Here is a 63,801-nt window from a genome sequence, read left to right as displayed (position 1 = left end):
CGACTTGGTTTTGATACCCAATAACGGTGCCTGTATTTCGCCCATGCATGGGCATACGCAAAATCGCGAGAGTACAAGCCCTCTTATAGTTTGCATAAGTATGCTTTCTGGCATAATTTTAGACGTTTGAGCATCAAGCATTATGCTAGGCATAATTTGGCTTTTTTTTTTTTAGCACAATTAATTCTAGCATACTTGACGCAGAAAGGAAATCTCCAGGTTTTTTATTGTGGACTGTGGTACCTCTTTCTGGTTAGTTTGTTGATTAGTGCGCTGATTTTTTAACTACTAACCTTTTTTTGTTGATAAAAAAAAAATCGTGAAGACGTTTTTTTTTAATGTGTGTGTGTGTCTTTATTTTTTTTTTTTTGGGGGGGGGGGGGGGTGGTTGTTTTTTTGTTTTGTTTTTTTTGCTTGTCAGCTTATCGGGCACCACAAATTGTAGCAAAAAAAAAAGAAAAGAAAAAGAGAGAGGACGATTGGGCTCTGCCAAGCGCGCCGGAACACTTCTGTCTTTTTTTTTTGTTGTTGTTTGTTTTTGTTTTGTTTTGTGGTTTGTTTGTTTGTTTGCTTGTTTGTTTGTTTGTTTTTTGGGGGGCAAAATCTCGACGGGGGCACATTGTGACGGTGTAATTTCTAGGGAATTAAACATAGTGAAAAGGAAAATCGGTGCGGAGGACTATGCTTATAACATACGGGGGTACACTGAATTTTATATATGTGACGGGTGTGAGATCCTCGGCGAGGGTGTGGGAGGGGTAGACTTTTATAAAGCATTTAAAATCAAATTTCGAGGGATTTAAACCAAAAAAAAAAAAATCACTGCAAAGGACTATGATCTTATAACTTACAAAAACTTTTCATTTTACCAGAAGTACGGGCAGAGCGATCGAGCGACGTTTTCTGAACGTTCTTGAAACGTTTCAAGTTCGTTATTTGGACGTTTTGTCAAAACGTTTTCAGAACGTCTTTTTGTGGAAGGTTTTCGACATATTTAAAACGTTTCAAATGGACGTTATAAAAACGTTTTTTAAACGTTTAAAAAACCAATAAAAAACCTTTCGGAATTTTGAAGGACCTGCAGAAAACCTTATGGACATTATAGACGTCAGTAAAACCTTTTAAGAATATTCAAAACGTTCTGTGGACGTTCTGCGGACGTCCAGAAAACCTTTGAAAACCGTCTAGAACGATTAAAAAGAAAAGTTTTAAGAACGCCTAAAAAGTCTTATGACCCGTTCCAGAACGTTTAGAGAACCTTTCATATCCGTCTAGAACGTCCAGAAAACCTTTCAAGAACGTCTGTTTATTTTTTATTGGGTATTTTAAAAAAAAAAATAGTTATGAGATTATACAGGCACAATCGGGGATTAATGTACCCTATTCCTTTATAGGCCTAATCCTCCCCTAACCTGTTCCTAATGTCCTACCACCATATCTATACTACATCCTATTCCCAATTGATGAATCTGTATCACATTCTTTTATAAACCAGCAAAATGTTGTAATGCATGAAGACATGGTTACTAAAATTAAATCACACACACCTTAATTTGAATATTCATAAATATGCATGAATATTCATAAATATTCATGAATATTCATAAGGAAACCAATGACAAACACGTAGCGGACTAAATAGAAACGTTTTTTCAACGTTCATTAAAGACGAAGTCGACGTAGCAGACCTAATAAAAACGTTTTGTGGACGTTTATAAAGGACGAAGACGTAGCAGACATAATAAAAACGTTTTGTATAACGTCCATTGACGTTTTTAAAACGTTTTCCAAAAAACCTGTGCTTTGCGGTAAATGCGAAGTCCCAACTTTGACGTTGTATGTATGTTTTAAAAACGTCCATTTTATACGAAGACGCACGGAACCTTAAAAAAAAAACACGTTTAGGAAACGTTCTGAAAACGCTATGTGTTTGTTGGGGAGCCAACTGTCACTTTGCCATTCGTCTGAAATGTATTCATTGAAAGCTTTTAACAACGTGATCGCATTGCTCGAGCAATGAAAATTATTTTCATATTGCTAGAAAGCAAATAAGAAAAGGAAAAATGAAAAGTTTACTAAAGATATGTTTCAGGGAGCACACTGGAGGACGCGATCGAGGCAACCATCTACGACACTAAATTTACTCATCAAGTAAATATTAGTGTATATAGATATAATGTACTATGAGTGTATTATCTTTTTTGCCTCGTTGGGGGCGAAAATTTCGCATTTCCAGTTATGAACTTGAGAATTCTTAGACAAGAAAAATGCCTTAATTGTCCATTTTGGTCTTTAAATAAATGATTAATCACATGCAGGGGGAACTGGGGGGGGGGAAGAGCAAAAACTCGTTTTGCCCCCCCCCCCCCCCCCCAAATGTATCATTTTTGGGAGGCGGAGGCAAGAGCCCCCTCTGTCCCCCCCCCTCCCCCCCCCCCCCCCCCGCTTCCGGCGCCCTTGAGCACCGCAATGGCATTTAGGGAAACATAGTGCGATTGGGCGATGGGCACCACAATTAAATGTTAGATTTTGCTCGTCAGCTGACGAGGCTCCGCAATTGGTTGACATAATGTAACATTATAGGCCTAGTTTCATGGCGATTTAGTTTTAGGCCGCTTCAAGCTGCACAATCCCATATGTTTTCCGCTGGTCACGTACGTATCGGCTCTTAGAGCGCGCAAGCTTCACTCTTTGGTGATCGATTAGTGATACTGTGATAGTAGTCCAAGAGTATTAGTTTTAACCTGGACATTTTTGTTAACAAGCTGATTTTTTCAGGATAAGTCCAGAAAAATGTCTAGAATAACATTCTAAAAGTCCTCATTAATCTTCTTTGATCGTTTTCCGCAATCCAAGCTTTGGAACGATCTCCCAGTGATTATATCCGTGACTCTCCTTCTGTTGACACCTTCAAAATCAGACTCAAAACATATCTATTCAATGGACTGTAGTTCGATTCACTGATTCCATGTCATCCAATCTATTTCGTTCAATTACTTATTATGATGTCATGCAATGTAATGTAATATAACGTAATTTAATGTAATATTATGTAACGTAATGTTATATAATTTATTATGTTTTTCATAATCTTTATACATGTATTAATTTAAGATTTAAATGTTAAGCGCTTAGAAACTACTGTAAAAGCGGTATATAAATGTACATTGTTATTATTATTATTATTATTATTACTATTACTATTATTATTATTATTATTATTATTATTATTATTTATTATTAAGCAAAGAAAGCCCACGAGACCGACAGCAGGCAAAGAAGGCCCACGAGACCGACAGGATAAACAGCGCCATCTACATGTCAATCACCTGTACATGGTGTTCCATGAACGGAAAAATAACATACTGGCAGGTGTAATTTCGTCACGCTATCAGTTGAAAGATGGTGACCATCTACATAATTATGAACGACATCAAATATTTCTACATACTTCTGGGGGGGGGGGGGCAAGTGTGTCAGGGAGCGACATTGTTATCAAGTAGAAAAATAGAATTGTATTCTTCATGCCCCCGCCCCCCCCCAAAAAAAGTAGAAGAATTAGTATTCTTCATCCCCCCCCCCAAAAAAAAAGGAGACAAAAAACACAAATCAATTAAAAAGAGGACAAGAACGATGTATGGATTAATTTTAGAGCTTTGATAATGCCATCGTGCTATTTTTGGTAGGTTTTCCCATTTTTTAGCTAGAAGATGGACAGGGTATAATTTTTACCTCTTCTCTTCGAGTCCCAATTCACTAATTACATGTACTTATTCTATTTTATATATTCTACCCTCCTGCTTTGACGTTTTGCAGTAAGATCTATTTGCAATTTTCTCTGTAACTATAATGTTATGCTACTGATTAAAACGTTTTATATCGCAGGGATTCACCTCAATTTGTGGCTTGTGTTATTCTCCTCCAAACAGTACATTTTTTCGTGAAATACAATAGCTGTTTTCATGGATGCATCTGTTTTTTTCCGAATCCCTAACGCTACCTTAATAGACGATTACGTTTTTTTTTTTATTAATACTAAATCAACACCCTCGCAGGTTTACTGTGGAAAGATCTGTTACACACTTTTATTGTATTTTGTTCATTTTTTTTTTCACTAACACACCCATGCAAACACAATTAAAGATCCTGATTATTTCGGGGGGGGGGGGGGGGTAACTGATGGGGAAACACCCTGCCGGAGATGGCAACTCTTCTTTTCCATCTCTCATATCTTCCTATGTTATTATCAGGACACCCTATACAATTTATTGGTCTATAGGTGGCGCTGTTCATTTCTATCGGTCTCGTGAACCTCTTTTACGTAATGTCGGTCTCGTGAGCCTGGTATGCGTAGCGTCGGTCTCGTGGACCGTTTAAGTGTAGTGTCGGTCTCGTGGGCTTTGTTTGCTTAGTGTCGGTCTCATGAGCCTTATGTGCGTAGTGTCGGTCTCGTGAGCCGTATAACTCCTGGGCTTATTTTACTTGATGTCGAACTCGTGGGCTTTATTTACTCAGTGTCGAACTCGTGGGCTGTATAACTGGTGGGCTGTATGACTTGTGAGCTGTATGACTCGTGGGTGTCGGTCTCGTGACGTGCACCCATTAGAATATACTTTATTATCAAGATATCAAATTACACTTTCATAACAATATTTATGATGTTGGGAATAACATAACATAATTAGACAATCTTTAATAAAGTTCAAAGTAAGTCCCATCATTAATACTTTGACTTTTTGAGTTATTTATAAATGTATTTTTTAAAATCTAGAGTGCTTTTTATGAATATTCATGAGCTATGTAAACATTTTTACCACAGGAGTACCACAGCTAGACGTCCATATGAAATGCCTCACGCTTTACATCAGCACTTTCACGAAATAGGTAATACTGTAGGAGTATAGGACAGGTTAAGTAATGGCAAATCAATTGCTATAATTCACAGCATAACTCATCTATCAATTAATTGAGGAATATGTGCTTTTTTGTTTATATTTTTGTTATTTCAGTTGGTTCTGCCTCACAGTTTTTTTTGTGTGGTGCTCCTCTGTAGTACTGCTGTGTGATATTCTCCTGATGTGATAGTCCTGTGATATAAAATGTTAAGAAAAAATATATATCTTGTGGTATTTTTCTGTGGTACTTTCTATTGTATATGTGTGATTTTGCCTCGTGGTATTGTTGTGTGGTATTGCTATGTGGCACGACCCTTACGAAAAAGTCCTGTGGTACTCCTGTGGTAATTACCACAGGACGGTACCACAGGACAGTACCACAGGACAGTACCACAGGAAAGTACCACAGGAATTGTCCTGTGGTATTTTGGGACATACCACAGGACAGTACCACAGGAATTCCTGTGGTATTTTGGGACGTACCACAGGGGAGTACCACAGGAAAGTACCAAAGGACCGGTACCACAGAGCAGTACCACAGGACAGTACCACAGGAATTCCTGTGGTATTTTGGGACGTACCACAGGGCAGTACCACAGGACTAGTACCACAGAACAGTACCACAGGAACTGTCCTGTGGTATTTTGGGACAGTACCACAGGACAGTACCACAGGTCGATTATTACCACAGGGCACTACCACACAGCATTTCCATGGTACCACAGGAGAGTACCACACAGGATAGATCGAAGAAAAAAATCTGGGAGAATTTTAGCCACATATCAAGGATTATTCCTGATAGGTGAGTCATGGATTTCAGGACAAACATGGCCCTACTTAATAACCTGTCCTACTTCTAACATATAACCTCAAACGAGAGTCTAATGGCCAAGTGCCATTCTAGTCCTATAATAGATCTATATAGACTTCCTAGTCATATTCTATTCCTAGGTAGCCATCGACCGTATCAGTACATATATATATGGCCGTCTATCCGTAAAGCATTAAGGCATGGTTACTAACTCGATTATACTTTATTATCAAGATATGAAATTACACTTTCATAACAATATCTATGATATTGGGAATAACATAACATAATCAGACAATCTTTCATAAAGTTCAAAGTAAGTCCCATCATTAATACTTTGACTTTTTAAGTCATATATGTATTTTCTAAAATCTGGAGTGCTTTTTATGAATATTCATGAGCTATGTAAAAATTTGTACCACAGGAGTACCACAGAAGTCCTTATGAAATTTCTCATGCTTTACATCAGCACTTTCACTAAATAGTTAATACTGTAGGAGTATAGGACAATATGAGTAAGGGCAAATCAATTGCTATAATTCACAGCATAACTTATCTATCAATTAATTGAGGAATACTAATATGTGCTTTTTTGTTTATATTTTTGTTATAAATTTAAGTTGATTCTGCCTTACAATTTTCCTGTGTGGTACTCCTGTGTGGTACTGCTGTTTGATATTCTCCTGATGTGATAGTCCTCTGGTATAAAATGTTTTTAAAAAAATATCCTGTACTAGCATTTTTCTGTGGTACTTACGCATTTAATTTGCTGTGTGGTACTTCTGTGTGGAATAGCACCATATTATGATCTTCCTGTGGGATTTTGGACAGTTCCTGTGGTACTCTCCTGTGGTATATATCGAAAATTACCACAGGAATTCCTGTCGTACTGTCCTGTGGTACGTCCCAAAATTCCACAGGACAATTCGTGTGGTACTGTCCTGTGGTACGTCCCAAAATACCACAGGACAAGGACAAAATACCACAGGACAGTAGTCCTGTGGTACTATCCTGTGGTACTTTCCTGTGGTACTGCCCTGTAGTACTGTAGTACTGTCCTGTGGTACGTCCCAAAATACCACAGGACAAGTCGTGTGGTACTGTCCTGTGGTACTAGCCTGTGGTACTGTCCTGTGGTACCCCTTACGAAAAAGTCCTGTGATACTCCTGTGGTAATTACCACAGGACAGTACCACAGGACAGTACCACAGGACAGTACCACAGGAAAGTACCACAGGACAGTACCACAGGAATTGTCCTGTGGTATTTTGGGACATACCACAGGACAGTACCACAGGAATTCCTGTGGTATTTTGGGACGTACCACAGGGCAGTACCACAGGAAAGTACCACAGGACCGGTACCACAGAACAGTACCACAGGACAGTACCACAGGAATTCCTGTGGTATTTTGGGACGTACCACAGGGCAGTACCACAGGACTAGTACCACAGAACAGTACCACAGGAACTGTCCTGTGGTATTTTGGGACAGTACCACAGGACAGTACCACAGGTCGATCATGACCACACAGCATTACCACAGGGCAGTACCACACAGCATTTCCATCGTACCACAGGAGAGTACCACACAGGATAGATCAAAAAAAAATCTGGGAGAATTTTAGCCACATATCAAGGAATATTCCTGATAGGTGAGTGATGGATTTCAGGACAAACATGGCCCTACTTAATAACCTGTCCTACTCCTAACATATAACCTCAAACGAGAGTCTAATGGCCAAGTGCCAATCTAGTCCTATAATAGATCTATATTTAGTCATATTCTATTCCTAGGTAGCCATCGACTCTATCAGTACATATATATATGGCCGTCTATCCGTAAAGCATTAAGGCATGGTTACTTACTCGATTATACTTCATTATCAAGATATGAAATTACACTTTCATAACAATATCTATGATATTGGGAATAACATAACATAATTAGACAATCTTTCATAAAGTTCAAAGTAAGTTCCATCATTAATACGTTGACTTTTTAAGTCACATATGTATTTTCTAAAATCTAGAGTGCTTTTTATGAATATTCATGAGCTATGTAAAAATTTGTACCACAGGAGTACCACAGGAGTACCACAGGACTACCACAGAAGTCCTTATGAAATTTCTCATGCTTTACATCAGCACTTTCACTAAATAGGTAATACTGTAGGAGTATAGGACAGGATAAGTAATGGCAAATCAATTGTTATAATTCACAGCATAACTCATCTATCAATTAATTGAGGAATATTTATATGTGCTTTTTTGTTTGTATTTTTGTTATAAATTTTAGTTGATTCTGCCTTACAATTTTCCTGTGTGGTACTCCTGTGTGGTACTGCTGTTTGATATTCTCCTGATGTGATAGTCCTCTGGTATAAAATGTTAAGAAAAAAAAAAATATCCTGTAGCATTTTTCTGTGGTACTTACGAATTTAATTTCCTGTGTGGTACTTCTGAGTGGAATAGCACCATATTATGATTTTCCTGTGGGATTTTGGACAGTTCCTGTGGTACTCTCCTGTGGTATACATCGAAAATTACCACAGGAATTCCTGTCATACTGTCCTGTGGTACGTCCCAAAATACCACAGGACAAGTCATGTGGTACTGTCCTGTGGTACTATCCTGTTGTACTTTCCTGTGGTACTGTCCTGTGGTACTGCCCTGTGGTACTGCCCTGTGGTACTGCCCTGTGGTACTGTCCTGTGGTACGTCCCAAAATACCACAGGACAAGTCGTGTGGTACTGTCCTGTGGTACTATCCTGTGGTACTGTCCTGTGGTACGTCCCAGAATACCACAGGACAAGTCGTGTGGTACTGTCCTGTGGTAGTATCCTGCGGTACTTTCCTGTGGTACTGTCCTGTGGTACTGCCCTGTGGTACTGCCCTGTGGTACTGTCCTGTGGTACGTCCCAAAATACCACAGGACAAGTCGTGTGGTACTGTCCTGTGGTACTGTCCTGTGGTACTGCCCTGTGGTATGTCCCAAAATACCACAGGACAAGTGTGGTACTGTCCTGTGGTACTATCCTGCGGTACTTTCCTGTGGTACCCCTAACAAAAAAGTCCTGTGGTACTCCCTGTGGTACTTGTCGCTACCACACTTACACAATGTACCACACACTTGCAATGTTACCACAGGAACTGTGTGGTACCTTGGTACTGTACCACAGGCTTGTATAAGGGTGCTCCCTGTAGTAAAGTTTGTCAGTACCACACAATGTACCACATAACCACAGGAACTGCGTGGAACTGTATCACAGGCTCATGTGGTACTCCCTGTGGTACTGGTCGGTACCACACAATGTACCACACAAATATATGTTAACACAGGAACTGTGTGGTACTGTGTCACAGGCTCGTGTGGTACTCTCTGTGGTACTTCTCTGTGGTAATTGTCAGTACCACACATACACAACGCAAGCATATAAATGTCAGCACAGGCACTGATGTGTGGTACAGGATAGTACCGCAGGACAGTACCACAGGACAGTACAACAGGTCTAATGTCCTGTGGTATTTCGGGACGTACCACAGGAGATTACCACAGGACCCTAACAAAAAAGTCCTGTGGTACTCCCTGTGGTACTTGTCGGTACCACACAATGTACCACACACTTGTATTGTTACCACAGGAACTGTGTGGTACTGTACCACAGGCTTGTAGGGTACTCCCTGTAGTACTTGACAGTACCACACAATGTACCACATAAATAAATGTTACCACAGGAACTGTGTGGTACTGTTTTACAGGCTCATGTGGTACTCCCTGTGGTACTGTTTGGTACCACACAATGTACCACACAAATATATGTTAACACAGGAACTGTGTGGTACTGTGTCACAGGCTCGTGTGGTACTCTGGGATGTACCACAGGGCAGTACCACAGGACAGTACCATAAGACAGTATACACACAAATTGTCCTGTGGTATTTTGGGACATATACCACACAACAGTACTACAGGACAATACCACATGAATTGTCCTGTGGTATTTTGGGACGTACCACAGGAGAGTACAACAGGAAAGTACCACAAGATAGTATCACAGGACAGTACCACACGACTTGTTCTGTGGTATTTTAGGACGTACCACAGGACAGTACCACAGGGCAGTTCCACAGGACAGTACCACAGGAAAGTACCACAGGATAGTACCACAGGACAGTACCACAGGAATTGTCTTGTGGTATTTTGGGACGTACCACAGGACAGTACCACAGGATAGTACCACAGGACAGTACCTCACGACTTATCCTGTGGTATTTTGGGACGTACCACAGGACAGTACCACAGGGCAGTACCACAGGACAGTACCACACGACTTGTCCTGTGGTATTTTGGGACGTACCACAGGACAGTACCACAGGAAAGTACCACAGGACAGTACCACACGACTTGTCCTGTGGTATTTTGGGACATACCACAGGACAGTACCACAGGACAGTACCACAGGATATTACCACAGGACAATACCTCACGACTTGTCCTGTGGTATTTTGGGACGTACCACAGGGCAGTACCACAGGACAGTACCACAGGAAAGTACCACAGGAAGTACCACACGACTTGTCCTGTGGTATTTTGGGATGTACCACAGGACAGTACCACACGGCAGTACCACAGCAAAGTACCACAGGACAGTACCACACGACTTGTCCTGTGGTATTTTGGGACATACCACAGGATATTACCACAGGACAATACCTCACGACTTGTCCTGTGGTATTTTGGGACGTACCACAGGACAGTACCACAGGGCAGTACCACAGGACAATACCACAGGGCAGTACCACAGGACAGTAGGCTCGATCCACACCAAAATTGTACGCGCACCACACCGCGCGCCGGTATCGTGTTCACATATCTACGTCACACAAAGAGCCGAGTGTACTGCCTCACACTCAGAAAAGTAAAAGAATGTAGCTTTTTTATTGCGTCTGGCTGGCTATTGTATCATTATATATAATGCATGGCCTAATGGGGTGTCATTAAAACTTATATATTGACATATTAATTATTGTTCATGCTCTTTAGCTTTCCATATATTGCTGTATAGATCTAATTATTTTCAATATTTGCCGTATTTTTAATATTTTTGTATCTTTAAGGCTACCATAGCATTAACTCCGAGTAAAAACGAAACCGGCATGTTGCGTGTTTTTACACGTCCGAAAAAGCAATAAACGTGCTTGAACTTGTCCAATCTGCCGCGGCCCTCTCTCCCCAACTCTTTCGTACACAACTGCTGCTAAGGCGATTCCACTCCACTGCCACTGTCGCCACTCGCCAGTCGTGCTCGCCGACTCCCGACTCGTACATGCACCACATTGTACCATCGCTCGCACAAGTCAGCTCCGCGCCAGCTCGCTCCGATCCCTAGACGGCAGACGCCGCCAGCCTCACAGCTGCAGCACTGCATGCATGCTGCATGGCATGCTGCAGCACGGTAAGATACAAGCCGGTCGGTACCGCGGTCGGTTAGTCGCAGCTGTTTGGTAGCGGATCGGAGAGCGGGCAAGATGAAATCCGTCGCTGGAGCTGGCAAACCAAGATCTCGCAGTGCTCCTGTGGATCGGCATGGAGGTTACATGACAGCAAAGATTCAGAAATTAGACGAGCAATTCCATTCCGATGGCAGAACAAGCCGAGAAATTGCAGGATCGTCCACGAACATATTTTCCGGGGTCTCTATTCACGTCAACGGGTACACAGGTACGTACACCATATTTACGGTCAGTGCGGTATGGTGTGTTTGGTCGACTTCTGTTCGGGCGGGATGACCGTGTCGAGTGTGGTACCTGCTGCCTTCGCCATAAAACAGGGCCCAGAAGATTTTGAGTGAACTCTTCCTAAGCACGTCTGATGTCAAAATGTTTAGATAAAATGCGATATAAGATCTTCAACGTTATGACAACGATGACAGTTTATAGTTGTAGAGCGTTCTACTTTATACATATTCCGATATTTATGTTATGATCTTATTCTTAATTGTGACCCTGCCCTGCACCTCAAAACAAACAAAAAGTCGCCAGCCAGACATGAATTTTTCGTTAAGACCATATTCTGAAAGAGCAGACTTTAAGCTTTAGAATGATGTATAACTCCAATCAAATGGACTCTCCTAACCTAGATCTATAACAAATTAATATCAATTGGAAAGAAAGCACAAACTCAGGAAAAGTGTGAACTGAGAAAAGAGGCTCTTGACTGAAGTATACAGTGTCTATTCAAGCGCTTAATCTTTACAAAACCGTGCTGGCTGTGCGATGAATGGGACAAAAAACAGGAAGTAAACCACCAGAGTAACAACAATGAAGGGATTATCAGATTAAACTGAAATTAAGCATGCCTCATTAACACATTCTGTCCATAATTCATGCCAACTTTCAAAGCAGTAGCACCGTCCTTTCAAAAGTTATTAGAGTTGAAAGTGAAGAGTGTGGACAAGGTTTTTCAGAAATGAAAAAGGGATTCTAAAGACACACCTAATCACACTATTCTACCAAAAATGTTCGAGATTAGCTGCTAAAAAAACACTTTCCTGCCCGTTTTATGATACCAAATTTTAACACAATGTAAGGAAGACCCGCTCTTTCAGAAAATATGAAAAAGTCAAGTTCGGCTAGGTTGACCCATTTCACTTATTTTCAGTCCTCACGCAAAATCAGTGTGTGCGACTTTATGTTCCTTTTGAGGTGCACGGTCACAATTATGAGTACCGAGATTCACTATTTTGCTTGTTTGAGCAAGTAGATCCTATATGTGTTTGTACATTTGTTTGATGTGGAGGGAGGAGGGACAAATTATGTGCAGTTACAGGGTTAGGCACTAGGCCTAGATCTAATTGATTTGAACTTCATTATTTGTGGATCATATTCATGATAATTTTTTTTTTCATATTTATATCACAGAACCATCTTCAGATGAACTCAAGAAGCTGATGATGATGCATGGTGGGGCATACCAACACTACTACTCGATGTCAAAGGTCACTCACATCATTGCAACAAACCTTCCCTACACAAAGATAAAGGAGCTGACACACCAGAAAATTGTGAGGCCAGAATGGATCACTGATAGGTATGTTAAAGGACAAGTTCACCTTTATATACATTACATGTGAATTGAGAAAAATGAGCAATATTATAGAACACATCAGTGAAAGTTTAGGAGTATCGGACAATCAATTCAAAAGTTTTGAATTTTTGAAGTTCCAGCACCACCATCGCTGGATGAGAAGACCAACTTGTGAAGTAAGCTCTGCTGTCACTTATGTAGAATGATATTCAAAAAACGTAAAGAAAATTGTAACATATTATTTTCACTTTTCTCGCACAATAAAAGAGCACTTGACTTGCCTCTTTCAGAAGGCAGGAGGAATAATATTAGGTATTACCCTCATACATACATTTGTACGTCATACCCCATAGTGACACAAGGTAAGGAAATTTGTGTTTTTTTCAAAAAAAAACATTTTGTGAAATTCTCAATATCTTGAAGATCTTCTCAAGTTCTTCAGATTGTCCGATTTTCCTCGAACTTTCACTGATGTGTTCTATGTGTTCTAATATTGATAACAATAGTGCTGCATATTACTTCGTTCACAGGGTACCGGTAGTGGTACAGTATCTCACTGGGTAATGCTACCAAAATTAGCTGTGTAAGCAACTACAGTAACAGTTTCAAGTCAGAAGTTGATGCATTCCTGTCAAAGAAGTACAACAAATTCACATACAGTTGTACATTGTACTCTGCAGAGTAATTTTCTCAAATAGTAGCAGTCAGTACTGCAGTATAGAAGTCAAGGTATTCAAGTTTGACATACAGTGGAATCTTGCTGAAAGTGGGAGGGCATTTAATTACAAGACTATTGTCTTTCCAAAGGCTGGACGAGACGGGTGAATACAGGTGCAAGCTCAATCCACATGTGAAGGTGGACTTGTACTTAACCTGTTGAGGACGGTTTGATTTTGCTACAACACGTATTTCCCATAGACACTTGCCCGAGTATACTCGGGACTCGTCCTCAACGGGTTAAGCTTCATTCAGTTGTAGTGCACAGCATTGACTTGCTCTGAGTCTTATAAATGCATAATGTGCATATCTCTAGAGGTAGTACTGTACGATCACATTATTGAGATAAAACAAGGTTGTACTTTCTACTGACAAAAAAAAAACCCAGACAAACAAGTAAAGCAAAACAAAAAGGATGTATTGTGATCTTGTGCATGAAGTGTTTTTAGAGAGATTACAGACAAGTTGCTTTAAAAAAAATGAGCAATTATCATTGAATATTATATTGAACTACAAAAAAAAAAAATGATTTTGCATGGAGTATTACTCTAAAGCTGCAAATCAGCAACAATTTGAGCTAGGCAAGACAAATAATGCATCTAGAATGGGATTTATAAACAAAAGTCACATCATTTCAGTAATGGCAAATCATCAATGAAGCTTCTAATAGGTTCCTCTAAATAACATTGCTGTGAGGTTTCACAAATTTACTGACATAGTTCCCATCGTCTTCCAGTTTTGTTTTGCAAGAATTTCTATTATAGCTTATTCTGCAGCCATAAAGACTTTGCATTTCTACTACATGTACAAATTTGTAAGTCGTAATTCAAACAGATATGGGCAAGTCCAAGATAAGGTCCCCTCAGAAGGCAAAATTTCATCTTTGCTCAATATTGACATGTTTGGTATCAATTTGAAGCTTATGAGTTGAAGTTTTGATTTCCGTGGGAAAAAAAAATGATATTATGTAAATTTATGCAAATTTCTAGGGCTTCATTTGCATAAATGTGAAACACAGCGTTACGTATGGGACATTTATAAAAATTCATATTAATTCAAAGGAAAGCAAATAATATTTGATTAATATGTGGACATAAGAAGTACATCACATAGTAATAACTTGGTATGAAAATTTAGGGATTATGCAAATGATTATGAAAATTAGCTCGTGTCCTATCATGAGATGTCCCATACGTAACAAAATGAGGTCATTTTTTTAGGTTTTCTCTAAAATTGCTAAGGTTTTTTTAATGCCCTTTTGGAAAGTTCTAATTTTTTGTTTAGAGAAATTAAATACCAGAGAAAAAAGAAAAAAAAGTAAGAGAAATATTTTTTATTGGGCATTGAAATAATGTTACGTATGGGACAAATTATGCGTTACGTATGGGACATCCTCATACATATTGCATGTGAATGCATGTAGCTAGCTTGGAAGGTCTCTCAGTACACAAATGGTCAATCATCCTGAAGAAAAGATCCCAACATTGTAGCTACTTTTTGAGTTATAGACACTTGAAACAATAAATGAACTTGATTGAACAATTTTCAGAAAGGGGGAAGGGAAAATGGCAAAATACACAATGAAAAATCAGCATTAAAGGGATGGTATAGTTTTTTGTAGAAATGGGGATTCAGTTTTCAACATTTAAAGAGATGATTGGAAACCAATTATATGAATTACTTAAGAGCATAAAATCCTAAGACTAGAGGAATTCAAAGCTTATGTGATGGAGATCCAATTTGAAATGGTTGTGATATATATAGAAAAATAAAAAAGTAAAATGATTTTTTTTTTTTACTGCAAGTGATACACAAATTCTCCTTATTCAGTTTTCAGTAGTAGCCACAACAAAATTCATGGGTATACATACTGAGATGTGACTCGAATCAATGACCTGACTGCTAGACAGACATCATATATCTACTCGATCACTGGGGTTCCACGCAGCAGGTATTGCTTATTTATTGAACTTAATATTTCTTGTGTCAAGTTGTTTTTTATTGAAACTAAATGGCAAACTGCCCTTCATCAATGAGAGTAAACACTTTAAACTATTCAATTTTTCAGTTGTAACTATCCTGATAAAAATAGGGCATACATACTCAGGTTGGTCATAAAAAATATAGAATATGATTGAATGTGATTATGATGGTAAGTATCTGGGGAATATTGTTCCCTTGTCAATCTGGATCAGTATTTGAGTAATTTCAACTGATTCCACCTCAATAATTATGCAAAAATTTGTTTATGGGTATTTTGCAAAATTATTTTGCAAAATACCCATAAACATGGTTCTCCACACACTAAACGAATGGAGGACAAAGGGCATGCATACCCAGGTTGATCATAAAAATATAAAAATATGATTGAATATGATTATGATGGTGAATATTTGGGGAAGATTGTTTCCTTGACAATCTGGATCAGTATTTGAGTAGTTTCAACTGATTTTACTTCAATAATTATGCAAAATACCCATAAAAATGGTTCTTCACACACTAAATGAATGGGGGACAAACTGTCCCATACGTAACTGTCCCATACGTAACACGTCATGTCTGTCTTTAATTAGAACCTGTAATTAGAGCTTTTTGCCTAATGACATGAAACTTACCTGTGATAATCTTGAGTATTGTGACTTTCCTCACAGTGAGTTACAAGTTGTAGAATGATATACTTTCAGAGAGTTTTGGGGTTGAAAAAAATGTTCAAAAAAACGAAATTTTTCTGGTCCCATACGTAACGGCACATATTTTCTCTTCTAGAATATAATTGCCAAGGTCATTTTTCTCAATATTTTACATGATTATACTCCTTCTAGATATCAATCACCATGATGAAGTTCAATATGATCAAAGGCCATTAACACTATTTTTCAGGTCATAAAAGTCTCTGAATGTCCCATACGTAACGTGCGTGTTATCTTGGACTTGCCCATTAAATGTAGTGTTCTTTCAGACATCCTCTGAGGCACTAGAGCAAACTCAGTTTTCTGAAAGCAAAGGAAGAAACTAAGACATGTCTTCTAGACCTTGTTAGCATTGACAATTTATTGTTTAGATAACAGGAAGTGTAATTCACATGACGATTCTGTGGTATTCTTTTTTTCTTGTTTTGATAAGCTATGACTTATTTATACTTCGAAATGGCATATTACTGTATGCATCTGATCTGATTTTATCTTTTGCCAGCATCAAAGCAGGGCGGTTACTGCCATATCACACTTACGAACTCTATAAGGACAGATCAGCAGGACAGAACCAGACCCTTCTCAAACTTCAGCCTGCAGCAGCTCCAAACCTCACTCCAGTGGGTAGCAAGAGTAACCCTCACAGTGGAAACCAAGAGGAGATTACCCCAAGGAGAGAGAACGATCCTCCTCTTCCTCAAGATGTTTGCGGAACAGGTGCACCAGATCCTTCAGTTCACGAGAGTGCATTGGACCGGTCGCACGACGGCAGCTCCATTAAACCCCCCGGGAAAGCGGGCGGTTTCTCTGCGAAGGCAGGAGATCCAAACTTCCTTTCAGAATTCTACAGCCACTCGAGACTGCATCACATCTCCACTTGGGGGGCAGAGTGTAAGGCCCATGTCAATGAACTCCAGCGCCGCGGGAGCAAGGATTTTCCGGGGAAAGTGAAGCTGCTGCAAATGAAAATGACGGAAGAAACGCTTCCTGGTGGAAAAGCAAGTGAAGACTGGAACAGCAACCTGGATGAATCCAAAAAAGTAGAAGCAAAGAGGCCCGAAGGACAACAGCATGGGCAGAAAAAGGGACAAATGATAATGCATATTGACATGGACTGCTTCTTTGTATCAGTAGGTCTCATCAATCGGCCGCACCTCATTGGTCAACCAGTCGCCGTGACTCACAGCAGGGGGCAGGGAATGCCAGAGACCAATCAAGAAATTCGGGACTACGAGAGGGCCTACTATGCCCACAGAGCCGAGAAATCGGGCAAAAAGAGGCAAGGAGAAAAATCTACGACCTCAAACAGAGAATCAGAAAACAAGAATGAGGCATCCTCTAGGGACGGAAAGAGTTCAGGCAAGCCCGACCGTGAAACTTTTAATTCTATGGCAGATATCGCCTCCTGCAATTATGAAGCAAGGAAGAGCGGAGTCAAGAATGGAATGTCGATGGGGAAAGCCAGAACCTTGTGTCCGGATCTTCAAACCATCCCCTATGATTTTGAAGGGTACAGACGGGTCTCCAAAATGTTATACGACATCATAGCAAGGTGAGGAGTGGAACGCTTTCATCAGCTTTTCTTGTCTTAAAGTTTAAAGGTGTGGTCATTATTTAAAGTCATTAAATGTATTGTGTGATAATATTAGCAGCCATTGCATATTCTTGATATTTTGTAGTTTGTATTCGAATATGAATTCTAAAATGCTTCAATTCGTGTGTGTCTTTTTGTAGAAGATTATGAATATCCACCTCATAGGTAAAGACATATGACTTCAAGGGAGTGCAAATTTTATGTCATGTCCTTGCATTTTGTTCTGAAAATTGTATATTGCTCTTAAAACTGTTGAAAACAGAGCCTTCATACAATGTAAAAGGATGATTTTGTATTAAAACAAGAATGTTTTGTTGTTTTTTTGATAAAGGGGAGATTGAAAGAAGAAATAAAATGAAATATATCAGTCAACCATTAACCGATTTATACTCTCTCACAGCTACACCCATGACATAGAGGCTGTCAGCTGCGATGAAATGTTTGTAGACATCTCGGAGCTGGCTAGAGAAACAGGTGCCACACCCTTGGAGATTGCGGAAGTTCTGCGAGAAGAGATCAAAGAGAAGACATGTTGTAACGCCTCAGCTGGTATCGGTACGCTTCTGCAATCCCCAAATCCAAACCAAATCGATGCACTTCCTCTCGTTCCTTACTGGGTTATCATCACCATTTGGTCACCAAATGTCCATGAAATAACAAATTAATGGCAAATTATGGCCTTACACATGCAACATTATTTTGTAAAGGATATTTCGTAATTAGGCACATTTCTGTGATTTATGAGGCCCCTTCTACATTTTCCATATTTTTTTCCCATTTCTTGGCATTTCAAATTTTTACCTTTTTTAACTTGAGTCCACATAAATCATTACAGTGCACTCCCGTTAAAACGAACACAGTTTCAACAAAAAAATTTTCACAACAAAATCAAAATACATGTCCCAAAATTATCATCTATATATCTTTATACTCTAGCTTATATTTTTCTGTTATAACAAAATGTCATAACAGAAGTTCGCCAGACCCAAGGACTTTGTTATAAACAGGAATACGCTGTATTATTGTTTGTGCTTGGATGGTCTATAGATGGTCCAGTTCCACTCAAGCTAGGCAGGGCTAAGGATATGTAGAGACTTGTAGAGAGGTGCTTGGAACTTGTTTTGTAATTTTTTTTCTTTCTTTCTTTTTTACTCATTTTTACTCATTCTTACATTTTTGCTTTTTTTTTCAGCACCCAACATTCTGTTGGCAAGGATGGCCACAAGAAGAGCCAAACCCAATGGACAGTTCCTGCTGGAATCACATGCCATCAATGATTTCATCAAGACACAACCAGTGAAGGATCTACCAGGTAATGTTGCAAGTAACTGTTGTAGATGTGAAATTTGCAGTCTCCCTATTTGCTTTCTCTTTCGTGTTTTTTTATTCAGTTTTTTTTTCTTCTTCTTCTTCTTCTTTCTTCTTCTTTCTTCTTCTTCTTCTTCTTCTCCTTCTACTTCTACTTCTTCTTCTCCTTTTTTTCTTTTCCTTTTTCTTCTAGTTCTTGTTCTTGTTTTTCATTTTCTTCTGCTTTTTCTTCTTCTAGGACTTCTTATTCTTGTTATTGTTGTTGTTTTTCTTCCCCTTCTTCTTGTGCACATTGAGTGCTGGGAACAGTATGCATGATCTGTTTGTAGCTTTTAAATATCTTGTCATTATTACAATGTAGTCTCATGATTGCATTTGGTGATTGTTTGCAAAATAACCATGTGTGCATTATATGGTTCAGGGGAAAGGAATTTAAACAATTTAATATGTATCATTAGTGAATGAAGGGGAATAAAGTTTCTTTAATAGTATGCGTGTGGTTGTGTAAGCGGTAAAAGTGGACATTTTCGCGGTGTTGATATTTTCATGCATTTCATGCAACCAGAAACTAGTGCGAAAATAAAAGCATGCGAATATTTTTGCTTGCAGTATGTTCAGTAGTCGATGTCTTGATTCCGTGGAATTAAAAGCACCTGAAACTCTTCTTGCCCAGCCGAGCGTGAAAAATTAGTCGCACAAAAATATCCACTTTTACAGTAACTTTTTCTATTTCCACACAGGTGTTGGTTGGTCAACGAGTCGCAGAATGGAGAGCCTGTCCATCAAAACCTGCGGCGACCTTCAGCAGATTTCTCTCCAGGCCCTCCAGAAGGAATTTGGCCCTAAAACGGGCCAGTCCCTCTTCAACTTTTGCCGCGGCGTGGACAATCGGCCGATCAGACAGGAGCAGGAGAGAAAATCGGTGTCAGCGGAAGTGAACTACGGCATAAGATTTAAACAAGTAATGACAAAGCTCATTCGAGCAAAGTGTTGATATGTTTGTTTGTTGTTTTTTTTTTTCATGTAGTTTTGATGTTATATGATAGAAATATTGTAAACAAAATAAACATGCATCAAACAAAAAGTAACAGAGTCCAGCAAGTATTGCACAGACAAATTTGAAGGTTGGGCAGCCAAATGTAAAAACATGTTACATTCTCAAAGCACTACATTCTTGTCAATATTACATCAACACAATGTGATGTTAATCAGATAATTTAAAAAAAGATTTATATTTTAGTTTCAGCTTTTCGATTGATAACATCCCCACACACATACAGCTGTATGAATTCACTTCTCAGAAAGATGACAGAATAATGGGAGCAAATTTGTAGTCTTGTTTCAGTCTCTTGTCTCTCTTTGATGCAATCCTGAGACGGGATATGATTTTACTGTGTGATTACAGAAATTCATCTTGTCAGAAAACAAATGATAATGTCACACTGTCGATAATGATAATGATACTTATGATTTGAACTACCTCTTCCAAAAAGTAGAATTATTAAATTGGTAACAGATGTAATTATACTTCATTATACAACACCTCAGAATGATGTCGAATTGTGATTGGCCAAGAACATGTCACATGACATTCAATAGAAAATACCTACCAAACTCATTGAGAGTGACAGCCATACAATAGGCCCCTGGCATGGGCCTATTGCACGGCTCGAAGGTACTATAGCACGGCTTCGTGGGGGGCTGCTAATGCATGGCCGCTCACAGAGTTCTGTGGCTCACAGCAGCAAAGCGCCAGCAAACTACATTGTACGTGCTGGCCGGCTGCGCTGCGCTGCCGGTAAGTCTCACAGACCAGGCGCGGTGGAGTTCTGCAACGTTAACGTGTACGCGCAGCTACTTTACCTAGCTAGTTGCATGTATTGCGGCCTACCTACTGCTGTGTTTTTAGTTTTGACTCTGATCTGCTACGTGTACCACAGTGATCCCCAAATCAAGACTTCATTTCAAGTTGAGAAACCGTAATTTGATTATTTTTCTGTGTTTTTATACAAAATCATTTTCGGAAATAGACAAAGTCTAGACCTACTACCTAGATCTACCGACATCTCAGATCGGCCTAACAGTCAGGCCTAACTCGATCTAACGTTAGCGTAGAATGGGTATAGACCCTGCGGAGTTTGTGATTCCTGTGACTGTGTGGTCGAATCATGACGAGTGTTTGAAAGCAGTACACAGGGTGGTTTACAATTCTCGGCCTAATTGTTACATTTATTTTTGGGCCTTCCTGAGTTAGTGGTCACTAATTTAGTACAGTGCACTCCCGTTATAACGAAATGCTCGGGACCGGCAGTTTTCTTTCGTTATAACGAAATTTCGTTATAACCGAACAAATACGACATATAACGAAAACGAGGAAACCACGTATATATATCATATTCTGTTTGCTGAATACTCATCATACACTGCAAAGCTATGTGAAATGTGATGGGATAACTGTATTACAATAATAAACGCAAGTTCCCCTAAGAAACTGTGCGTGACACAAGGAGCGAACACACAGTGGTGTGAAGTGTCCACCCATGCAGAGACGATATAAATGCTTGTTCCGCTACGTATTTTCGAAAGCAATTCGCATTTCGTTATAACGGAGCACATTTCTTTTGTTTTTCTTTGTCTGTGGCGCTCGGAAAAGACTTCGTTATAACGGAAATTTCGCTATAACCGTGTTCGTTATAAGCGAATTTTATACCATAGACTTAAATGGTGATAATTTTGGGACCAGAAGATTTACTTCGTTATAACGAAATTTCGTTATAACCGTGTTCGTCGTAACGGGAGTGCACTGTACTGTGATTGTGGACAAGGTGTTGTATAAAACGAATAATTTATGATTTTGTTCGTGCATTGGGGCACGTAATACCGCACTCGGCGCGAGATTCGCCACTGGTCTATTCAACGCGGCGCTACACGCCTTGTTGAATAGACCAGTGGCTTATCTCGCGCCTCGTGCGATATTCGTGCCCTATGCACTCACAACTCGTAAATTATTCGTATATTGTTTCTTTGTGTGTAAGTTCTGTGAAAAGTCTTGCAATGGTGTTCTCTCTATCTCAATTGTATTCAGGAGAGTGATGCTGTGAAGTTTGTGGAAGAACTCACGTCAGAAGTTCATCAGAGACTGAAGAGTATCGACATGCTAGCAAGGAGCATCACCCTCAAGCTGAAGGCAGGTGGTGATTGGTCAACATGCTACTTCTCTCTGTTTTAGACGGTGTCATAGGACAGACAGATTTGCACAATGGAGAAGCAAGTAGACAAGAGCTGAAACTGCCATTGAATTGATATTGCCAATTTATTAACCATCATGGATCTTCAAAGAATTATTATTACCTCCTATCAATGTTCAATTATTCAGAATCCAAACGTGAAGAGGTGGAGATTCAACCTAAAAAAAAAACAACAACAAGAACAGCTCAAATCTCAAATAATTATATATCTCTCGCCCACGCAGGTGAGAAGCCCCGATGCACCGAAGGAGACTTCAAAGTTCATGGGTCATGGAATCTGCGACGATCGGGCCCGGTCGGTCACCTTGCTCCAGGCCACCGACAGGCTGGAGATCCTCCAGAGGGAGACCAAGAAACTCCTGCAAGAGCTTCACATCCCTGCCGTGGAGATGAGAGGGGTGGGTGAGCTCTGGACACTGTGAGGAACCCAAAGGGGAATTCCCGTCTTGCTTGTTTTATGTCTGGTTTTTGTTTTTGTTTTTTGTTTTTTGTTGGTGGTGTTGCTTACTCAAGGGTATGCACCCCTAATTCAAAATTACGATTTGTATGCTGTTATCATCCCATGCTTTGACTTGCTAATGTGATGTTGGTTTTATGTACAGTTGATTCCATCAGAAATATGCAATGCAAGGCTTACATTTTGTTTGGGATGACCATGGCACCCTCATTAGTGTGTGTAGTGCAGTATATGTTCATATTCATGTCCATGTTGGAACGTAAGTTTGTTGTTCTCCTAGCAGTGGCCAATGATATGTTGATGGTGCATTTGTAGATATGTTATTTGTTTGAGAACAAGGAATTTGTACCTGAGACAGACAAGTGAGCTATTTAAGATAGATGAACTGAATTTTGTGACGCATGTTTTCGTCTTCATCTTGACAAACACTCAGGTTGGGATTCAGCTAGGCAAACTCTGCTCCAGCCACCCTCAACAATCGTCCTCCTCGGCAGCAAGTAAACCCATCACTGCCTTCCTGACAAAGGTCAAAGGTCATTCAGAGGGTTCCTCTAAGAGCAGGTCACCGGTCACTTCCGCAGCGCCAGCCACGGCCAGCCATCCGGCAGAAAGCAGACCAGCTATTTCTGAGAACATTCCGGAACATTCTAAAGACGCCACTGCTCCATCAACAAGTGAAGATGGGAGTACGGGTCACCATGACAACACCAAAGTGACCACACCAAGGAGAAGGAAGAAGGAGCTACCTCCCCTTCCCTTCATCCCGCTGTCCCCTCCCCAGAGTGGTGGTCAGAAGACTGACCAAACCCGGGATGCTCATTCTGGTGTACCCATTCCATCACCTTTGCAGGTAGATGAACCTTACTCTTGCCAGTCACTAGTTAATGATAATGCACATACAGTACGTGTAGAACCAGGATTCTCTACCATGAATACAGGTGTTTCACAGATGATTACAAGCATTTATCATGTTCTGGTAGTACTTTTATGATGATAATGATAGTGATGATATGACAAATGTACTTTTGGTAGACAGACTGTAATGTGATTTTCTAAGGTCTGAATGGTGTTTTGAAATATTTATGTCATAGAATGCTCATATTATACAAATAATACACAGGTGAGAGTGCGTTAGTGGAGATGTAGGGCACTCGAGGGTATTTACAATTGTGAAACATGCACGAGGCGAAGCCGGGTACATGTTGCACTACATTGTAAATACCCGAGAGTGAGCTGCATCTCCACTAACGTCATGAACTCAAACCTGTGTATTATTTGATTTATAAAATGGGTCGAAAACTAACAGCATTTTTCATGTACCTTTGTGGGTCAATACCAGTCAGCTACATGTAGCACTCGCTCAAAAGTCAAGATGTCCGAAGATGTTCGTCCCAAACATTTACGCACGTCGCACTCGGAAATCCCGCACATATAAGTACTGTACGTATAAGCATATGTACGTACGCCCCATGTTATGCACAAGAAAGGCCGGCTGGCAGCCCGAACTAGAAGTTGTTTACAGGATTGACAGTGCGTATAGTAGCGCGCAACGCACTTGTAACAACTGATTGAGTGTGCACTGCTAGTGTAAACATTGTGACATCAGTGACTTTACGCTATTTTGCAAGGCCGTGCAATAGTAAGAAATCATGCACGCGCACGTGACTCATTTCAGCGCTTCCAATTGGCTACATTCTTGAACCCATTTTATAATATCAATTTAGTAGGATTCTCTGCCACCAACCTATATGTTTACAACAGTACCACATTTTGGGTAAAGTAATAGTTTTTGTTGGTCTTTTTAACTTACATAGAATGTGTGTTTTTTTTTTTATTGCATACATGTCTCTTTCTTGGGGTGCCTGAATGGAAAAGCTCTGCTCAGTTTTGCACCCTCAGTGCTTGGACTTAGAATCATGTCACATTTCTTGTTTGTGCTTTATCAGCCACATTTCTTGTCGGATTTTATTCAAACTTGCCTATGGAGGCTTCTAAAAGTTATTGTTGGTAACAACAGTTTTCATTGACAGCGCCCTCATTGTTCTGACTTCTGTAGGATGACAGGTCATATTCAGAGACTCCAACCCCAAGCACCTGATGATCTGGAGATTCTCCCACCTGAAACCCCTAGCAAACGGGAGACTCCAACTTGATGTGCTCGAAGAGCTAAGTTCCTTGTTGCCGGGGTCCAGCTCTAGGGTTCTAGATGTTATTTCATGCTATCTAAGGCTTATTTTTCAACATACGATGACACAAAGTAAGAAATCATTTCAAGCGGGAGAAATTAAATCTCAAGCAGGAGAACAGGAGATTTTGCAAAAATGGGCTTTCGGCGGGAGATCTCCCGTCGAAAGCAGGAGAGTTGGAGTCTCTGCATATTTTATGTACTGTATGTGTTATACCGGCCTCATTACTCATTGGATTTCATTGTATCCTGTGACAGTTGCCATATATACAACATTTTGGCCAAAAAGTCATCCAGATGGGGTATGGGAAATGGGTTTGGGGGATACATGTGCTCGAACGGGTCCCCCGTGCGAGTGCTGTAGTTAACACTTACAGAACGATTGAAATCAAAATTGGCTTCCAGATAGACCCATCAGTACTGGCAGCACTCCCAGAAGACATTCAAAGGCAAGTGCTGGAAGACTACAACTACCACTCAACTAAGGCTTTTTGGTGAGTTACAGATTGTCCTTTCCTGTTCCTGCAGAACCAATGATTGTGAGAGCGTCAATTCTTTTGCTTTTCTTTTTTTTTTCTAATTCAGTATTTATTGGTTAAAAATAAGAATAAAAAAGAATAAAAGATCAAGTGAATTACAGAATCACATAATAAAGAAAAAAAATGCAGCATAACAAATTGGATACATAAAACATTACATATCAAATTTGACATGAATACCTTGTAGGAAAACTATGCAGTTTCAAATTAAAGGACAAGTTCACCTTCATAAACATAAGGATTGAGAGAATGTAGCAATATTAGTAGAACACATCAGTGAAAGTTTGAGGAAAATCAGACAATCCGTTCAAAAGTTATGAATTTTTGAAGTTTTTGTGCAGTAACCGCTGGATGAGAAGACTACTCCAGTGTATGAATAACTTAGATCATGTCACATGCGTACAACAATATAAGGAAAATATAAAGAGAATTTCACAAAATTCCATCTTTTGAAAAAAGTACACATTCCCCTGACTCGTTACTGACAAATGTTATGGGTAATATTATTCCCCCTGCCTTTAGAAAGAGGCAAGTCAAGAGCTCTTTTATTATGCGAAAAAAGTGAAAATATGTTGAACTTTCTTTTACATTTTCTTTATACTGTTGTACGCATATGACTCACAAGCTGTAGTAGTCTCCTCATCCAGCGGTTCCAACACAAAAATTTTAAAAATTCATAACTTTTGCATCGATTGTCCAATTTTCCTCAAACTTTCACTGATGTGTTCTACTATTATTGTTGCATTCTCTCAATCTTTATGTTTATGAAGGTGAACTTGTCCTTTAAATGTCAAACCTCCATTTTTGAAAATGAGTAGCAAGTTTATCTTTTGGAAATTCTGTATTCTATTATTTTATTATTTTTAAGTGAGCCTGAAAAGATTCCAAAATAGGGGTTTTATTCTGGAATTTACAGACATATATGAAATACTTTACGGATAGAAAAATATATGATATATAAGAGCATCAATTCTTGATGATACTACTGTAGAATTCAGTAATGATCTTTGTATATTGATAACAAAAAAAGTTGATGTGGATTGATAAACAGATCTAGATAGACCTGAGAGAGATTATCGGATAAATAGATAGATACTACAGATAGATAGATAGATAGATAGATAGATAGATAAGATAGATACGTAAGTACATACATATATACGTACATACATCCAGTATACATACATACAAGTAGATAGATAGTTACATTTCAAAATGACAGTGAAATATGAGATAGATAAATGTAAAAGATGTGAATTGATAGATCTATGCCCGGTTTTATGAAGAGTTATAATTGATTATATAGTTGATTTAGAACTATCATAAATCTATGTCAGCCTTTGTGTTAAGGAAATTTATAATCGATTATGTATTATCGATTATGTATTTTGATAAAACGGGGCCCTCGATAACTTGTTTGTGTCATCTGAGATGCTGCTTTCTCTGTTAAAGGAAGATTTATTATGATATTACTTCAAGTTCCTTCTCATCTCAAATACAGTGCACTTGAAGTGCAAAATCTCATAATACTTCTCTCACAGTTCAAATACTGCTTAAACCTAGTAAAGAGCAAATGTTATTTTCTTTCTCATCGCAAGGGCTGCTTTCACGTAAAGGGCAACCCTTGTTCACGTATCGACAAGATCTATGTAATGCCAAATATTGAGGAGATCAAAAAAACATGGGGCCCAAAGCAGTATATCAAATGGGATAGCCTTTCCTTGACATGTTTGGTGGCTTCATTTTGAGGGTAAGACAACTAGGATTTGGACAGGACATCACTTAATTGCTTATCTGACTATTAATAAAAAATAGTCATTTTCACCAAACACCCCCAGCAACGATATATTCTCTTGTGTGTGTCCTCAGCATTGCTGGTAGGGATGAGCCATCAACATCCACTGGCATCACTCACTCCAACCAGCTGGACTCGGATGTTCTAAGATCCCTACCTCCTGAGATCCAGCAAGAGGTGTTGCAGTCCCATCGCCATGGTGATGTTACCGGCAACAAGCAGGCATTAGACCAGGCTATTGAGACTCTACCATCATTTTCTCAGGTATAGATTTAATACATGCAGTAAATTGAAATCGTAATTGAAATACAAATTTGTATGATGAGTAATGTACGCCTTCAGTGCCTACAATGTCTGGCAGTTAATCATTGGACTTATTACCTGTTGGGCTGGAACCATACAAAGAGTTAAAATTGAATATTAACTCTGTACATGCTAGACAAATATGCTGCTCTATGCGATTTGTGTGAGTCATATGATGCACTATTGCAACTTTGGCAAGCTACGAGTTAATAACCCCCACTTATTAAAGGACAAGTTCACCTTCATAGACATGTGGGTTGAGTGAATGCAGCAATATTAGTAGAACACATCAATGAGAGTTTAAGGAAAATCGGACGATCCGTTCAAAAGTTATGAATTTTTGAAGTTTCTGCTCAGTCACGGCTAGATGAGAAGACTACTATAGCTTGTGATGTCATATGAGTACAACTATATAAAGAAAGTATAAAGAAAATTCAAGATATTCTCACTTTTTTCACATAATAAATGAACACTCCACTTCTCTCTTTCAGAAGGCAGGTGGAATAATATTACCCCTAACATAAGTCAGTAACAAGTCGAGGAAATGTGCACTTTATTCAAAAAGTCAAGTTTTGTGAAATTCTCTTTTTATTTTCCTTATATCGTTGTACGCATGTGACATTATACACTGTAGTAGTCTTCTCCTCCAGCAGTGATTGCACAGGTATTTTAAAAATTCATAACTTTTGAACAGATTGTCGGATTTTCCCCAAACTTTCACTGATGTGTTCTACTAACATTGTTGCCTTCACTCAATCCACATGTGTATGAAGGTGAACTTGTCCTTTAAAACTAGACAGACCCACTGTTGTTGACAGTAATCCCTTCCGAGCCAATTTTCACATGGTACGCTCTCATACTTGTCCAAGATGTGTTTCAGTGTAGCGACAGATTTTGTTTTATGATACTTCAATCACAGATTGATCCATCCTGCTTGGAAGCTCTGCCACTAGACCTCCAAGATGAGTTGAAATCAGCATACAAGCTGAAAGACTCCAAGGAAAACTCAAAAAGGGATGCGGCTCCCACAAACTCTCACTTGGGGTCCAACTCTCTGGCCAAGGCAAGCCCCACCAAAAGCCCCTTCAAGATCCGACGTAGAGGAAGACCAAGGTTAGTTGGTTGTAATCGGGAGATGTCTTATACTGTATATGCCATATATTTCGCCAGTCTAAATTTTCGCGAATCGGGAATTCCTGATGATTTCGCGAGTGGTAAAATTCGTGATCATGGAGTCCTGTACTGAACGGAGAAATGTACATGCGTACGTCACATCCACATCGGGATCAGGGTCAATATTTTCGCGTGTCTTTAATTTCGTGAATGGCACCTGGCTCGCAAAATTCGCAAATATAAAAAACCTCGTGAAATATTCGGCATATACAGTAGTATATGGGGAGACATATCATTCACCAAAGCTCCAGTTCTTGTGAGGAGGTCAAAACCCCTATATAAACTTTCCTCCCCTTTTTTTAGTCAGAGATTTATTCAAGAAAAAGCTTGGTAATTCACTGAATAGAAATTCATTTGTAGTGCAGGATTATGAAGTTCAATCATTAATGAGCTGCAGTTAACTTTGTACGTTCTTTGAGAGCTTCCAACGTGAACATGCCTTAATGGGAACTTCTCTTCAAACCAACGATTCGGTTTTTCATGCTGTATTCTCAATGAAATCACTGCGCTTACGTATCTGTGTTGGAGATTTGAATGGCTTTGTCTTTCCCCAACTTTTCCAGTCGTTTGCTATGATCTCTCTGAGTCACATGTGAAGTTACGAGGTAGACTCATCCAAAATAATGGAATTCACACTGATGCAAATTAGGGGGATACAAATGTCAAGATTTTTTCCTGTGTGGACATAAAAATCCACAAAAGAGCGTGTTCACAACATCATGATCCAAATTGCAAGAAATCTTGCAATTATATTGAAATTTTCACAGTGATTTGCACTGCTGCCTGTGTGTTAACATTGGAGCAAAAATTCTGAAGAATTGTTGTCCTGTCATTCAAAGCATGCATGATTGAACAGCCCCCAAACACAAGGACAAGGGCCACCATATTGATAGATTTCGGGCATGCGCAGTTTGGTCGACAAATTATCAGCAATAAGCAGGATATTTCTGGCCTGAACTGGCTCAAAAAATCTCAAGATTTGGATTGCAATCCTGCTATTTGTCTGTGAATGCAACTAATATTATAGAATCTGATAGTTTGTCTTCAAAGTGCAAACATGCTCTTATTTGTGCAAATCTCATCTTCAGACAGCTTGGAAATAGACCACTGTTATGTGTATGTAATGGTATGGGGAAACCATGCCATAAAGCAAAAGGACTTGCTTACAACATTTTACTGCTTCGAACAAGGTGACTTTGGTTGAGATTTTCCATTATTGTGTCTCGCTTGGCTCTTTATTATTATGTCTACAACAAGGTATCTTTTATAATGAGGTATTCGGAAAAAGCTAGGCCGGTCAGCCTCAGTATTACAGGATTTCCTTGTAGTATGTTACTTGTGCTTTATAGATTGCATTTTGCAGCATGTCAGATACTATGTGGAATATCCTAAGAGGGTGTAAATTTGACCCTTGATTCTGTGAGTTTGTAATTGAGTGTAGCAAGATCGCATAGATAGCCCCTTCTGACAACTTATGCAATTTGAAGTCACAAAATATTCCAGTTAAATAAAAGACTTGATGTCCGTGTGATGCAGAAAGGGCAGCCCTCGCAACAAGGCGAACGTGAACAAACCAAGGTGGCAACCAGGGATACGGGAGGTCATCAACAGAAAGCTGACGCCATCGAAACCTGGTCTGGGGATTTCCCCAGATGTGTCGTCGCCTAGCAATGATAGTGTGAGTGATGCTCTGGTGGATGATGGCTCAGAGAAGGACGGCAGTGAAGGGGGAGAGAGGACGTCGAGAGAGGAAGAAGTCGTCAATCTCTGCGGTGCAGTGCAGCTTGGGAGCATCAAGGCGCTGCTGAAGGAGTGGATTGACTCAACAGAAGGTGCGTAAGGTCAAAAGTTACAAGAATTTGTTTTTTTTTTTTCATAATCTCATTAGGAATTTAATCTACAGGGTAATTCAGATTGTTGAAAGAGGATGTTGAGAGAAACTGAATTTTTGCCATGACTGCTTAGGGTAAAACTGTCACATTTCCTTGTAATGTGAGTTGTATAGACAAGCAAAACAAAATAGCAACTAAATTGCAAACAATGAAAATTTAATGAAGGCTCATGCCTGTGTTATTTTGTGTTTTGTTTGTTCGTCTGTTTAGTATAACACTTTCATAGGTTAAAGCTTGAGTTGCATAATGATGACATGCAGGTAACACACAAGAAATTATTTATCAAAATACAGTGCACTGCCATTACAACAAACACTGTAATAATGTAAAGTCTCATTACAGCAAAGTAAACTTTCTGGTCCTAGGACTATTCATATTTTTATGTACTTTATTGTTCAGCTGTAACAAAATTTCAATAAAATGAAAGAAAACTGCTAGCCCTGAGGACTTCGATATAACGGGAGTCACCTGTGTATCTACTCATGTACCTTGAACATGACCTGCAAATAGGCCCTGAATTTTTAAAGGACAAGTTCACCTTCATAAACATAACGATTGAGAAAATGCAACAATGTTAGTAGAACACATCAGTGAAAGTTTGAGGAAAATTGGACAATCGATGCAAAAGTTATGAATTTTTAAAATTTTTGTGTTGGAACCGCTGGATGAGGAGACTACTACAGCTTGTGAGTCATATGCGTACAACAGTATAAAGAAAATATAAAGAAAATTCAACATATTTTCACTTTTTTTTCACATAATAAAATTGCACTTGACTTGGCTCTTTCTAAAGGCAGGGGGAATAATATTACCCATAACATTTGTCGGTAACGAGTCGGGGGAATGTGAACTTTTTTCATAAGATGAAATTTTGTGAAATTCTCTTTATATTTTCCTATATTGTTGTACGCATGTGACATCTAAGTTCTTCACACACTGCAGTAGTCTTCTCATCCAGCGGTTACTGCACAAAAACTTCAAAAATTCATAACTTTCGAAGGGATTGTCCGATTTTCTTCAAACTTTCAATGATGTGTTCTACTAATATTGCTACATTCTCTCAATCCTTATGTCTATGAAGGTGAACTTGTCCTTTAAGTAATGTATTCTCTTCATAATTCTAACTACATGGCTGCTTGAAAAGGATGTGATTTAAATTTCAAGGAGGTCAGTGTTTGCACAACTGAGCTCCTATTGAAGCTATTGATACCATCTGAAGCCCCGTTTTAACAGAGCCTTTCAAACTAGAGTTTCGATATGGCAGCATTCGGGTAATCTTTTTTTTCACCCTGCCTGCTAAAACGGTTGTTGCTCGGATGTTGTCGCAGTAACTTTTGCTTTTTTGCTATTGTAATCTCCTGCTGTTTCAGTTTTCGAGGCGAGGAATTTAGCTCTCCGGACGTTGTGACATTTTTGCTAGAAGGTCTGTTAAAGGGACTGTACAGTACTGGTTGAGGTGGGGATTCATATTTTGAACATTCCTAAGTGAGATGATGAGAAACCTCTTATGAAATATGAAAGAGCATGTAATTTTAAGAAGAATTCAACATTTATTTGATGAAAATTGGTTTTCAAATGGCTGAGATATAAAAAAAAGTGATAATAATAAAAAGCCACAGACCACGCCTTTCATTAGGATCTCTTTGTTTCACCTTGTTTTTGGATATCTCAGCCTTTTCAAAACCGATTTTCATCAAGTAAACTTTTGATATCCCTTAGAATTGCATGCTCTTTGACATCTCATTGAGTGGTTACTGAATATCTCGCAGAACGTTAAAAGCTAAATCTTCACCCCAACCAGAACTGTACACACCCTTTAAGACAGTGCTTGAAAAGAAGAATTTGATGATCTGTGTGTACATCACTGTGTTTATGGAGTCATGATGCAAGCACTTCATATTTGTCTTCTTCTTCTTTTACACAGAGCCAGTTGAGGAGGACATTGGCTATATTGTACAATACCTGCGGGAACTCATTCTGGACAAGAACTTGGAAATGGTTAGCCTTGTTATCAGGAGTCTCAAGAGGTTGGCAATAATTATGTGCTTCTTTTTTAAATCGTCAAGTTTAGATTGTATGTGTAGAGATCTATCGAGTAGACTTTTGTGCCTGAATAATCCTGCTCTTTTCATCATCATCATTGCTTAGCATAAATTTATTTAAATTTTGCAGCGGTGAGGTGTTATATAATTTTGTGTGTGGGTCAACTACTGATGCCCTTAAGATGAGGACATTAAAATCTGCTGCAGGACTTATTTTTAATTCCCATGATGGATATAGTTATTGCTGTCAGAGGTATTCCTAGACCACACCAAATTTTACATTGCGCTGGAAGAAGAAACCACTTAACAGAACTTGAAGATAGCTAAAGATCGAAGAAAAATGACTGTTGTGTGTATATAAAGTAAGTCTTGTACACGTACAGTGTTCATTTATATCTAATTGTGTTTCTATGCTATATTAGTATATTCTGGTATTTTGTGTATGAGCAAAGCATGTTGTTTACTTATATCATTTGTTTGTGTGTGTGTGTGTGTGTGTGTGTGTGCTTGATGACTAGGCGATGTACAGTGGACTCCCATTATAATGAAGTCCTCGGGACGGGCAGTTTTCTTTGATACGTTATATCGAAATTTCGTTATGAGCAAGCAAATAAACAATTTAAAATATAAAAAAGAACTGATAACACTGCAGCATGAATTTGTTTTTTCCTTCATTATAACCGCGTTCGTTATAACGGGAGTGCGCTGAGGTATCACAATAAACAACAGAGAACCTCTTTTAGACGCCAGTGCTGATTATATGAAAGTCATAGAATACCAAAGTGTGATGTTATAGCCAGTCATCACCATGCATGGAAACTGGCTCTAAACATCCTCACCTGTGAGGCCCAAGTGTTTGTACGCACCTGATTCCAACCCAAGCTATAACAAAAGACTATGACATCATCATGTTGGTACGCTATGGCTGCTACTGTATCTTCACATCTCGTGTTGCTGGTGCATTTCGTCTACTGAGAATGAGAAGGGTCTTAAAGGGATCGTACAGTTTTGGTTGAGACCTTATTTCAGGTTTCTAACATTTTTTGGTGAGATAATGAGAAACCTCTTATGAAATATGAAAGAGCATGTAATTCTGTGAGGAATTCAACGTTTATTTGATGAAAATTGGTTTTCAAATGGCTGAGATATCCAAAATAGAATGATTCTTTGAATCATGAATGAAAGCGTGGGACCCATGATGGCTTTGTTTTACTTTGTTTTACTTTATTTTTGGATGTTTCAGTCATTCCAAACCCGATTTTCATCAAATTAACTTTGAATTCCTCTAAAATGGTATGCTCTGTACTATCATAAGTGTTTTCTTGGTACCTCGCAAAAAGTTAAAAGCTCAATTCTCATCTCTACCAATACTGTACGGTACCATCCCTTTAAGGTGCCTCAAACACTATGGCTTTAGTGACAATTTAAAGGAGATGGCTAGTAACTGATCAGAGGGAATAAGTGGGAATGCTGGGGGATGATTGTTCCAATCCTCGTGGGATTCATTTAAGAGTACATTATATATCTATTGTTGTGTGAAAATTATTTGCTTCAGAATGGTCTCATATTGATTTGCAGTTTACTGTTTCCAGGTTAGCATGCCTGTACAGTGACGGGGCGATCGTTCACATTAAACTGCACATTACTTGAATATGAGACAATTCTAAAGCAAATAATTTTCACACAACAATAGATAGATGTACTCTTAAATGAATCCCACAAGGATTGGAACAATCACCCCCCCCCCCCCCCCCCCCCCGCATTCCCACTGATTCCCACTGATCAGTTACTAGCCATCCCCTTTAACACCCCTTATCATTCTTAGCTGATGATTGACGAGAGACTGAGATGATAATACATGTTTTCCGTGTATCTCCTCAGGCTCACCGCCAGAAAGGCATCTTCTCACTGGATTGACGCCCAGGAGACGGTGGTTGCTAGGATACAGCACACCATGGACCAGATCTACTCAGCTCAACTCGACCTTGCCTAGCAGATTTCAAGAGAAACGAGCTGAAAAAAATCATTGTCAGATATTGAAATACTTTGTGCAATCATACTTGCCTTAGTGGCCACCTTTCTATAGCAGCCATCTGCTGTATACAGGTTGTTTTACAATCAGGGAATGTCTCTCTGTCTCCTGGGGTTGAAAGAAAAAGTTTGTTCCTATTTCTGATTATTTTTTTTTTTGGTGCATTGTAGGATAAGTTGAATATCAAATACATGTATCTGAGAAATTGTAGCTCAAAGTCGTCAACTTTCTTTTTACAATATATTGTATGAAACATGCCAGTGGTGTTCAAAAACTTAGCCCTTGGACCTCTGTCTGATACCATCCTACCACACTCTGACTAGGAATTACAACTTAGCCCTATAAAAAAGACTGGGGGGCATCATGAAAATTACACATTCCATCAACTTGATACTGCATATTTTAAGGTTAGCAATCGTTCCTCCTGCTTTCTGAAAGCGGTTTCATAGTCAAGTGCCCTTTCATTATGCTAGAAAAGTGAATTGTTATGGAATTTTCTTTATATTTTCTTTATATTGTTGTCCACATATATACGTTATAACCTGTTGTAGTCTCCACATCCAGCGGTTCTAACACCATAACATTAAAAATTCATAGCTTTTGCATTGATTGTCTGATTTTCCTCAAACTTTCACTGATGCGTTCTGCTAATGTTGCTGCTTTCACTCAATCCACATTGCTCTTTGGATTTGGGGTCCCTTAAACTTATTGTTTTGCATTCCCAAAACACTGACTTTCTACCACTAGAGGGGGTCCCAGACTTCCACTATCCACATTCGTTTCAAATTGAACTGTTGTTTTTGTGAACAGTCAGGCCTGTAAACTAGGATTTTTATGGGGGGGGGGGGGGGTTCAGAATTGGAAAAAATGGACCACTTGCGGGTTTAATCAGGTAACAAGCAAGCAAAAAAAACCAAAGAAGCTCACCTGTGCAATTTTTTGCGTTTTTTGTGCCACTTCCGGGATTCATCGGCTGACAAGCAAAAGAAAGAAGAAAAAAAAGGTTGTCTGGTGCCACTACACACAAGCCCACAAGCCCCTTTTAATTTTTTTTTTTTCAAACGGGGATTCCGCAACTCATCTTTCTCTTTGTATTTCTTTTATTTTAGGGGGCAATGGGGGGGGGGGGTACGGGCCTGACAGCGGTAGTACGGAATTGTGGAATTTAGCTACAGTGCATGAAGTGTGAAGTAAAACTTCATGGTAATTTAGTTTTGAAATATAGAGTGTCTCGTATATGTATAAATACTAGTAATTATATGCATAAGGATAACTCGATATTTTATTGCTTATTTGGGTATTCACATTGGTTCATGCTTGCCATTTTTCCTAAATCTTGTTTTACATGCTATGTGATGATTTTCAGTGAATATAAGTTGAAGAACCATTCCACATGTATTCAGTTGTCTGAAACAGAATGTTGTACATAGTAGAAATTTCACACACACAGAGACACACAAAATATACATCAGTATATGCAAATTAAAGTGATGGTGATTATGTTGTACTCTGTAAACCCTGATTAAGTGAACTTTATTGACTTAGTACCAAGAAAAGTTTGACAGTACTAGCCTGAATTCAAATTTTTTTCTATCTCTCAATGTCCCACTGAATGGGAAAATCATTTGATTAAAACATTGTATTTTAATTGCATAGTGTACAAGTAACCTTAATTTGTCTTGCCTATAAGGTTTTTCTCTTTCCTTTTTTTTTCCTCTCTCTCTCCCTCATTGTAAGCAGTAGTAACATATAACATTTTCATGCCACTTGCTCATATGTTGTACTGTATGAACTGTAGCTGATTGCTTAGTGTCTTACCAGATATGTGACAAGTACACCAAAAAATCAGTGTTTGTAATATTCAGGTTCTGAGCAATAATAATGCAATATTGATCATTTAAATGACTTGCAATGCACCAAATATTTCTGCAGAATGCTCAAGGTGCAGTAAAAGTGAACAACTCAAAGAATACAGAATTGACACAATGATTAAACATTTAAGACACGTCATGTACAGCAATGGCCTAGAGGCCACTGAAATTTTTGTTTCTTGGACAACAGAAGTGTTTGTGGTCCAATCAGGCCACCAAAGTTGATAGTGTGTACAATATTGTTTGTATGTGTTTTTCTCATCCAGAATAGGGGAGAATAACTCACAGCTCAGTACATCTTGTACTTGATAACTTCATACACTTCAGCTAGCTACCAGATGAATGCTAGTCTTCATGGCCAGACTCAGGCCATACTGTAAAACATGATAAATTCGCGGCACAAAATTTTCGCGAATTGGAACCGACAGCCTTTTTCGTGGCATGAAATTTTCACGAATTGCCACTGGCGTTCAATGCATGTAGTGTAGACAAGAAATTTCGTGTGCATTTTGATTTCGCAAATCTTGGCGCCCACGAAATTAAAATGCACGCTAACATTCCTCGTTATACAGTATTTCCACCAAATTTGATGTACACACTGTCCAATGCCCCATGTACAAAAACACACAAAAAAAAGTTAATGTGTATACAGGGAGTCTTGATTCGATTCTTCAAAGAATCAGGTGATTTACCTTTTCCCGTCTTCAGGAAGGCTGTCCCTTGAGGAAGGCCCACCATGCAAAAGCTCTTTCTCCCCAAATGTTTTCGTAGATTTTGGAACGACAGGGGCGCAAAAATTTGATGTGCATAATTTGCAGGTACAGCTGTACAGGCAACTGTGTAGCAAAGTCCTAGGGACAAGCAGTTTATTTGTTATATCGAAATTTTGTTTTATCTGAACAAATAACTGTATATAGATATCTGTCTGATAGTTCTGGGCCCTGAATTTTACTTCATTGTTTCTGAGATTTTGTTATATCCGTATTCATTAAACAGAAGCTGGGGTGGATCCAGAAATTCTGTAAAGGGGAGGCGCCTTTGCAAAATTTACACGCCCCCCATTTTTTTTCGTTTTTCTTTTGTTTTAAAAGAAAATAAAGAGGGGGCACGTGCCTGGTGCACCCCCCTCTGGATCCGCCACTGCAGGAGTGCACTGCACATAATTACTAAAGAAATGTTATATTGAGGAACTGAGCCTTAAATGCAATGAAAAACAAGCATTTTTGTTCATTTATGTAGCATAGTAGAAATTATTTAAATATCTATGAATAAAGATGCTAAGATATTCAGCAAGAAATCGTTTCTGTCTTCTGAGTGGACTCCAGTGTCATCCTTCCAAACTTCAATACCTATGTATTTTCTAGCTTTCTCACAAAGACCCTTATTAAAGGGATGGTAATAGTTTTGGTGGAGACCTGGCTTCAGGTTTCGGACTTTTTTTTGTGGGGGGGGGGGGGGAGGTAGTGAGAAACCTCGTAGGAAATACGAAAGAGCTTGTAATTCCAAGAGGAATTCAAAGTTTATTTGATGAAAATTGGTCTTAAAATGGCTGAGATATCCTAACAGTGGACGATGATAATGAAAGGTGGGACCCACCTTTTAATAATGATTGCTTTGTTTTACTCTGTTGTTGTTTTGTTTTGTTTTGTTTTGTTTTGTTTTGTTTTGTTTTTGGTCGGGATATCTCAGCCAATCAAAACTGATTTTCATCCAATAAACTTTGAATTCCTGTTTGAATGGTATGCTCTGTAAACTTTCATAAGTGGTTTGTATCTCGCAAAAATTTTAAAACTCAATCCCCATCTCCACGTTATACCACCCCTTTAAGTCTTGATGGTGAATTATGGATGCGTGGAACGATTGTATGATGTGGTACATGCACTGACAACATAGTGACTCATGTTTTGTAGTATACCCCGGGGAAATCTTTTCCTCGCAGTATTGCTTCCTCCATTATCTACTGTCACGAGAGCGAGTACGTAGATTAATTTGACGCCTCCATTCATGAATGAAATGTTTTGAAATGACGTAGGGCCTAATGTTTTCATGAGAGAGAGAGAGGGGGGGGGTGATGGGGGCGGGGGGATGAGGGCCTAGCGGGAGAGGAGAGAGAAAAATGATGACGGGTGTATGGAATTAGTGAGAATTCTAGTTCAGTGAGATCTCTTGGGGCATTGATACTTGACATGCGTACACACGTATCAATTTCATTCCGTCATAATCTCGTGGGTGTTTTTTTATTTTCCGCTCTATGTATGCCGTCATTAGTTGAAAGGTCTTCCATTCCAACACACTCCCAATGAAAAAAGACATGTTGGTGTACTGATAATCACATGATTTGACAAAAAGCAAGCAAAATAAAGTATGGATATTGGACGTGTCCTATAGATGCTCCGGCAAACCGGAAAATTGGCTTGTCAAACAAATCGAAGCTAAAACATTCCATCAGGCTCATTTTCTCGTATTTCTTTGTTTAAGTGTGTGTGTGTGTGTGCGTGTGTGTGTGTGTGCGTGTGTGTGTGTGTGTGTGTGTGTATGTGTGTGTGCGTGGTTTTTTGTGTGTATGTGTGTGTGCATGTGTGTGTGTATGTGCGTGTGTGTGTATGATTTCATTGTCTCCCATTATGAAGCCAAATTGAGCTGTCACCCCATGTTTAGGTTTCGACTATGTAACAGAACGTTGCAAAACAAAAAGCATGCAACATGTTGCACCAAAATCTATACGATATATTGAAATACATGTAAAACATTAGATAGACTGGATGATTTCATGGCCTCATTTGTCTTTGTTTACAGGGGCGGATCCAGGGAGGACCGCAACCGGCGCACGCCCCCCCCCCCCTTTATTTTTTGTTGAAACAAAAGGAAAAAAAAGAAAAAAATGGGGGGAGGGGTGCGTGCGCCCCCCTTTAATTTCGTAAACGCACCCCCTCTTTACGAAATTCCTGGATCCGCCCCTGGTTTATGTTTGTTGTTTAGTGTATTATTATACAAATGATGCACAGGATAGAGTGCGTTAGTGTAGGCGTAGTGCACTCGAGGGTATTTACAATTGTGCAACATGCACTCGGCTTCGCCTCGTGCATGTTTCACAATTGTAAATACCCTCGAGTGCACTACGCCTACACTAACGCCACGAAATAATCCTGTGCATCATTTGTTTTATAAAATGGGTCGAAAATTCGAAAACTAACATCATTTTTCAGCGTTTTTCACGTACCTTTGTGGGTCAAGACGTCCGAAGATGTTCGTCCCAAACTTTTACGCACGTCGCACTCGCGGAAGTCCCGCACATACAGTATAAGTATAATGGGGGGTTGGGTTTCCGGACACCCGCATGAAAACTTACTTATTTTACATAGAATATGCACCCTTTACCTTAAAGACTTGATATAGACTCCTCATATAGGCCTACTAGACAACATACTCTGAAAACGGCGTGAGAATTAACCTGCTAAATCGTTGGATTTGCTCTTCAAAGTGACTCCATGTACGCGTCCGGTCCCATAACGCTTGGTCTACTGTACTGTACAAAGTGTACGTATAGTATACAGTATACGTACGTACGCCACATATGTTATGCACAAGGGAAGACAGGCCGGCCGGCCGGCAGCCCGAACTAGAAGTTGTTTACATGACAGCGCGTACGCGTATGCATGCAATTCATCGAAGGAGCCGCCGCGCGCACAGACGATCGGCAATCTACCATAGGATTACAGGCAGTGCAGTTGTACTGAAGTAAAGGAAGGAGGTGTGTCTCATTTCAGCGCTTCCTATTGGCTACATTCTTGAACCCATTTTATAATATATGTTGTTGTTCTTTTGGTCTCTGCGAAAGATAATGTTATTTCCTTACACCAAGTCAGTGTATTACCGTATCGCGCTGGAAGTTCGCAGGCGGATGTTCAATATACATCCTGTGGATGGAAAAAACAGCCTGCCTGCATCGTCATAGGGCCTATACAGTACTTTGTGTACGCTGCTAACATTTACAACAAGACAATAACGTAATGCAAACACACTTTTTGTGAAAGTATATCGCGACTGGACCCATTGAACGCATGAACAGGCCTATCACTTATCACCAAAACAAAGATACTGAATCAGACATACAGGACGTATAATATAGAGATTGACGAATGTTGAAGGAATGGTTGTTTGATGACAACTTGCTAGGGTCGATGAGGCCATAATTTTATACATGTACATGTGTTTAGAATGGCTTTATTCGTTCCACAATATACACGTATCAGTTAAACCTGTCTTCGCAGCTACTTGTCTACAGCGTTCACCTGTCATATAGGGCCGCTGAAAACAATTCCCCTTGAACAAAAAACAAAAAAAAAACAAAAAAAATGTTAAAGACCCTGTCTAAAGCTGCCACGTGTCTATAATGGTATACTTTTTTCCGTCTCCCTTGGGTGGCCGCTATAGACAGGTTTGACTACGGATACAAGGCACCCTACATTCACAGGTGAGCGTTTGTTTTTCTTTAGCAAGAAATAGAAGAAAGGAACAGAATGTTCAACTCATGACGGCCACTCGCAATCCGATCTTCCTCCGGCTTCAATTTAATGTTACAGTCCTTTGCTTTATTTCAGGGTTGATGTGAAGCGTAATTCATTATGTTCAATGGCAAATGTGCGCCATTAATGGATTGCGTTTGTGAATTAATGTGTTTTCTTTCATTTCATTATGTTTTAATACTATATTTGTTTTCCCATATGTGTTCGTCGTGTGAGGTATGTGTTCGTTTGATGGACAACATTACGACTATTGCGTATCCGAAGTGACAATTCGCACCATGTTCAAATCACAACTTGTACAATAATGGATTGAGTGAAATTGGGGGGGGGGGGTGGCAGATTATGTAGAGATTTCATTAAAAAAAAACCGGATCTGAAATAATATACTGTTAGGCTACAGATTTTCAATGTTTGCTTTGTTTTAAAGAAGCAGTGATCGGTCATATAACCACATATAATAATGAATTCATATCTGCTTCTGATGTATTACAATTTATCATGGATGTTTCTCTTCCTATTATATCTCGATCTATAACGATCAAAGCATTCCATTCACCTGCTAAACACTAATTAAGTTCCTAGAAATGCTGGGATTCGAACGTATAGCAGTGGATCCAGGAATTCTGTAAAGGGGGCGCAATTAATTATTTCTGGTGCCACTTCCGGGCTTCATTTCATTTTTTCTTTTTATTTCTTTTGTTTTTAACGAAAAGTAAAGGGGGCGTGCGCCGGTTGCGCCCCCCCCCCCCCCCCCCCCCGGATCCGCCACTGTATAGATAAGTACTTATAGGGCAAGCCCCGATTGATCCATCAGTGCATGTGCTCGCACTGTGGTTGTTAAGGGCAACTTTTGTGAACAAAGCATTCGTAGAATTTGAATACATTTATCGAAACGGTCTTTTAAAAATTCCTCCACAAGTCTCCCATTATCTGCACTCACATATAGTATCATTAATTCTTAATTCGACGTCAGATGAAAAGGATAAACCGGTTGGCCTATATTGTATATGGTATACTTTCGCAGGTTATCGTTGTCTTCGTATAGCTGATACATGATTTGATGGGAAAGGGTTCTAAACTATCGACCAATACATGTTTTTCGTTTTTTTCTTTTTACTTTTACTGTATACTAAGACGATCACAGGAGCGTACCTTGGATGATTACTTGCTAGGTCGACCACTCTCTGCGTTTCATTTAAAGTGTTGAATTAGTCCCCAACAATAGAAGAAGAGTTGGTCTCAAAATGATATAAAACAGTCCATCTAAAGACTATGCAAAATGATTGTGTAGTCTTGTTAATCCTGGTTTTGCAACTTCTTATTTGTCCATGGCATTATCAGAATGATAATCAGTTCTCAATTCCGTACTGTACAATGCATATTCCCATTTCACGCGATCAGGCACGTGTGATACAGGGATCCTATCAAACATTAGGCAATGCAGTTAGTCTATTACGGGTTCATTGATGAGTACTTGATGTAGCGTTATGCATTGATAAGCTCTATATTGTGATCAGGTACCCATTCCTTACAGCGAAAGATATTATTATGGGCTTATTCAATCGTTTTCAAGTAAAACAGTAAGCAACAGCTGGAACAACTTCAACAGTTTATTCGCAATCTCATGTCATAATATTTATAAGTTGTAAAGAAGTCCGTTCCTAAAGACTAATTCACATCTTACGCAATATGTACAGTTACGATTTAGTGCGGCAACTTTTAGGAATCTCTTCTGTCATATCATTCGCGGTGTTCGCACTATCAATCCCGATATCGGCACCAACTAACGTTCTCTAAACAGCAGTCACCAGCAGACAATTTATCTGAATTTACTGCTGTCATTGCCAGATATAAATCAATCATCATGAGCAAAGTTACAACTGGTAAGTTCTCTTATCCTTTGTATTTCGACTCAAAAGTTTAATGCAGTAATAGGCGTGCCACCACCTTCGCTACACTGTACAGTCCCACCCACTTTCCATGTCGTTGGGTTTAAGTGAACGCAAGACTAAATGTGTAAACTGCATGGTATGTTTGTGGGCGATAGTGTTTTAATTTCAAAGCATGTTGTGTGGAAGTCGTAGAATACTTCCTGCTGATAAACTAGAATTCAACATGTAGATAGACTTATATCACATAATGTAATTTAATTAAGTTGTTACCCGGCCCTGAGTCTGACCAGTGTCAGTAATGCTGACATTTGATTGATTGACCAAAATTTGGCGAGATCGGTCTGTAAATTTATCTTTCTTGTCGTGGCCGTGGCTCGGGTGGTGGGACGTGGATGGGCCGCGGAGACTACATCTGGCTTCATGGAATTGGCGTAAATATTCTTAGGGGAATGATAAATGCCAAATAAATTTAAATAAGAAGAACAAGGAGTCCCCTCTTATAACATAGAGTACAGTCCGGGAAACCCGCTCATGAGGACCGCCCCCGCGTACGAGGATGGTCCCTCCTCATGAGGACCTCCCCCCCCCCCCCCCCCCCCCCCCGCCTCATGAGGCCCCCCGGGGAACGCCTCATGAGGCCCCCCATTCACTTCTTTTTCATCTCACATCTGACGTATAAATTGTCGCAACTTTGCACGGTGATTTTTTGTTACACACACATGTCCACTATCCATGATGAAAAGAAGAAAAAATCCTGTCTGTTTTTTTTTTCAAAAATCGAGTTTTAATCAACCGATGCAGAGCGCCCAACAAAACACGGGCGCCAGCGCGTTCGCACAATGCAAGACTCCCGCACCTAGCGGCCTGATCCGACTAAATATTTTCGATGCTTTTTTCTGCGGCTCTCACCTCTCCGCGCACGAATCAGCCTCGTGAAGCTGAAGTCTGACATCTTTTTACACAAATTCGTAACGAGAAAAATTAAATCAGTATTAACCTGATCTTGTCCATATATTCCAAATTACTATTCCACACTGATAGAGTAGGTGGGTAGATGACATACTCCAGTTTGTTAGCAAAATAATCACTTTGTAGGTATGACGAGTTCACTTTCTTCGTCAATTCCGCCCACGATTCCGCCGCCCGCTTACCGTTTTGGCGCTTTCTCTGGAATCATCCCGCGACGCGACGTACGTCGCATCACAATTCACGCATCCAGCACATACCAGTCTGGTATGTGCTGGATGCGTGATGTGATGCGTCGCGTCGCGGGATGATTCCAGAAAAAGCGCCCAAACGGCGGAATACGTGGGCGGAATTGCTAACAAACTGGAGTATGTCATCTACCCACCTACTCTATCAGTGTGGAATAGTAATTTGGAATATATGGACAAGATCAGGTTAGTACTGATTTAATTTTTCTCGTTACGAATTTGTGTAAAAAGATGTCAGACTTCAGCTTCACGAGGTTGATTCGTGCGCGGAGAGGTGAGAGCCGCAGAAAAAAGCATCGAAAATATTTAGTCGGATCAGGCCGCTAGGTGCGGCAGTCTTGCATTGTGCAAACGCGCTGGCGCCCGTGTTTTGATGGGCGCTCTGCATCGGTTGATTAAAACTCGATTTTTGAAGAAAAAAAACAGACAGGATTTTTTCTTCTTTTCATCATGGATAGTGGACATGTGTGTGTAACAAAAAATCACCGTGCAAAGTTGCGACAATTTATACGTCAGATGTGAGATGAATAAGAAGTGAATGGGGGGCCTCATGAGGCGGGGGGAGGTCCTCATGAGGAGGGACCATCCTCGTACGCGGGGGCGGTCCTCATGAGCGGGTTTCCCGGACTGGAGTAAGAACCCCAATTTTCGGCCGGCCTCCAATATCCGGACACTTACCACTTATCACAAGGCAGCAAAGTCGACTGTCACAGCACAAGCAGAGACTCCAACTCTCCCGTTCTCGACGGGAGATCTCCCGCCGAAAGCCCATTTTTGCAAAATCTCCCGTTCTCCCGCTTGAGAGTTGATTTCTCCCGCCCTGGCTCTGTGTCTCCCGGTGAAAAGGATTTCTTACTTATTGCTATCGTATGTTGAAGAAATAAGCCTTAGATAACACCAGAGAACATCTAGAACCCTATAGGAACTTCGCGCACATCAACTTGGAGTCTCCCGTTTGCTAGGGGTTTCGGGCGGGAGAATCTCCAGATCAGAAGGTGCTTGGGGTTGGAGTCTCTGCACAAGCATATCACATCGTTTCACACACTAGCACACTCGTTCACCACGCGAAAATGCCTGAGTCACCTACAAAAATCCATCTAAAATCCCAAATTTTGCCGTCAAAATCGCGGAATCGCCGCGACTTTTCCAAAGCGCGCGCATATTAGGGCCCGTGTAAAGAATCGGGGTCGCCGAAAAAGCGCTAAAAATTGAAAAATTACGCCGTTCTGTTGCGAGATTTTTCACTTATCGCAAGCTCAGAGTGTGATGGTATCCTCAAAAACACAAAAGAAAAACAAAATCTCCGTACGTGCCGATGCAGTGAATAAATGTACAGGGGCTGAATGCAAGTGCAGAGTCTCCAAAATTCGGACACGAACGGGCGCCGCAACATCCCCAATGCAACCTTGCGTCAAGAAGGTATGGCGCGCGCGGATTTTTCAGCGGCCTTGTATGCGTACTGACATTGCACGCGTGTCCGGATTTTGGAGACGCTGTCCGAATTTTGGGGAATTGACAAGGTGATAATATTTGGGGATTTTGTGAAATTTTATGATCGGTTTGAGAAAATCAATATTAAGAAAAATTAGTTTGATATATGTAACAAACATTATTATAGATTTCATTTTGTGGAAAATTATTTGAGTTGAATAAATATTGCAAAAAAGCTTAGGTGTCCGAAAATTGGGGCTTTTACTCTACACCGATACGGAGCTCCTGAGGAGAGCCACTAGGAACACTAGCCATAAATGTGAAGAAAAAAAAAATTTAAAAACTCCTCCGGACAGACAAATTTTTCTGTCTACTCTGACATCATCTATATAATATGCTTAAACTGAACCTGATCGCAAAGCATTTGACAGTTCAACTGAATGAACTGTAAATTTTACAACTACAATGCAAATAGAGCAAGGGAGCACCTGCCGTTAGTATCGTGATTGAGAAAGATGTCTTCACTTTGTCTGTGACATATACGTGTATAATCAATGCATGTGTGCTCTCTGACAGTGACCCATGGCATAATAAAAGTTTGTCTAAAACAAAAGGTCAAATAGGCAGAATTCACATCAAGATGTAATAATTTGTGTTTTATTCATAAGAATTAAGATGGCAGCTGCAGCTGTCATGCATTACTACACTGTACCTACTTGATTTTATGAGAAGTGAATGCTGTAAGGATTTGATTTGTAATGCAGATTAGCCAGTACCATTTGTAACATGGAGACTCTGATCTTGCCTGAGTTGACCTTGAAAATTCAGATTCTAGTGAGTGTACAGATATTTGAAAATTGTTATCATTAAAGATGATGTGCAGTCACAAAGAAATGTCACTTTATAGTTGGGTCTTTGTCGTACCAGTACGGTTATCGTTATTGTTTAACTTTTCTTGAGTCATTCTTTTGTAACTCCAGTGATTCATGTGATAATAATTGCAGTTCTTGCACTTCTTACCTTAAAGACATCATAATATTGTGTTTGTTTGTCTGTCTTTTGAATTGAAACTCGTCACCCTCAGTTTCACTCGTTGAGAGCAATGCACGACCAAGTGGAGTAGTTCTGGTCCATTCCGAACGAACAAACACACCAGAGGATCCAACAGACCTTGTAGACCTGGCTCGACAAGTTCAAAAGGTCAGCTTAATCGTGATGCAATAATAAGGGGAACATCATCCAGTCATTCCCAGCCCCTACAATATGATTCTTGTGATAGGATGTGTTCTTGCAGTGCTGTACAGATCAGACGCCATGTTTGTTATTTTATCGTGTTTAAATGAGTTTACTACTTAGTCTGCATGAGTATTTTCACCGTGAAATGATGTTTGCTCTGTTTCACAGAAAATCGATTCCTCAAAATATACCACACTATGCTATTAGAATCACACAGATAATTAATTTCACACTGATTGAGACCAACCAATTTGATTTTTTTTTTAAATTAGAAATACATGTCAATTTTTTTACTTTGAAGAAAGAATCCACTTGTATTTGTCTCTACATGATGAGAAGAATTATACTCAAAAGAATGGTAAGAGAATAGCCTACACACTCTCAATTTGATGCAGTTATCTAGTTTCTATCAAGGTAGAATGGATTATGCAAACTTAAGTACCATTTTTAAAGGTACCAGTATTAAGGGTGCTACAAGTTGATATCAAAAGTTATGTTGGTACTCAATTGACAGGAACATTACTTTTGATGAGAAGTCACAAATGTGCTTCGTTGCAATTATTGGTTGCATATCACTCTCCTAACCAAGAATACAGAGTACATATAGTTTGTTTTTAGATAGAAGGAAAACATACTGCAATTCAGGAAAATAAGAGAGTACAATTGTATGTGACTTGCCATGAAGTGCAATTATTCCAATCACGAAATAATTTTTAAAGAAGTTCTGCAGTTCTAGGCCCATTTAAGCTCAAAGAATGCTTCTCGTTATTTTGTCATTACAGTACAGTTTTGATTTTATTAAGCAAAGGAACAAAGAGACCGATACTGAATGTTTTCACTTCCTCACAGGCAGATGAATTCGTGCGAGCCAACGCGGGAAACAGGCTGATGACGATAGCCGATCAGATTCGCCATCTCCAGGAGCAAGCCAAGAAGGTGTTGGAGGAGGCTAAACGCGATGCTGATCTCCACCACGCCGCCTGCAACATCAAGAAACGCCCCGGTCACAAGTACTTCCTGTACGAAAGAGAATCAGGGCAGAAGTATTTCTCCATCCTGTCACCTGAGGTTAGTATGGCACTCAGTAGTGCTCTTGATATCTTGTTGCATACTTGTAGCAAAACTTTGACTGTCAACCAAGAGCAAGGTATTGAATTTCTGCATTATAAGTTTCTGGAGCGATTTAGATACCTTTTTTTTTTCTTCTTCTTTTGTTTTGTTAACAATCCAGAATTTGTAAAGAGTGATTGCCAGTGTTGCACAAACTGGCAAAATTGATAATGATTATAGTACTTAGCAGCATCAACAATTACAGTGGAAACTCGATATAACGAGATGGACGGGACCGAGTCATTTTCCTCGTTACAGCCGATATCTCGTTATATCAGTAGGCATAAAAGAAAGGATAACGTAAAGACATTAATTTGCACATGTGGGACTATCCATCATCTTTCAATCAATACTGATAACTTGATAATGTGTGTGAGGGAATTACTCACCTTTATGGGTAAGAAGATGTTTTTCGCCAGTGAAATCCAATATGAAGAATGTGTTTCTTATTAATTGTAGATATTTGAATCTGTAAATTATATAGCTTGCGATCGTCTATGGATTAGTATGTGGTGTGTATGGGTGTGTGGAATATGGTCTGCACAATGCTGTGTGCAGTGTATGTGACACATTGTGTATGTACATTATGACTGCGTGTGTGTGAAGATGGGGAATTCCCTACGTAGAAAGCCAATCACAGCATCAGATTGCCTCACACCTGCTAAACGTCATGATGATGTCATGTATACATATGGCCGTCCCACCACATTTTCTGCATGTATCAGTGTGCGTGCACACACACACTTCACACGTACAACATGCAGTGCTAGTTGGTGCACTGAAGAAAATGATTGTGTGTGTACAAGACAGTTTTTGGTGCATCAAGCTTTACAATCTCGGAAGATGATAGCACAGGCGAAGTAAAGCTTTACCGAAGGCATTTTGCTTTACCTCGCTATAGCAGGTTTGATTTACTATGTTTTTCTTTGTTTGGAAGTCACAAAATTTATCTCGTTATAGCAGTTATTTCGTTATAGCCGATCTCGCTATAAGAGTAGCATTTTACATAGACTTGTGTGGAAGGAAATTTGGGACCGGGAAAATTTCCTCGTAATAACCGATATCTCGTTATAGCAGTGTTCGTTATACCGAGTTTCCCCTGTACTTGATAAAAATGATGACAGTGTTAGTGAGCACATACCGTAGGGACATATACACTATGTGTTTTGTGCTATATAAGCACTGTTTATTATTATTATTGTTATTATTATTATCATTATTATTATTATATTATTATCATATTATTATCATCATCTTCATTATTATTATAATAATAATAATAATTATTATTATTATTATTATTATTATTATTATTATTATCATTATTATTATTATTATTGTTATATTATCATCATATTCATTATTATCATTTGTCATGAGGTCCCTGGTTCAATCCCCCTGTCTGTAGCAGTTGTGCCACCAGGCAAGGAACTTAATCCTCATTGCCTTGTAATTTTGAGGGGACTAAAAGCTGCCCCTGGTGGTTGCTTGCTTACAAGCATTTATCCCTTCCCTAGTGGTCACGTAAAGCAAATCAATACATAAATGTGGATTTTGATAAAATTCAACTCCCTACCTTAATCTTATTAAAGGACAAGTTCACCTTCATAAACATAAGGATTGAGAGAATGTAGCAATATTAGTAGAACACATCATTGAAAGTTTGAGGAAAATCAGACAATCCGTTCAAAAGTTATGAATTTTTGAAGTTTGTGTGTAGTAACCGCTGGATGAGAAGACTACTGCAGTGTATGAATAACTTAGATGTCACATGCGTACAACAATATAAAGAAAATATAAAGAGAATTTCACAAAATTCCATCTTTTGAAAAAAGTACACATTCCCCTGACTCGTTACCGACAAATGTTATGGGTAATATTATTCCCCCTGCCTTTAGAAAGAGGGAAGTCAAGAGCTCTTTTATTATGCGAAAAAAGTGAAAATATGTTGAATTTTCTTTTACATTTTCTTTATACTGTTGTACGCACATGACTCACCAGCTGTAGTAGTCTCCTCATCCAGCAGTTCCAACACAAAAATTTTAAAAATTCATAACTTTTGCATCGATTGTCCAATTTTCCTCAAAGTTACACTGATGTGTTCTACTAATATTGTTGCATTCTCTCAATCCTTATGTTTATGAAGGTGAACTTGTCCTTTAACCATTGGTAGTCAGAGATCATGGTGAAACACATTGACCACAGATTTGAGTTCCTAGTTCTTCAATTTTATTTTTCTACATCAGGTGTTAGCGTTCACAAGTAGCAAATCCAGGAATTTCGTTTCGTCTTGGACAGCAATTCTCAAAAGAAACTGATACACTGCAATGCTGTATGTATGTATGGCAAACATTGAATAAGGTATCACATTTTAGCTGGGATTATCAGTGGTGGATTTAGGCGGAGGTGCACCAGATGTGCGCCTCACCCCCCCCCCCCCCCTTTTTTTTTAACAAAAGAAATTTAAGAAAATGGGGGGTGCATGCGCCCCCCATTAATTTTGTAAAGGTGCCCCCTCTTAACAGAAATTCTGGATCTGCCCCTGATTATATATATTTCACAGAAAAAAAAATGGATCCATATTACAGATATATGTGTGTGGGGTGATCATGGAGCACCGTGCAGATATGATACAATGTATCTTACTTGAAACTAATCAGCTCATGTATCTCAATGTTCAGTGTCTACATTTAAAAGCCTTGTGCTACTTTTCATGTTCCCACAGGAGTGGGGAAGCACCTGTCCACACATATACTGTGGATGCTACAAGCTGGAGTACGACATGTCGTGGACGCCGGAGGAAGACATCAAACAGCGCGGGGAGGACATCGCCATCATTGACAAGCTGCTAGCGAGCCAGACGGCCATCACGTACGACCCGAAGCCGAACTTTGATGGCATCATCCCCCAAGTGCACAAGACATCTCAGGGGGCCAGAGTCACGGAGCACATGGATGAGACACAGTGAAAGGGGGACCATGCTATCCTTGGATGCCTTCCCTGTCGCCGTGGTAACAAGTCACACCCAGCTGCTGCGTCATGCCAGCATGCTTTTCTTTGCTGGGCATCTGGAGAGTGCTGTGCGATAGTTTTACTGTATCTGGACTAAAGCTGAGAGGGGCAACGTTCTTCCGAGGGCCTTATTGTGGAATCCTTACGAGTCTAGTGAAAGCAACAACATCCAAACTATTTACCAAACTCTCATGCCCTGTTTTCTCAAGTACTATGTAGTGCAAGATGATGGAGATTAATCTTGTACTTTTAATATAAAACCATGAACACGGTTTGCAATGTATAATTTTTGAAGATGATAATTTAGATGTATTTGTATTTCTTTGTATACTTTCAAATGATTGGGAACATAAAGATTTTAGAAGTGTTGTGTTTGAAATTATGGATGGCCATCTCACACATGTTCTTCCCATTTATCATTACTGGTATAAAAAAAAAAGTGAATGGTCAGAAATGCAGTGGAACAAGATTTTGCATGAGGTGAAAAGTGTGAAATCGTGTTCCATTTCACAAATGAAGACCATACACTATATGCTTTACACAACACCTTGGATGTCAACAGATGTGATCCACACTGATTCTTGAATTTAGTTTAGAAATGGGAACCATCTTTTTTCTTGAAAGGCAACTGGGTGGCAGAGTACAGTCACTCACTGTAGTTGGCAAGTATAAAATGAGTGGCTGAATGGGCGCTTGTAAGTGATTGAGTGTGCATGGCAAAGGTATGATTATTATGACATCAAAGGCATGCAATGGTGCCAAATCTACGAGTTGATCTTGAGTTTAACACAGAAGTCAATGTAAACTGATGACGTCAGCCGTGCGCTGTCAATTTTTGCTCGAACAAAATTGCATGGCTCAGCGACAACAGCATGCAAAGGTACTTACTGCATGTCACGTGATGAGCAATCAACCGATCAGGTAGCTATGTAGGTGTTGCATGATACTTTATAATGTGAAAGATAGATCTATGCTGCCTTTATCATTTTCTTTTGATGCCAACAGTAGTTTCCTTTTGTACTGGTGTACCTTTTGATTTACACAATCTCCTTCCTAAAGTCACAAGAGATTGATCGGGATGATGTTGTAAACCATCAAAACACCCAAGCTTATCCAGGTCCAGTTCTTATCTAAACAGTAAAAAGAACGGTGAAGAGTGCAAATGAATCAATTTGAAGTAGAGCGTATACAGTGTAGGTCAATAGCTTCTGATTTTGTGATTAAACTGAAACAATAATATTTTAGTTTTCCATATATAGAAATGAGAATTAATGCTAGTTCTTGTGACTCACAAAATGTAAAAAATTAGGAAAGGATGACATGTGCAGGTCTACATATGTGATATCTTAACATCATTGTGTAGGATGCAATATTGTGGGAGGAATTTGGGTTAGAGCAGGTTAGAGTGACTTTTCGAGTAGCAATATGATTCATTCATACCCAGTTATGAATGATATGTATCTACAATGTATTTAGATAGTGCCCACACATAGGCCTATTTTTTGTAAGAAACGAATGATTTACTGAATGAAATAATGTTTTGTAGATGATTGGTTTGTAAAGCTTACCTGCACGGATGCAATCTTCTGCTCAGTATTGACCGATTCGGGTTCGTTGAGGGCCGCAGACAATTTGTGGCACTGGGCACAGCCATTAGCTCAAATTGCGGTGTCCCAGCCGACCCCCCCTCCTCTCCCCCACCCCCGGGCAACATGTTTATCGCACACTTAGTAGCAGGAGTATGCGCACTTGTAACAAAGGTTCGCGCACTAAGCAAGCGTTTGCGCACCCAGTATGAGACGCCTATTGGCTAAAACAACCATGCATCAGTTTTTCATTCCATGCGCGTGAGAGGGGTGGGGGAGAGGGAGGGGGGGTCGGCCGGGACACAGCAGTAATGGCGCTGCCCATGCCGATAATACACAAACCGCCTCACAGAATCAGTCAATAATCTAAGCCGAACATGAAGTGCCAGTAGTTTGTACAGCATATCCCCCTTGGGGACTGGCTTACCTCCCACACGTGGATGTTCAATTGAGGAAAAGAAAAGCTTGCTGTGCCTGTCACATGCTCTGAACATGATTGCACAAAAACACTCAATGTTGTGTGCATGAACATCGATACACTTTTACAATTCAGGTGCATGCCGTCGCATACCTGATTGACTAAGATACTGTGGAGCACTTGTCTGAATATTTTTTTTAGTAATCCAAGCAGGCGAAAAGTGATTCTAGGATTGAATGTATCATCCTCTATATCCTGAGATGCTAACTGTTACCTTTTTTCTTTTTTGCTTTTTTGCAGTATTTTGTAAATAAACAAAAATATATATTTATGATATACTTCAGGTTTCATAAAAATACTGTTTTCCAGAATTATAGTGTAACATGTACTTCACAAGCCTATGGCTGGGAAAATGAAAATACAGATTATGCTGTTTTCCCATTACAAATCTGTCTTTTCATTCTTCAGAATATGGCAGTGCTATTAACAAGTATAGCATTCCTCTGGATCAACATGTACACATATCTGTTGATGGTGGTGTTGGTTCTTGTTGCTACAGGACTTGTGTATTGTTTTGTTTATCCTGCCATACTTTAAATACCTTTTTCAATCAATTGTTCCTATGGAATAAATTGCGTTGTCAGAGTAAAATATCAGAGCAGACGTCTTACACCAAAATGCGTGTGTATGTGTTGTACTTTGTGTTGGTTTGTTTCTATTGTTTTGTGTTGGTGTATTGTGTGTTTGCATACCATTGTGAATTTGTACTTGCTATTGATGTGTACTACATGATATGTGTGATAATTGCACCGTATATTACAAAAGCATGAGCTTGTACCTAATAACATTTTTTTTTCTCATGTACATCTGTTTCATGAAATGAAAGGAATTACATACATGCCTTCAAATAATCATAATGCACATAATATCAATTATCATACCTGATTTGTCCACCTGGAAAGTGATATCTGTGAAATTTCATGGGTTACTTGAATGGAGAAGATTTTGAAATGTGACCCTGCACCTCAAAACAAACAAAAAGTCGCCAGACGTGAATTTTTAGTTAAGACCATATTCTGAAAGAGCAGACTTTAAGCTTTAAAATGATGTTTAACTCAAATCAAATGACTCTCCTAACCTATCTAAATATTGGAAAGAAAGCACAAACTCAGGAAAAGCGTGAACTGAGAAAAGAGGCTCTGAAGTACTGTGTCTATTCAAGCGCTTAATCTTTACCAAACCCAGAGTAACAACAATGAAGGGATTATCAAATTAAACTGAAATTAAGCATGCCTCATTAACACATTCTGTCCATAATTAATGCCAACTTTCAAAGCAGTAGCACTATCCTTTCAAAAGTTATTAGAGTTGAAAGTGAAGAGTGTGGACAAGGTTTTTCAGAAATGAAAAAGGGATTCTAAAGACACACCTAATCACACTATTCTACCAAAAATGTTCGAGATAAACTGCTAATAAAAAACACTTTCCTACCCGTTTTATGATACCAAATTTTAGCATAATATAAAAGAAGACCCGCTCTTTCAGAAAATATAAAAAAGTCAAGTTCGGCTAGGTTGACCCATTTCACTTATTTTCAGTCCTCACGCAAAATCAGTGTGTGCGACTTTATGTTCGTTTTGAGGTGCACAGTCACAAATGTGGTAGTGATTATGCACAGACATAATAATAGTCCTAATAAAAGATGGGACCCACCTTTTATTAGGGTCCCTTTGTCTTTCTTTGTTTTTGGATATCTCAACCATTTCACAACCGATTTTCATCAAATAAACATTGAATTCCTCTGAGAATTGTATGCCTTTAACATTTCATTAAGTGGTTTTTATGTGTCTGGCAAAAGTTAAACCCTGAATTCTCACCTCAACCAATATTATACCATTCCTTTGATAAAAAGCAGTTACATGACATGATATATACAAGAAAGCCACAAAAAAATCAAAACAACAACATAAACATTTGAGTGTCCAAGCTACAAATTAAAAGCAATCCATTTCATACCCCCACTCCCATCCCACACACCACAAGCAAAGAACTCTACGCAAGATCATTCGTGTTTGAACTTTCACACACACACAAAAGTAAACAAACCTGTACACAAAGCATATACAGTCTGATTAATCTGTACGGTACAACATTTTTTGAGATACAACATTTACTTCATGTGTATGCATCAAAGTTTGCTTTAGCATGTGAAGGTGACTTTAGCGCGTGAAAGTACATGCATGAGTAGGCCTATGATTGTGCACAAGAAGAGCACAAAGTTTGTTTTAGCATGTGACACATACAATGAAATACACACGCATGTGTGTGAACGTCAACCCATATCAGATCACATAGGTAGGAAATGTTTGACATGTAGATCTAGGGCATACACGTATGATACATGAAACATTTACTGCTTCAGACCAATTCCGGTATTGGGCACTGATCTCTGCCCGAAGAGATTGAGTACATGCAGGGGCTGCAGATCGTAAAGGGGAGGGGGGGGGGGGGGGGGGGGGGGCTTTTACAAAATTAAGGGGGCGCACGTGCCCCCCTCCATTTTCCTTTTTATTTCTTTTTTTAGCAAAAACAAAAACAAAAAACAAAAACAAAAACATGAGGGGCGCCCTGTGCCTGGATCCTCCACGTAACAAAGAAAAAACAGTGGTGTCATGAATTACCCACTGCGAGAGATCGGGTGAATGGACTAGATGGTTAACACAGGCTCGCCGCATGAGGGCGTTGTTTTCCTACAGGCTCCTCGCATTATTTGTGACTGCTTGTCTTGACGTTCTAACTTTTTAACCCGATGATAAACCTCGTGATAAACCTGTAATCCGAAGAAAAATGATATAAATGTTATCATGAAATATATAAAACGTATCTAGGTATTCGTTTAGCCACATTGTTGTGGGTATACTATGAAACAACACAAGTCAACATGGACTTGCACCGCATAAACCCTTTAGGAAACCAATACCCACAGAGAAAAATGTGGATTGGGTGAAAGCAGCAACTTTAGCAGTGCACATCAGTGAAAGTTTGAGGACAATCAATGCAAAATTATGAATTTTAATAGTTTTTTGGTGTTGGAACCACTTAATAAAAAGACTACCTGAGTTTATGACATCACAATACAAAACAGTACATTATGTGGACAACAATACAAAGAAAAATAAAGAAAATTCAATATGCTTTCACTTTTCTAGCGTATATAAGTAAAGAGCACTTCACTATGACTTTCAGAAAGCAGGGGAAATAATAATTACTACCCTAAACATAGAATGTCAGTATCAAGTTGATGGAATGTGTAATTTTCACGAAAAACGAATTTTGTGGAATTCTCTTTATATTCTCTTTATATTGTTATCCACATATGACGTCATTAAGTGTAGTAGTCTCCTTATCCAGTCATTACAACACAAAAACTTTAATATTTAATAACTCTTGCATCAAATGTCCGATTTTCCTCAAACTTTCACTGAAGTGTTCCTTTTAATGTTGCTGCTTTCACTCAATAAACGTTGCTCTTTGGATTTGGGTTTCCTTTGAGACCCTTTTCGACACCGTGGCTATTTGAAAGCGAGTGCATGATAGCAAGTCATAGAAAGAAAACCCCCTTCCCCATCCTCCCGATCATTCTGCTAGACACATGACACAGTTCGTGTCGCTTCAGAGAGAGACGAAAGTGAATATTATGAGATATGAACAGTCCAGAATCTACGGACTAGCATTGAGGGTGCACTAACCTGGAGACACTCCAGACCTCAAGAAAACAGACAGGAAGAGAATTAGATAAATGAGAAAGAAAGGTAGAGAGTTAAGCGCTAGCATTATACAACGCACTTAGATAAACCAATTATAAAATATTGCCCGATAAAGAATATTAGAGGAACATAAAAAGGGATACCTCATGAGAGATTAGAGGAGAGATTACAAATAGACAGATAGATACATCGAAATAGATAGAGATGAAATATTTATCTATATGCATATTATATGTATGACAAAATACTTTTACTTTTATCGCAAAAGAACTAACTCCATTCTTGTTAAGTTGAAACATTTGTGATTAAAAGCCGCTGAAAACAGAAAATAATAAGAAAATACGGGAATTTTTTTCAATCATAACTTCTAAAATAGTCCATATGTCACAATGAAGTGAGGTTATTATACCAGAAAGGTTAGCTTCTGCTCTATCATTATGATGGGCTTATTATACTTTGAAATGTTTAAAAATAATGCTTAGCTCATTTTGCAATAAAAACATACCAAACGCTTGACAAACCTCGTCTACATGCCGTCAAATGGAGAATACTATTACGCCTTTAATCAATATCTAACTGTCTTTTTTGTGGCATTTATGTGACTTTGTTCCATATCATTCTGATAATCTCTACAGAAGTATCAATTATTGCCTTTCTATGGTATTCTCGGACCCGAGATTAAAGGTATTGTTTACCGTTGGGAGCAGTGATTCAAAATGTTCAAGTTATAACATTTATCTTGATGCACTTGTGTATGTCTCAGTGTTGCATCACAAAGCATCATAATACCTTATATACCACATGAAAAATTCGCAGGAAAGCCTAACATAATTATTACAAGAGGATATCACAATTTTTCTCAATAAACCACAATTGCAGACTGTTAATAGTCTACAAACAATTTTGATAGCTATTGTTCGCAGTTTGTATTAACAATACTTAACATTGATTATACTGATCAACATTTTTACTTTAGTGTGGTTTCCATCTCTAACTCACATTTTAGAACTACAGTATTTTGAAGGACCAAAGCTGAGTTTTTGTTTCCTCTGCAAATGGTATATAATCCCTTTAAAATCAACCAGACGAGATCTTGCCTCTCGCCTTATTTCCTTTTCATCAAATGCGAGAAGGCGAGGGTGCTAAACCCTCTCCTCGCCGCAAGGTTTCCGCATAGACAATGCATTGCTCAAGGTCTAACGTCGCGTGAAACCTGTAGGACTATACAGTCATGTTCGATTTCTCCTCCCCTCTATACGCCCCCCCCCCCCCCTACAAAGGGGGCATTGTGGTGTCTAGACCGTAGCGGGATGCGGCTTCTCAAAGTGAGATCGATTAGAAGGATCAGAAAGAGATATTACTGTACATACTAGCGGAAACAATCACCCCTCAACTCCACCCCTTCGCCCCCGCCCCCTCCCCCTCATGGAAATCTGTTACAGCCGTCGATGAGCCATTGTTGTAACAACGATGGGTTCCTAAAAGTCCTCAACAATAATTATTAAGACAACTATATTCCCGGAAATTGCTGCCTTTTGTACAAAGTATGCCTAACATGTTTACAACATTGACATTCAAACAGAACCATACACGGAGTTTGATGCGTCTTCTTCCAACACATGAGTGGCATCGACTTCCGTATGTACTTCACTCGAGGAGGACATAATAGTATTTTTCTTCAGGTTAGCAAACTGACTGTATTTTGATAGCCATTTAGGGGTGCTGTTCGTTATTCCGAAGGTTCGCTATTCCGAAGGTTCGTTATTCCGAAGCCTGGTCGTTTATCCGAAACGCGCAAATTCCCTATACCTACAGGTTCGTTAATCCGAAAATGAAAAAGGGTTCGTTAATCCGAAATCTCTTATGGCGTTATTCCGAAGGTTCGTTATTCCAAAGATTGGTCAATCCGAAAACGAAATTCGGAACAACGAACCTTCGGAATAACGAATCTTAGGAATAAAGAGCCTTCGGAATATCGAACCTTCGGAATAACGAGCTGTAACCGCCATTTCATATCTGCTCGCACATCAGCGTGATTATATGCCTACAAATTAACACACCATGCAGCTATACAGCAAGTTCAGTTGACAGTATAAGATCACCATCATGATATGTATTGTATAAACACATTCCTGGCACAAGTGACAATAATTCTGATAACGATGCTGATAATCGTAGTCATAGTCATAAAATCATGAAATGATGATAATAATGATATTAATGAGGGGGAAAAGAAGACGACGACGGAGAAGAATAAGGTGGAGGAGGAGAAGAAGATTAAAAAAGAACAAAAAATGATAAGAGGATAATGATAAGGAAGAAGAAGGATGAGGAAGAAGGGGAAAAAAGTCTGGCAGAACAATCATCGTCTTTTTGTGTGAATTTTGCTCGGTCTCTTATTGTAATCACAACCCCGCCGTATTATGTACCAGGTAAGCATAATGGCCCCTCGATCGATCTACCGTGGCAAGTTCGGGGAAAACCCCAGGGTTGTAAAGCGGGAGACCCATAATACATCCTTAAGCCGAGAAACGTTTGCATTAACATTAGCATAAAAGATGCACCCAAACCGACTTAATTCAGCTATAACTGGGGGGGGGGGGGGGGGGGGTTGAAGCAAGTTGTCTAAGAATAGTGAATTTACCATGACTGACATAGCGCAGTGCACCTATGGCTCGGTCACGAACGCCGTACGAACGATTTTTAGACAATTTCGTAAGATCTTCTTAAGAAGGCCGTACGAAACCAACGTTCGTAGACCGTTCGTAGACCGTTCGTAAGTTCGTAGCCTGGTCTTGTCCAAGATTTTTTTTTTTTAACTTTGTACAAAACCCTCTCTTCGTAAGGCGGCCGTACGAACGTCGTACGAACATCGTAAGAACTACGCAAGATTTTGTAGGGTCGAGAGACACTTCTAGAAGCCTTAAATTCTTACGATGATTGTAAAAACGCCTTAAGTCGTTCGCAGAGGGCTCTTACATCTTTCGTAAGAATGCCTTAGGAACGGAGATTCGTACGGCGTTCTTACGAACAACTCTTCGAGTTTGTAAGGCGTTCGTAAGGGACTCGTAAGGCGTAGGTATACACAATGAATGTGCAACTGTTGAGTTTATTTTAAAGCCAAACGCGCGAAGTTCAAATCCTCACTCTGTTATAGGTGTTCGACCAGAAAGCATCGCTGTTATGGGACCAAAAGGGAAGGCAATCAAAGGGAAAAAGGGGGAAGGGGAAGAAAAGAAAGGAGGGAGATGAGGAGGAAGAAGTGATAGAGGGAAAGCTACTTGCAGATGCAGCTGCAGTTGTAGTCTCCTTGGCGCTACTGCCATCTTGAAGTATAAAACTTTCAACTGTTACAGAATTTTCGACAGGACACTGCAGCGTTTTTTTAACAACCCGACAAAATATACCCAAAAAAAATCGTAAAATCTTCTTACGAATGACTTGAGAGTGCCGTGAGTTGCACGTACCTGCGACCATCTTCCGACAAAAAGAAATCGTAAGATGGCCGTAGGTCTGACGAAAGAATAAGTCAAGGCATTCGTACGAAAAACGTACGAATTCTAGGGCCATTGTATAACTGAAAATCATTTCGTTTCTCTAAAAGGTCTTAAGTTGTTCTTGCGAATTAAACAGCGTTCGTACGAAATTCGCATAAGAAGGCCGTAAGAATCTGTGCCCCATCTACGAATCTCTACGAACTCCAGAATTTGTACGAACAGTGACATTCGTACGAACGTATCGTTCGTACGAACCTTTGTGACCGCAGCTTGACTCATATAGCATATTCAACCTCGAGAACATTACTGTTCTGCAAAAATTAGCAAATTTCAGAGTTTCATAACGTCCCTCTGATTCTAATCCGGTCTTGATCACAGTCATTTTCACTGTTGTGGTTACAAAATTGTACTCTTTCTTAACTCTAACGTTACCGTTTAAGTGATCTGGGCCCCGTTGCTAGAAACTTTGCGTTTAAACGCAACTTGCAACTGATTGTCACTGGCCAATCAAAATCATTGTTGCATGCATGTCTTCTTAATAGGGCAGACCCTGAGCCAATCAGAACGGTTGTTTCAAAATTAGCAATTATTTGCAATTGATTGCAACTTTCTTGCAACAGGGCCCTGGCATCCCCCTCAAAACTTTGTCAGTGTAGCACGATGGATTACAATGATTACAATAAATGACAGCTTTTGGCAGGCGTACAGACAGATTTGGAACAGATGTTATGGTAATATTGCTGCTATGAAAACAAACAAACAAAATCATCTAGGCCATACGGTAGGCACCTGCACATTTAATTCGGAGAGTGGTACAACGTACATGTATTCCAATGGTTGACTGAAAACCAGATTCGGTCTCTTTTTTTCTTTTCCGAAATTGCTTTCCATGTCTGATAATGATCACGGCATACACGGGAATAAATTGGCTGCATGCAATTCCTCTACATTGTTCAGTAATTGTGTTATTCTAATCAAGTTGATTGTTGTAAATAGTGTGATTCTGTATAATTTTTCAATAAAACATAGATAAAAAAAAAGATCTGGGCCCAGTTTTATCAAAAGATAAAAATCGATTTTAAATTTCCTTACCACCCAGGCTGCCATAGACTTACAGTTGCAATCAACAATATAGTCAATTCTAACTCTTCATAAAACAGGGCCCTGCCCAGTTTTTAAATACTTCAACTATAATGTATAGGTCATAAGGGAGGGGGGGGGGACTTGTCAATCCAAAATAAAAAGAAAAGATGGCTCTTTGGCTTATATGCAATAAATCAGGTGCATTGATGTTAGTACATAAATCAATTGCTAGGCATGCTGAAGCACCCCCCCCCCATGCACCCATATGGCTGAAGTATATACATTACAGTCATAAGCATCAAAAAATCAGCAATAAAAGCCGAACAATAACATTATTTCGGCGGGGGGGGGGGGGGTTGAAACATGTCTTGTTAATGTTATAGGAATGCACTGCCATACCTCTGCACTTCACTCATTACATAATCCATTGAGCCATATTTCTTCTCTTTTAGAAGCCCCCCTCCCCCTCCCAAGTTTTTCTATGACCGACCTCCAAACATGCTCAAAACCATGGAGCTATAATTATACATTTCTTATAACGCACAGCTCCATTATGATTCAAACCATTGTGATGCGTGTGCGCGCGAGTTAGAGTTCGGTCAAAAGGCACCCAGCTTGATGGTCATCGAGATCCGTTCACAGACGGCAGCTACTTTCCATACATACGGCTGACACATCTCCGGCCCCTGGATAGTGTATTGTTCCCATTCTCTTGCGACACCTCCGCCGGACACTACTCTCGCGGCCCATGTGAGGCACGACACGACGGTTAACACACGAGTAATTTTCCTCTCCAGAAAGCGCGCTTCCTGTATATTAGTTTCATTCGCACTAAAATCTGAGTGCCGATCGAGATATGCCTCACTCCAGGCAGCATGGATGCCAACGAAAATGTCACCACATTCAACGGTCATTTGAAAAATCATGCTGAAGGAAACGGCTCTTTGCCGGAGAAAGCAAGGAGTTCATCGACCGAGGAGGTCAGGCCAAGTGATGGTCAAGCTCCTTTGAGCTCGAAGGTTTTTCGCTCGATCGAGGGAGAGACGACCGCACCGACTGACGCTAATGTAATCGGTAAGATTCGCTGGATATCGTGTTTTCCGTTACATCGACATAATATTATTAATCAATGCATTGCAAAAATCTATTGATAGACAAGCGATTTGATAAACCCTGCTTGCAACCAAGCAACAGCTGGAATGCTGTGGAAGATATGGTATAAATCTGTCTGACGATAATATGCGCAAGAGTATAATTTCATAATGTAATAGCGTTTCCCATTTAAAGAGGCATTCCAGACGATTTTCATATATACATGTATAATGATTATCACGTCATGTAGTACAAAATCGACTGCTCCACTTTTAGATTTGTGGAATTTATAGTGGTCTTTGAGCAGAGAAGTCAAGCCTACTCTGAATAGAAAAATCTTAAACAATATAAATTACACTGAACAGCGTTGAATACAGAGCATAGAGCCTCACATAATTTCAGAAATGTAGCTAATTTCACCTGTATGAAATCTATGCATGCCTTCTTCTTTTGTTCTGCTTCTTGAGCCCCAACTCATGCATTCTTATGGTTAGGCTAGCTGTTATGTCATCATCCTTGTTCATTGCAATTTGTTATCAGTTTTGAAAACATTCTTATTTCTCACCCTAATCTTATCACTATAAATTCTGAGACTCTGTAGGCCTACTCAGCAACAATGATTTATAGGTTGTTAAATTGTAAAAGTCTGAAAATCACCCGGAGGTCTCCTTTAAATTTTAATTGTTACCATTTAGACTAGCCTATTATCTTGATCTACATCGACAATGTCAATGGTGATGATGATGATGGTATATCTACCCTACTGGAAAGAACATAGTGTTCCACCAATGTGGAACAGAGTGTGAACACGATGTGAAATCTCTCCACACTTTTACAAATTCAAGCGTTTTAACATTGTGAACACACTGTGAATATAATGTGAAACAACATTACTATATGTGAACTGTGTATACGTGAAATACCACATTACAGTGCTGAAATCCTCCTGAACAATGTTCAATTCGAGTGTTTTCACAAATCCGATCATGCCAACACACACGTACGTAAACACACTGTGTTTACGTACGTAGGCCCACATGTCTTTCCAGCAAGAATGATAGTGGTGATGATGATGATGAAAATCATGATGATAATGATGATAATGATGATGGTGGTGGTGGTGGTGGTGGTGGTGATGGCAGTAGTGATTCTGAATGCTTGGCAAAGGACGACATGATATGATTAGCAATATACTCTGTAATAGTGAAGAATACTGATGCATTGATTTTTAAGCGTACTCTGACAGCCTGCTGAGCAATAAGCGTTTCCTTCTTTTCGCGCGTGTTTTTACTCTT

General features: G+C 39.4%; 2 protein-coding genes across 2 annotated transcripts; both read left to right on the top strand.

Annotated features, from left to right (window-relative positions):
* The first annotated feature begins 11,238 nt into the window (after positions 1-11,238).
* LOC139721689 (DNA repair protein REV1-like) lies at positions 11,239-34,753 on the top strand. Its single transcript, XM_071633019.1, has 14 exons — positions 11,239-11,431; positions 12,631-12,799; positions 16,706-17,755; positions 18,198-18,352; positions 18,990-19,109; positions 19,846-20,066; positions 22,191-22,292; positions 22,578-22,751; positions 23,244-23,367; positions 27,373-27,593; positions 28,552-28,745; positions 30,342-30,637; positions 32,622-32,724; positions 34,621-34,753. The coding sequence occupies exons 1-14, from the start codon at positions 11,239-11,241 to the stop codon at positions 34,730-34,732; spliced, it is 3,234 nt and encodes a 1,077-aa protein (XP_071489120.1). The 3' UTR covers positions 34,733-34,753.
* An 8,179-nt stretch (positions 34,754-42,932) lies between these two features.
* LOC139721703 (uncharacterized protein C1orf50 homolog) lies at positions 42,933-51,206 on the top strand. Its single transcript, XM_071633032.1, has 4 exons — positions 42,933-43,051; positions 46,790-46,905; positions 47,791-48,009; positions 50,777-51,206. Exons 1-4 carry the CDS (start codon positions 43,033-43,035, stop codon positions 51,017-51,019), a joined length of 597 nt encoding a protein of 198 aa, XP_071489133.1. The 5' UTR covers positions 42,933-43,032; the 3' UTR covers positions 51,020-51,206.
* The last annotated feature ends 12,595 nt before the right edge of the window (positions 51,207-63,801 follow it).

Source organism: Diadema antillarum, unplaced genomic scaffold (genome assembly GCF_040938485.1).
Source record: "Diadema antillarum isolate AM-2024a unplaced genomic scaffold, OU_Dant_1.0 scf00000147, whole genome shotgun sequence".
NCBI classification, from domain to species: Eukaryota; Metazoa; Echinodermata; class Echinoidea; order Diadematoida; family Diadematidae; genus Diadema; species Diadema antillarum.
This window is presented reverse-complemented; position numbering and strand designations above follow the sequence as displayed.

What these genes read in the sequence shown, in the direction of transcription:
- LOC139721689 (XM_071633019.1), top strand. Translation starts at nt 11,239, where the DNA reads ATGAAATCCGTCGCTGGAGCTGGCAAACCAAGATCTCGCAGTGCTCCT. An exon ending in CTCTACCATCATTTTCTCAG is followed by an intron (nt 27,594 to 28,551) that starts GTATAGATTTAA and finishes CTTCAATCACAG; the next exon opens with ATTGATCCATCCTGCTTGGA. An exon ending in GTGGATTGACTCAACAGAAG is followed by an intron (nt 30,638 to 32,621) that starts GTGCGTAAGGTC and finishes TCTTTTACACAG; the next exon opens with AGCCAGTTGAGGAGGACATT.
- LOC139721703 (XM_071633032.1), top strand. An exon ending in TGGCTCGACAAGTTCAAAAG is followed by an intron (nt 46,906 to 47,790) that starts GTCAGCTTAATC and finishes ACTTCCTCACAG; the next exon opens with GCAGATGAATTCGTGCGAGC. An exon ending in TCTCCATCCTGTCACCTGAG is followed by an intron (nt 48,010 to 50,776) that starts GTTAGTATGGCA and finishes ATGTTCCCACAG; the next exon opens with GAGTGGGGAAGCACCTGTCC.